Source organism: Humulus lupulus, chromosome 2 (assembly GCF_963169125.1).
Source record: "Humulus lupulus chromosome 2, drHumLupu1.1, whole genome shotgun sequence".
Classification (NCBI taxonomy): domain Eukaryota; kingdom Viridiplantae; phylum Streptophyta; class Magnoliopsida; order Rosales; family Cannabaceae; genus Humulus; species Humulus lupulus.
The window spans coordinates 5,700,696-5,763,532 of NC_084794.1; the positions used below are offsets into that span (position 1 = coordinate 5,700,696).

The 62,837-nt window shown below is 36.6% G+C and overlaps 3 protein-coding genes and 1 pseudogene across 3 annotated transcripts; 3 read left to right on the forward strand and 1 right to left on the reverse strand.

Annotated features, from left to right (window-relative positions):
• Positions 1–19,634: 19,634 nt before the first annotated feature.
• LOC133813847 (uncharacterized) lies at positions 19,635–20,090 on the reverse strand. The gene has a single exon (XM_062246883.1). The coding sequence runs from the start codon at positions 20,088–20,090 to the stop codon at positions 19,635–19,637; it is 456 nt and encodes a 151-aa protein (XP_062102867.1).
• Positions 20,091–21,241: 1,151 nt separating this feature from the next.
• Positions 21,242–22,158, forward strand: LOC133815792 (uncharacterized; annotated as a pseudogene).
• A 4,650-nt stretch (positions 22,159–26,808) lies between these two features.
• LOC133817044 (uncharacterized) lies at positions 26,809–29,830 on the forward strand. Its single transcript, XM_062249427.1, has 5 exons — positions 26,809–27,011; positions 27,171–27,299; positions 27,443–27,642; positions 28,434–28,663; positions 29,334–29,830. The coding sequence occupies exons 2-5, from the start codon at positions 27,208–27,210 to the stop codon at positions 29,610–29,612; spliced, it is 801 nt and encodes a 266-aa protein (XP_062105411.1). The 5' UTR covers positions 26,809–27,011; positions 27,171–27,207; the 3' UTR covers positions 29,613–29,830.
• A 26,623-nt stretch (positions 29,831–56,453) lies between these two features.
• LOC133817045 (probable WRKY transcription factor 75) lies at positions 56,454–59,607 on the forward strand. The gene is made up of 2 exons (XM_062249428.1): positions 56,454–57,177; positions 59,128–59,607. The coding sequence occupies exons 1-2, from the start codon at positions 56,642–56,644 to the stop codon at positions 59,303–59,305; spliced, it is 714 nt and encodes a 237-aa protein (XP_062105412.1). The 5' UTR covers positions 56,454–56,641; the 3' UTR covers positions 59,306–59,607.
• The last annotated feature ends 3,230 nt before the right edge of the window (positions 59,608–62,837 follow it).

Sequence of the window (62,837 nt, forward strand, 5' to 3'; positions counted from 1 at the left end):
ACACAATAATTTATAGTGGTTCGGCCCCAGGATCTGGTAATGACCTACGTCCACTTAGAATGATATTGATATAAAAATCAGAAGAGTGATCAAAGAACTAGGGTTCAATGAGTTTCACTAATCTCTGAAGAACGATACAAGTTTACTAGGAGAATTACTATAGTCTCCAAATGATTCAAAAGCCAAAAAGTCCTCTCCTTTGAGCTATCTCTTGCTATTTATAGGCTCCAGGGAGATTACAGAAGATTGTTACAGATATTATTTCCTGAATAATCGGATACCCAGAAGATTGTATGAGATAAATTCGGGATTCATAAAGATCTTCCCATAAATGTCGCCTTGTACACGGAACCATCGACCAGACTGGTCGCGGGTAAGACAGGCTTACACTGCTTCTAATGTATCCTCTGGTCGATACTCTAGCAGACGCTTCCAGGTGTCAGCCACGTGTCCAGGGATTACTTGCCACGTCATCAATGCTAATTTTATGGATAACAGAGAGCTTAGGTGATGACGTGTACATATGCAGCTGCTCGACCATTACCTAGCCGAGGTTTGAAAGAGGAACTAGGGCTAAACCCTGTTTTGCCGCTTAGATCGGCCTGTTGTAAATATTTTCTTGTAATAGACTCTAAAATTATATTTTTGGGATCCCAGTGTATATAGTAAACGTTATATTTTAACCAAAATTTTTAATCCCTAAACCGCTAATCACACTTAGTTACACGTTTATGGCCAAATGACTCGATTAGCGAGGTTAGCACTGTTTGCAATGTGCACTGTAACGGTCCCTGGAGTTGGGGCGTTACACTACTTATCCAACCATTAAACCTCATTATGGATTTTAGGGCATTACATCAATAGTTCCTTTGACCAAAAATTTTAACCCTAACCCTTGACTATACCTTAGTTACATATTTATAACCAAATGACTTGATTAGCGAGTCTGACACAATTTAAAATACACAGTATAATGGTCCTTGATTAAGAGGACGTTACAACTAATGTATCTACCATTTCTAGGCATGACCATAGAAGTATCAACTCTACCCTGGAATGTTTGTTGAAGACTCTACCAATGGTGAAGTGCATAACCTAAATCCCAACCGAACAATTAGCAGGAACAACATTCTAAAACTAAGGGTGGGGCATTGGGCTAGTGTAACACCCTAGTTAGCCAAGACTGTTACACTGTATATTTTAAATAGCGCTTAACTCGCTAAATGAGTAATTAGGCCATAAACGTGCATCTAAATGTGATTAATGGTCCATGGTTAAAAATTTCAGCTAAAGGGAATGAATATTTCATTAAAACATTTAACTGTACATGGGATCCCATAATAAACGTTTACAAAGTTGGTTATAGTTCCAAAATGTTCATTACAACTCAAAAGCTACAACTTGCCAGCCTAAGCGGCAAAAATAGGGTTTAACCCTAGTTCCTCTGAGAAATGTTAATCGTGGTGGTTAAGCGGTTGCATATGTACACATCGCCACCTAAGCTCTCCAACTCATGGCTGGTCCAACTTTTCTTTCCCTTTACCTACACCACATAGCACCCGTGAGCCAAGGCCCAGCAAGAAAACTTTAACATGCTCATAAGCAGTGACTAACACATTTCTAAATCATAATAAACATGCCCAACAGTAATAACTCTACTCGTGTACTCATACCATTCATGTAAATGACTACAATATCATATGGGACCAAATTCCCTAAATAGATTACCAACTGAATCATATCGGGACCCGTTGCCCAAGTACATGACTAATAAGTCACTCTGAGGCTCAGCGCCCTAGGATCTGGGATTAATAAGTCACCCCGAGGCTCATTGCCCTATCCTCTATATAACTAGCCTTGGAGCTGGCCCAGCGTACCTAGCGCTTTAGTTTTTCTACGACCAATGAGTCGGACAAGTAAATAATGCACTTCTGATTAGGTCTAATCATATCGACTAGTGCTCAGCGCGCTATTGTCGTCCTTAACTCATAATTCAATGTCTTTCGACCAGCGCACAATGCTATTTTCATCCTTGACTGATAAGTCAATGCTTATCTCAAGTGTACAATGCTGACAGACATTTATCATATAGCAAGTATCTATATACAGAGCATTCAACATGCTTAATCAATAATCACGGACATAATCATAATCATGCACATTTACAAGGCCAATACCCAATCAAATTTGTATTCAACATTCGGGCCAAGCCCTAAACATGTACATCACGTAATAGGTGCAGTTTTCTTACCTTAGGTCCGAGTGTAATGTAAAATAAAAACGATCCTCGAGCACGATCTTGATCCCGAGCCCCTACCGATAACCTAGTCACAACCAAGTATATAATCCCATAAAAAACGAGTAAATAAAGGCTTCCAGACCAAGTCCTAGTCTCTGGGACATCGAATCCTACTAAACTAGGTAGTAGGATTGATCTCGAGCCTTTAGGTTTGAGTTCCCGCACTCAAAACCTCCCCGAGGCCCAAAATCCCTTATGCGCCGCGGCCCCCAACCATTTGAGTCGCGGCCCGCTCAAGTCAGAGGCCCGAGCCTCTTCTCTGTCTGCATAAGTGCCGCAGCGCACACCACAGGCGCCATGGCTCAAAAGCCTCACAGCCACCTACATCTCCTTCGCCTGGTTTGAGTCGCGGCGCCCCAAGAACAGAGCTGCGACTCGACCTGCAAAACTCAGTTTCTCTTCATTTTTCTCATGCCAAATCCCTCCAAAAACCTATCCAAACATAGCCAAATCCCATACACAAAATCCAAAGCAACTCAATTGACCAAAACCATCAAAACCTAAGCTTCAAACAACTCAAAACTCACCAAAACATAGAATCCAATTCAAAACTTAAGAAACTTAAGGAAACGGAAACTCGGAAATTCAAAGCTTAAATTACCTCTGATTGTGTCTTTTCTCGCTAAATCCTTAGGCTAACAAGCTTCTAATCTTTTCTAGAATCGATACGACTCTAACCTTGCTTGATTCCGAGTCCTAAAACTCGAGTTTCCTTCGAAAATGCAACGAGCGGTTAAAAGGAGAGCGTGAGAGAGTGAGAAAAGTGTTTGAACGTGTTCTTCTGTTTTTGTCAGGTTACTTCGAACCCAAGTAACCTTAAGTAAAACCCAAGGCTTGGAGTCCCAAAAACGCCTCAGAGGGTAAAATAGTCAAAATTCCCATAATTTTCTCCTGATCTCACTAACTCCAAATATATCATCAAATATTCATTCCCATTACCCAATATCCCCGTAATGTACTAAATACCCAAAATAACCCCTTGACTCACCCTGAGTCAAGTATTAATCCCATTGTGACTTTCCCACTAGCTTGCTCCCTAGGATTGTCTCGTGCCGAGTAACCCAAATATATTCACATAATAATGTGGTCTCACACATATATCACATATATGCCAAATATACCCATAACATGCCAAATTACGAAAATTGTCATTCTGATAAGAAATGGGCCCACATGCATATTCAATACATCTAAACATGCATATCAATTCATATTATAATATAACTCACATAATCATGCAATGATACACATAAATATCACATAAGCACATAATTTTCCATAGTTTGCCAACCTGGTTCCCTAATCAAGACTCTAAGCCTTATTAGGTAATTTGAGACGTTACAACTAGTAGACAATTCCTTCGTATTTAAAACTCTTGAAGGAACAACATAGATTTGAACCTATGACCACAAACATCCAAGCAAGGATGAACCTAGGGGAGAAAGTCAGGGGCATATGATTAAAATGAAATTAGGGGGGCAAATTCATAATTTCTAAACATTCAAGGACCATATTGGAAAAATTGGAGGGGAAAAGCCCTCATTAGGACCTTACTAGGCTCATCTCTGCATCCAGGATAACAGCGTTACCACTAGGTCATGTGTTTGATTGTACTTATGAGCAACTTGTTATTTAAGGATCATAGTTCCGAAACCCCATTTTGGATTCAGCCACCTATAACTAATATTTTTTTTTTCTTATTCTCATATTGCTTCTAGAGGAATTTGTATCCCATTCCAAGTGGGTTTTGAGTTTGGTTGATTGATCATTGAAAATTAAATTTTGTGATAAACTCGTGAGAATATCTAAGGCTATGTTTGGTAGAGAAAAAAAGAAGAAGTAAAATATAAGGGGAGAAAGGTAAAAAAAAGTTATTTTGTAGAAGAAAAAAATAAAATAAAGAATGGAAAAATATTAGTTAGGATCCACCAATTAATGTTAATATTTTTGTACTTTATATTATATTTTTTGTAAGTACTTTACAATGCCAATTTATCACATTGGATTTTATAGAATAATATAATGATATTGATATTGGTTTTTTTTCCTTTAAAAAATATGAAAATAAAAAAAAAATAACTATGGTTTTTATATGGATTGGGTTTAACTAAACACCATTTTGAGTAATGATTTAGTTTAAAAGAATATTTTATAAATTTAATAATTAGTTAATATTAGATCGCTGGAATACATTAATATATAATCTAATGAAAAAAAATAAGTCTTACTAAATTCATATTAACTAAAATGTAAAAGTTCCAATATGTAAAAATTGATTTAGCAAGGTAACCTTGAGAATGAGGTTAGTTGGTGTTATCCCCATTTCCTGGAAGGGCTTTCGGCCTTCGCCCTGGCCCGCGGTCAGTGGACCGACTCGGCATTCGGGCCTGGCCCAGGAACTCCAGATTGGGCCCGTTTGGAAGGGTCCGGGATGTCCCTCCGGGTTCATCTTCAGCTTGGAATGTCCCGGGGATGTCCGGGGCGCCCGGAGCGTCGCGGCTTACGCGCCCCGTCCCAGAGCCTGGAATGATCTGGGCCCGAGGTAAATGTAGCAGGCCAAAGGTAAACGGACCTGGATCGCCTCCTCCCCAGTTGAAGGGCCGAGCGCCCAGGATCCTGAGACCGCCTCAGTTCGCGTGGGCATTGTCCCCCCACTTTTCTCCTGCAGAAAAGGCAGCATTGGGATTGTCCACTGATGTGTCAGGACTGCGCAGCCAAGTACCCTGACCGGTCTTGTCTCCTGAATCAGCCTCGTGACTCGAAGTGATCAGAGCCCAAGCGTCGTTTTGTCGGGCGAAGGGTTGTGTCTCAGGTCAACTAATTGGGCCTTAGCTGGTTTGTATTATGTGCATTGTATATCTTTTTGTATTGGGCCTTCACTAGAAAGGGCCCCTCTACACTTTCCTCTGATGGGCCTGGGTCGGATCCGGCCCAGACCCGATGACCCCCTCAGCTTATAAATATAAGCTGTAGAGCAACGTGAAGGAGAGAGAGAAAAAAGGGCAGAGACTCTGTCCAGATATAGTTAGAAAACTCCATTGTAAAAGCTTATTCTTGCTCTAATATATGGACTCGTGGACTAAGGCTAGTTAACGCCCCAACCACGTAAAAACCTCGTGTCGATTTCCCATTTTCATTATTATCACTAGCAAATAGTATTCATTAATATAGTTGCCGAAAATCTCGGTTAACAGTTTGGTGCTTTCATTGAGAGCAGAAGGAAGCTAGCGCCAACGTCAGGCCTTTTACTGCGATGGTGAACACGCGTCACACCACCTTCGACCCTACCAACCCAGAGCAAGGTAACAGAGACCCGCTGCCTTCTCAGCACATTCCTCAAGACCTGCCTGAAGACATGCCCCCTCAAACATCTCACCAAGATGAGTCGCAAGACTACGAGGGCGAGGCAGAGTACGAAGTAGAAAACGAAGAAGAGTACTACGAGGAGGAGAACGAGGGGGAGTATCACGATGAAGCCGCGGACCCTGGGGTCCCTCGCGACGATCAGCAAGACTCGGAGGTGACTAGACTGAGGCAGCAGATCCTGGATCAGGAAGCCAGGATGGCTGAGCAGGCGGAGGCGCACCGCCGAGTGCAAGAGTCCCTGCGAGCCCTGCAAGCACTGATGGCCGCACAGGGTCCGGCAGCCAACCCCGCAGCTGGCCCGCAACCAGAGACGCAACAACCCGCTCCCCAAGCGCAAGACGGGGGCCCCAGGGGTGCCAGCCCGATCCGTCCCCCAGAGCCTTTTCCCGACACGGCTCCGAAATTCCCGGACAAAGAGCGACGGACGACTCGGAAAAAGACCACCCCCGTCGATAAAGTCGGGGCACGTTCCCGGCCGTTACCTAGGAAAGAGAAGGTGCGCCCTGTCCCAGGACGAGGCCGCCCAATCGATCTGCAGGGAGAACGGCCGCGGAACGATCAGCCCCGGCACGCCCCAGGGGCGAACGGGCGGGAAAGGTCTTTGCACCCAAGTGCCTCGGTCAACAAGAACCGCTGGGACCGGTCTCGCCACGAGGATCGCCACGCTCTCAGCTCAGGAGACGACACTTCCCGGGTAGATCTACGTGACAGACTGAATGCCCGGAAAGAGCGGGCCCGCAAGGAAAAAATCCTTCCTCGAGACGGCGACCTCAGGAACGACATCAATGACAGGAGGAACGAGAGAAGACCCCTGGATGATAACAAGGCCAAGAGGCTCATGGAGAAAATGGCCGCATTAAAAAAGGTCACTGACCGCTTGGTCCGCAAGCAGGAAGGCGCGGATACTGACTCCGACGAAGAGGATAAAGAGCCATGCGCGAGGCACATCCTGGATGCCGTACTGCCCAAGGGGTTCAAGATGCCAAGCCTCACCGCATACACTGGAAGCACAGATCCTAGGGATCATCTGTCCCGGTACAACCGACTCATGACCGTGGCCCACGTCAGCGACGACGGCAAATGCCTCTGCTTCTCCATCATGTTGGGCGGTCCCGCCGAAGAGTGGTGGAAAAGGCTTAAACCGGGGTCCATCCAAACATGGTCCGGGCTACAGTCGGCGTTCCGGAAGCAATTCGTGGCCGCCATGAGGATGGACATGCAAATCAGCGCCCTCGCCAATATTAAGCAACTACCCGCGGAGACGTTGAGAGCCTATATCCAGCGCTTCACTGAAGAAGCCTCCAAGACCAAGGTCGATGACGGACAGCGCCTGGTGGCACTGCAGTCTGGGATCCGGGCCGGGTCCCCACTCTGGGACGACATGCAGCGCAGTAAAGCCACCACTCTAGAAGAATTCATCAGAAGAGCCCAAGGATTCATCAACTGGGAGGAGGCTCAGATCCAGGCCTTCGGATGGCCGCCGGCTCCTCACCCCATCCCTCAGACGATTCCGGGTGGTGCGGGGCAGTTCCCTGCGCAGTCCTACGCGACCCCCCCATAGTCCCGGGGGCGGCCGTCGCGCCCGGTATCAGTTACACGCCTACGGTATACGGCCCTGCTGCTTCGGGATACGCCCCGGCCCCATCAACGCACTTCTCTGGTTATGGCGTCGCGCTGGCGGGGAACGGTGCGGCCCCCATCGTAGCCCAGCAATCACATACCAGAGTAACCGAGGCAAGTGTGACTCCCTCCCAGGGGAAGCGGTCCGGTAGAGGCCAGAACCGGCCGGAGCTGGCCAAGAAAGGGAAGCGGGGATACGAGCCCCAATATTCAGAATACACCAACTTGGTGGACACCTGGGAAAACATCTACCTGGCCACAGAAAGAGCAGTCCACTACCGGAAGCCTAGCCCCATGTTTAAGGGGGGAAGGAATCCCAGAGACACCAGCAAACGGTGTGCCTATCACAAAGATGTGGGCCACACCACCGACGAGTGTCGACAGCTCAAAGATGAGATTGAGAACCTCATCAAGCTGGGACACCTCCATAAGTGGGTAAGAATGCCCGGGGGCGTCCTGGGCGTGTCAGCAATCCCCGGACCGTCCGCGGCGCCGGTGACGACTCGTGCGTACCCGCCCCAGGGAGGGTATGCACCAGGACCCCCGGCGCAGGCCCCTCAGGGGATCGTCGCCGCGCAGGCCCCCGGCCCTGGAATGCCCTACCCTTCCGGAGCGGCGCCCCCTCGGGTGGACGGGCACGTGGCGACCATATCAGGCGGACCCCACCTAGGAGGACCTTCAAAGAATGACCAAAAGCGCTATCTGAGCGAGCTGGACCACGACCAAGAAGTTTGCGCCCTCGTCCAAGTCCCGGCTCAGCGCCCTAAACTGATGAACCTCCCCATCACGTTCACGGAGGACGACGCCCGCAACGTCCATGTCCCGTACCACGACCCGCTGGTCGTAGATGCCCAAATTGCCAACAAGCTGGTATCCCGCGTGTTAGTGGATGACGAAAGCTCCGTCAACTTGCTGTTCAAACCTGCATTTGCCGCCATTGGCCTGACAGAGGCCGATTTGGCGTCCTGCCCGACACAAATCTACGGCTTCAACGGAGACGCGCTCCTCCCCATGGGAAAGGTCCAGCTGCCGGTGACGCTGGGGGATGAGTTGCAGCACTCGTTCAAGTTCTGCACCTTTGTTGTGGTGGATTGCCCAACCGCTTACAACATCATCTTTGGCCGGCCCGCCCTAGTCGAGTTCGGGGCCATAACCTCCATCCGCCATCTGTGCATGAAGTTCCCGTGCAGCAACGGAGGAATAGGGACTGTCCACGGAGACCAAAAAAGCGCTCGGAAGTGTTACCACGTCTCTGCCCGTCCCGTTTGTATGGTCCGGGAGGAGCCCGTCGAGCCTACCCTCCGCCCGGTCAAGCAAGTGGTCCAGGATGAGGGCGATCTGGACCCGCGAATAGGAGACGAGCGTATCCTGGAGCCAATGGACGAAGTAGAAGAGGTACGCATCAGCGAAACCGACCCGACCAGGGTCATCCAAGTGGGAAAGAGCCTACCGGCGGATATCCGGGCCGCCATTATCGCCCGAGTCCAGGAAAACCAGGATCTTCTCGCGTGGTCCCACTCCGATATGACCGGGATCGACCGCAATATCATCTGCCACGCGTTAAGTATTGACCCAAATGCGACCCCGGTCCGCCAGAAACGCAGACCTTTGGGGATGGAAAGGGCCGAGGCCCTCAAGCTGGAGGTGGAGAAGTTATCTTCCATCAATTTCATCCGCGAAGCGGTATACCCCGTATGGCTAGCCAACCCGGTCTTGGTGCCGAAACCCAACGGGACCTGGAGAACTTGCATCGACTTCACGGACCTCAACAAAGCGTTCCCGAAGGACTGTTTCCCGCTCCCCCGAATAGACCAAATGCTGGACGCTACGTCCGGTTACGAGATCTTAAGTTTCATGGACGCCTACTCGGGCTACAACCAGATCTCCATGCACGTGGCGGATCAGGAGCACACCGGTTTCCAAACTGACAAGGGCATCTATTGCTACATAGTCATGCCTTTCGGACTCAAAAATGCCGGAGCAACTTACCAGAGGCTCGTCAATCGAATGTTTCGGGCCCAGCTGGGGCGAAACATGGAAGTGTACATTGACGATATGCTGGTCAAGTCCCAACTGGCCGAACTGGCCGGACTGGTTCTCGTCAACCATCTCCCCGTCCCAAGCATCAGGGCTCCCACTGTCAATACGGTCGACCACTCCACTGCTTGGATGGGGCCGCTGATCCGATACCTGTCCACCGGGGAAGTTCCGAACGATCGAGCCGCGGCCAGGAAACTCCTATACCAGGCCCACCGGTACGTCATGATGGACGGGAAACTCTATCGCCGGGGACTGTCTATGCCTTACCTCAGGTGCGTGTCCGAGACCAAGCTGGGAGCCATTATGTATGAGGTCCACGAAGGCTTTTGCGGAGATCACACGGCCGGGCCCAGTTTGTCCAAGAAGATTCTGCGCCAAGGATACTTCTGGCCCACCATGAAGAAAGACTGCATAGACTACGTCCGTAAGTGTGAGCAGTGCCAGAGGTACGCGAATATCCCTCGGGCCCCCCCGACAGAGATAACCTTGATGAACAGTCCCTGGCCGTTTGCAGTGTGGGGGATCGACCTTGTGGGATCCCTCCCGACCGGGAATGGAGGGGTAAAATATGCCATTGTGGCGGTAGACTATTTCACGAAATGGGTCGAGGTGGAGCCCATGAACACGATCACGTCCAAGAAGGCCCTAGATTTCGTCGTCAACAACAAAGTGTGTCGATATGGCATCCCCCACAAAATCGTGTCCGACAACGGGAAGCAATTTGACAGTTTCCACTTCACGGATTTTTGCGAAAGACACGGTATAGTGAAGAGTTTCTCGGCAGTCGCCAGACCGCAAGCGAACGGGCAGGCCGAAGCCATGAACAAAATCCTAAAAGGGACGCTGAAGAAAAAGCTCCAGGCCTGTAAGAGCAAATGGCTCGAGGAACTCCCACACGTATTGTGGGCCTACCGGACGACCGAAAGGACGTCAACCGGACACACCCCCTACTCAATGGTTTATGGATGCGAAGCCGTCATCCCAATTGAAACGACCGTCCCATCCCATCGACGCAACACGTACGATCCTGCCCAGAACCACACCTTGCTCCAGGAATCGCTGGATCTTATCGAGGAGATCCGGGAGGAATCGCAAGTGCAGTTGAAGATGTACCAGGGCAGGATCGCGCGGCATTTCAACTCCAAAGTCAAGAACCGCAAGTTCGAAACCAGCGATCTAGTCCTGCGGAGGGTCTTCCCTGCCACTCAGGATCCGGGAGTAGGGGTTCTAGGCCCTAATTGGGAAGGGCCGTATGAGATCCAGCACGAGGTCTGCCCCGGAACGTACCGCTTGAAGCGGCTCGACGGTTCCGAGGTTCCGCGAGCCTGGAATGCGGAGCATCTCCGCAAATACTACCAGTAGCCCGAGGGCTCGTCCCAGTTTAATGTTTACGCTGTAACATGTACGTCTCAGGGCTAATTCCCTTTTTGAACAATGAAAATGACGTGTGCAAAACGTCATAGAGGGCTGTTATTTCCATGAAAATGTGTGCCTCAGGGCGAATCCTTTTCGAATTTCTTTCTCAAGTGACCCCAGACCAATCTCCGCTCACTTGCGGGGGGTGTCATCCCAGGCGCAAATATAACAAAAAGGGAACCGAGCCCAAGGCTGGTCCCACCCCGGACGAACGATGTCCGGGAGTAAAAATAAGAGGACCGAGCCCAAGGCCGGTCCCACCTCGGGCGAACGACGTCCGGGGGTATGAAAAAGGGAATCGAGCCCAAGGCCGGTCCCACCCCGGACGAGTGACGTCCGGAGGTATGAAAAGGGAACCAAGCCCAAGGCTGGTCCACCCCAGACGAACGACGTCCGGGGGTATGAAAAAGGGAACCGAGCCCAAGGCCGGTCCCACCCCGGACGAACGACGTCCGGGGGTATGAATAAGAGGAACGAGCCAAAGGCCGGTCCTACCCCAGATGAACGACGTCCGGGGGTATAAAAATAAGAGGACCGAGGCCAAGGCTGGTCCCACCCCGGACGAGCAACGTCCGGAGGTATGAAAAGGAGGACCGAGCCAAAGGCCGGTCCCACCCCGGACGAACGATGTCCGGGAGTAAAAATAAGAGGACCGAGCCCAAGGCCAGTCCCACCCCGGGCGAACGACGTCTGGGGGTATGAAAAAGGGAACCGAGCCCAAGGCCGGTCCCACCCCGGACGAGCAGCGTCCGGAGGTATGAAAAGGGAACCGAGCCCAAGGCTGGTCCACCCCAGACGAACGACGTCCGGGGGTATGAAAAAGGGAACCGAGCCCAAGACCGGTCCCACCCCGGACGAACGACGTCCGGGGGTATGAATAAGAGGACCGAGCCAAAGGCCGGTCCCACCCCGGATGAACGACGTCCGGGGGTATAAAAATAAGAGGACCGAGCCCAAGGCCGGTCCCAACCCGGACGAGCGACGTCCGGAGGTATGAAAAGGAGGAACGAGCCAAAGGCCGGTCCCACCCCGGACGAACGATGTCCGGGAGTAAAAATAAGAGGACCGAGCACAAGGCCGGTCCCACCCCGGGCGAACGACGTCCGGGGGTATGAAAAAGGGAACCGAGCCCAAGGCTGGTCCCACCCCGGACGAGCGACGTCCGGAGGTATGAAAAGGAGGACCGAGCCCAAGGCCGGTCCCACCCAGGGCGAACGACGTCCGGGGGTATGAAAAAGGGAACCGAGCCCAAGGCTGGTCCCACCCCGGACGAATGACGTCCGGGGGTATGAATAAGGGAACCGAGCCCAAGGCTGGTCCCACCCCGGACGAACGACGTCCGGGGCTATGAATAAGAGGACCGTTCCCAAGGCTGGTCCCACCCCGGACGAACGACGTCCGGGGGTATGAAAAAGGGAACCGAGCCCAAGGCTGGTCCCACCCCGGACGAACGACGTCCGGGGGTATGAAAAAGGGAACCGAGCCCAAGGCCGGTCCCACCCCGGACGAACGACGTTTGGGGGTATGAAAAAGGGAACCGAGCCCAAGGCCGGTCCCACCCCGGACGAATGACGTCCGAGAGTATAAAAATAAGAGGACCGAGCCCAAGGCCGGTCCCACCCCGGACGAGCGACGTCCGGAGGTATGAAAAGGGAACTGAGCCCAAGGCTGGTCCACCCCGGACGAACGACGTCCGGGGGTATGAAAAAGGGAACCGAGCCCAAGGCCGGTCCCACCCCGGACGAACGACATCCGGGGGTATGAAGAAGAGGACCGAGCCTAAGGTCGATCCCACCCCTGATGAACGACGTCCGGGGGTATAAAAATAAGAGGACCAAGCCCAAGGCCGGTCCCACCCCGGACGAGCAACGTCCGGAGGTATGAAAAGGAGGACCGAGCCAAAGGCCGGTCCCACCCCGGACGAACGATGTTCGGGAGTATAAAAATAAAAGGACCGAGCCCAAGGCCGGTCCCACCCCGGACGAGCAACGGCCGGGGGTACACTTAAAACTACCGGGCCAGGGCCTGTCCCGCCCCGGGCGAACAACGGCCGACCCGGACAGGTCGATCTTCGGAGTACAAAAGCATCCGGTCGACCATAGGGCAAAGCCAGGACCTAAAATTTAAGGAAAAACGCACTCCGGGTTAAACAAAGTCCCAAGGGCCCCGAGCAGTGCCGAGACTAATCGTTGGGTCCAGTCCTGGCCGTTGGAACCAGGACAAAACCCCCTGCATTCAGTTAGTCGCGACAACTTCTTACTGAACGGTGAAAGGAAAGATCTCTTAAAAACCAAAGGAAGAAGCAGTGTCTTAAAATTTAATTACAAGCTAAGAACGTTAACAAAAGAACGAGGCCGGGACAAGGGCCTACAGCGCGTCCGCTCGGAGATCCGCATCTTCCTTCTCCTTTGCCTCATACTCGGCACGCTTCGAGTCGGGATCAGGGAAGACAAGGAGGTTCATGTTCTTGTCCTTGCACCAGGCCATATAAATGGCCTCGTCAAATGTGACATCTACTAAGTTGTCGGCCTCCTCCTTCTCCTGACGGGTGGTTTCGTGCGCCGCCTTCTCCTGAAGAAGGGAGTCGCCCAGCTCAAGGACTCTGGCTTTCAGGATCCGGATCTCCTCCTTGTCAAGGACGGACTGTGCCGCGGCCGTCTCCAAGAGAGTCGCCCTTTCGTCAGCAACTTTTGTTGTCCGGGACAACTCCTCTTCCAACCCGGTCTTGGCGCTGCTAATTTCCTCGCGTTCCGCCTTCGCGCGGGCCAACTCTTCTTGGAGGTGGGCTGTCTCCCTGCTCAGAGTCTCCTTGACGGCCTCCCTCTGGTTCACGGCCGCCTCTATTTCCAGCTTGGCCGTCTCCATCTTAAGGGCAAGCTCGGCCACCAAGTCGGCACTCCTTTGAGATAGCAAGTCAACCTGGAGCAAACAAAAGTTAGAAAAAGAAATCACCGCCAACAAGTGACCAAGGAACATGAGATGAAAATTACCGCGGTAGCCTGGTGGCGAAGAGCCTGAGAGATAAACAGCACGTCCGGATTGGCTATCGTGGCGTACCTCTTCAGCTGGAGGTTGGACATAGTGCTCCCGACCTGATCAAGCAGGTCAGCAGCCATGGGGGCAATGTCCTGGCCCAGCTTGGGGCGGAAGCCCATCTCGGCAGCTAGCCGATCCACGATCGGCTGAGGAGCGCAGAACTCGGCAGGACGATCCGAAAACTCGACCTGACGACGGATCGTCAGGGCCTTGTAAGCATCGTCTCTCCAGCTTCGGCCGTTCTCCCAGGTCCGGTTGACCAGCCGGGACTGCTCGTCCCGCAGAGCGGACTCCCCCTCCTCAAGAAGGGTTGGGCGGAGGGGAAGAGCGGGCGGAGCAGGGATCTCCTTCGCGGTTAGCCTACTCTCCCCATGTGACTCCTCGGCTGTCTCTGACAACGTCGTCCGAGGCCTCTTCTCGAGTTTGCCCTCCCGGGCATCATCTCCCGGGCCTCTCTTCCCTGAGCTCCGGCTTGCGGCTTCGCCCGTTTCCAAATCAATTACCGGGGGCTGGTCCGAGGGGCCGTCTGCGGTCGGCTCCACAGCCCGGAATGGAACCACGGCCAGTGCCTCACCTGGGCCGGGCGCTGTCCCGAGTTTTTCACTGGTGGGGGGGAGCTCCATGACGGCCGCGACATTTGACCTCCTGGCCAACTTCAAGGTCAACCTTTCCTTGATGAGCCTCCTCATCTCGCTGGCCGGATCAGACATGTCGGAATCCTCTGCAAAAATACAGGAAAACGAGGTTAGTATGATAAGCCAGACGGGAAAACACAGCAGTAAAAAAGAATAGCCCGGGACGAACCCTCATCTAAGCCCCGGGCAAGACTCAATTCCCTTAAAGTGAAGGAGTGTATCCGGTCTCCTACGTCATCCGGGGTTAGAAACCCCCCATACTGGAGGAACCCGGACAGGAACATTAGCGTCCCTGATCCTACAGGGACGGGAGATGAAGGCCTCATCTCCCCCATCAGCCCCAAACGCGGGGTCCGGCGGCTCTAGCCTATCCCTAGCTAAGTCCCCGACGTGGGGAGCATAAGTTAAGATTAAAGGGGAGCTACCTCACCCCGATACACTAGCCCCGGGAGTCCCGACGTTTGGTAGGGCGCCCTCGAAAAGCTCCTCCAGCTCTTCCGAGTTGGCCTCTTCCGCCGGAAGCTGATCCTTCTTACGCTGGCCCGCCGTGGCCCGCGCCTCTCTCACCACCTCGGCGATGTGGTCGAGGGCCAACTGCTCCCGGACCTCGTTATCCTTCTCGCACGGGATGCCCCGGAAACTCGGGACGACGATGGTCTGAGTGGCCGCCAGCAACCCTATCAGCCGAAGGTGTTTATCATTGACGTAGCCCCCAACGTCCAGCTCCTCCGCGGTCAGCTTGGCATAGAACCTCCTCCTTTCCAGGAGAAACTTGGTAAGGGGGGTTTGAATGAAGGAACCTGCGACCCGGAAGATACGATAAGAGATGGAAGCAAAAGATGAATAAAAGAGGGGGTCCGGGAGAATACTTACCCACTCGCTGGAAGTCTAGCAGCAGCGTGGGGTTCTTGTCAATAAGGAACCCGGATGTCATGAACCAGTAACGCCCGACATCCGGAGGGTGCTTCCAGGTGCTGGTAGGAGCAGGGTAGCCACTCCGCGACTGCAGCCTGTAAAAGCCGTCCAAGCTCTTGTTTTTAACACTGATTTGCAGCACCAACTTGTAGAAGTATAAGACTTCCGCCAGAGTGGGATCCGCGATCTCTTTCGCGACACAAAACACCTTCCACCCAGCAAGCAGACGGTACGCTTGCGGCAGCAGTTGGAAGGGTGCGATCCCCACGTATGTCAGGAACCGCACGAAGTAGGCATGAAGCGGGAGCGTAGCTTCCGCGCTAATGTGGCCGGCGCTCCAAGCCCCGAATCCATCCACGGACGTATGCGCCCGTTCCTCTAGCCTAGCCATGCGATTGTGGAAGAGGCCCGGAGTCGATTCGATGCCCAGCCTCGTCTCTAGGAGCAGCATCATCCGGTAGTTCCGGAACAAGTTGGCCGTCTCGTCCATTTCCCACCTGTTGCCTGTGGGTGTCTTGGATCCGGGAGCGACCACAGGGGCCCTATTGACCTCTTCTTCGGAATGGAGTGTAACACCCGTGGCCATGATTGATGATCTGGGAACAGAGAAAGAAAGACCAAGCAGTCAGTGCCTAAACCCAAAGAAGTCGGTCAAGGTACAGGGAGTCTCCTAAGGACTGCTTGGAGTCCCGTCGGACCAGGACCCGGACCCCAAAAAGCCCCGGGACCCTGATCGGGAGAGAAGGCTACTAAGGTCCACCCCTCGTCCGGGAAGCATCCGAGAACGGTGCAATCCGAACCAGACAGCCTTCCTAGCAAATTCTAAAGCACAGAGCCTAGGTACATGCGTCTAGAGAGCCTAAATTCACAAAGTTGGCGATAGAATTAAAAAATACTTACTGTGTGGTGTCGACGGTTGAGGCTGGCGGTTGTCCGATCGTAAGGACGGCAGGACCTCGTTCTCGAAGTGGCGCAGCCGGTGCAGCAGTTCGTCGGCGGGGCAAATCCGAGAAGCGCCGTCAGGTTGCAGAGTGAAGGTTGAGGCCCTGGGAAACAGGCGGTGGCGCAGAACTAGCAAACGGCGGAGTATTTCATCGGCGAGGTCGGACATGCAAAGCTCTAGCGAGCGTTCTGGTTTTTCTTTTTCTCAAGCTGGTTCGAAAATGGAAAAGTGCCGAATGTTTGTTCTCAGAGTCTTTATATCAGCCCCCAAATCCTGGCCCCCGATCCAACGGTCAGATGCCTCTTCATCCGACGACCGAGGATCGCACAGAGGACATTTATGAGCCCTTTTTGGTCTGGATCCTCAGCACCTCTAATCCGACGGTCCAGGAGTAGCGGATGCCAAAGGACGCCCCATCCTACGATCCACCTCGTTCCAGGGACATTAATGATGACTCCCCCCGTGCGGATATGACGCCTCGTGACGTGCGCTGACACCCTAGTCTAGGCCTAGCGGCCTTTGGGAGGCCTAGGAGACCCTTCGAGGCCCTTGCAACAATCACATGGCAACACGTGGGTCGCTTTTTCCCAAAGCGGGCCAAAGGTAAACGTCCCCGGATTACGGCAAACGACCCGGGCGAAGCCACCTGCCACTGCCACGGCCGTTCGGCCAAGCTTCCTAGCCCGGACAGGAACTGAGGAGACGACTTGGCGAGCGTCGCGAGGGTGATGCAACCCTACTCCCGGATAGCCCGGGTGAAGGCTTGGGGGGTAAATGTTATCCCCATTTCCTAGAAGGGCTTTGGGCCTTCGCCCTGGCCCGCGGTCAGTGGACCGACTCGACATTCGGGCCTGGCCCAGGAACTCCAGATTGGGCCCGTTTGGAAGGGTCCGGGATGTCCCTCCGGGTTCATCTTCAGCTTGGAATGTCCGGGGCGCCCGGAGCGTCGCGGCTTACGCGCCACGTCCCGGAGCCTGGAATGATCCGGGCCCGAGGTAAATGTAGCAGGCCAAAGGTAAACGGACCTGGATCGCCTCCTCCCCAGTTGAAGGGCCGGGCGCCCAGGATCCTGAGACCGCCTCAGTTCGCGTGGGCATTGTCCCCCCACTTTTCGCCTGCAGAAAAGGCAGTATTGGGATTGTCCACTGATGTGTCAGGACTGCGCAGCCAAGTACCCTGACCGGTCTTGTCTCCTGAATCAGCCTCGTGACTCGAAGTGATCAGAGCCCAAGCGCCGTTTTGTCGGGCGAAGGGTTGTGTCTCAGGTCAACTAATTGGGCCTTAGCTGGTTTGTATTATGTGCATTGTATATCTTTTTGTATTGGGCCTTCACTAGAAATGGCCCCTCTACACTTTCCTCTGATGGGCCTGGGTCGGATCCGGCCCAGACCTGATGACCCCCTCAGCTTATAAATATAAGCTGTAGAGCAACGTGAAGGAGAAAGAGAAAAAAGGGCAGAGACTCTGTCCAGATATAGTTAGAAAACTCCATTGTAAAAGCTTCTTCTTGCTCTAATATATGGACTCGTGGACTAAGGCTAGTTAACGCCCCAACCACGTAAAAACCTCGTGTCGATTTCCCATTTTCATTATTATCACTAGCAAATAGTATTCATTAATATAGTTGCCGAAAATCTCGGTTAACAGTTGGAATTTATGTTTTCTTTCTTCTGCATGAAACATTTTATCTTTCTTTACTCCTAAAAAGGAAAACCTAAATCTAGGTATGCTCAATCGGCATCAGCGCATTCTTGCATGTTAGCAGTGCTCCGGCTAAAAAGCATTATAAGTGTGCATGACATGTACAAATGTTGGTGTGGGTGTCTTTTCAAACAACGACTTTCTCAAATTCAGTCAATGGTGTGGCTTGGCTTCAATTGGTTGTGTGGAGATTACTATTAAGGTTTCTAATCTCCTCTGGCGATGATGGGTTGGGGGCTTGCTCGTGGCTGGATTCGGTGGTGTGGTGTGCACTGTTAGGGCCTCAGATCTCTTTTGGTGTTGGTGTGGATGAGAGTTCTCTTGCGACTAGGTTACCTTCCTAGTCAGGTGGCTCCATGGGTGATTGAAGGTGTTGTTGCTCATCCAATGTGGGGTAACCATAGTGTGTTTTGAATGGTTTTCTTGTTTATTAATGTCTTTAGTTTTCTCAACTAATGGAGTTTGTTATCACCCCTCATCATGTTAATAATTGTATTGACTTTTGCCATTTTTGTATCTATATTCATTAGGATTGTGCAAAAAATTTTGCAACCTGCCTAACTTAAATAAACCGCTTAAACTAATCCGAAAAAACAAAAAAAATACAACCCAAAAAACCTGAGTTAAATTTAACCCGCCCAAGTAATAGAGTTTCTTATCACCCCTCATCATGTTAATAATTGTATTGACTTTTGCCATTTTTGTATCTATATTTAGGGTATCTCCAACCCATAACACCATATATGGTGTTGCACCAACACCAAAACTAAGGAATCTTAGCACCATATTTTTTTTCCATTCCAACCACAACACCAAAAAATATATTCTTTATTATTATATTGTTTTTTAATAAAATATAGTATTCCTTTTATTATTATATTATTTTATCATTTATTTATTTAATTAATCAATTAAGTAAAAATGTTATTATTAATTATATGAAACTTACTTCATAAATATTAAAACTTGACAAATTATAATAGCACATTACATTTCCCTATTTAAAAATTACACTACTAAAATAAAAATACATTCAATTAACTCTAAAACATAACACGCCCTTGAAATATTGATTAAATTAAACTAATTTTCCGATACTATATTCGTCCCACAAGTGTTCAATTAATGCATTTCGAAGTGCAATGTGAGCATCCTTGTCTTTGATTTTTCTATGTTGAGCTAGAAATTCTTGAAATCGAGCATAGTCATTACCCACCATTTCAACTTCTGGATTTGGCATTTCAAGTCTTTCTTCAATGGGTGCATTAAAGTCGCGTTCATCTTCTGTTATCATATTATGCATAATAATACATGAAGTCATTATATCATGTAATATCCTCTTATTCCATAGATGCGCTGGTCCTGTCACAATGGAAAACCTTGATTGCAATACTCCAAACGCACGTTCTACATCTTTTCTACATGCTTCTTGTTTTCAAGCAAATAATTGTTTCTTCGGGCCAAGTGGCTCACGAATGGTTTGAACAATAGTAGACCATTTTGGATATATACCGTCGGCTAAATAATAACCCATATTATACTCTTTCCCTTTAATGACATAATTAGTGGGTGGAGAAATACCCGCAGCAAGATCAGCAAAAAGATGAGACGCCTCCAACACGTTAATATCATTATTAGATCCAAGTAGACCAAAATGTGCATGTCATATCCAAAGATCATAGTCAGCCACAGCTTCAAGAATAATAGTCGGAGATCCACTACGACCAGTGTATTGTCCTCCCCAAGCCGTAGGACAATTTTTCCATTTCCAATGCATACAATCTAAACTACCCAACATTCCTGAAAAACCTTGACTTTCACCAACGTGTAGTAGCCTTGCAACATCATCAACATTAGGTGATCGGAGATAGCGGGTTCCAAAGACCTCGATAACAGCACGACAAAATTGTTTCAAACTTTCCAAAGCAGTAGATTCTCCTATTTTGATGTACTCGTCGGTAGCATCTGCTGGTACACCATATGCCAACATTCGAATTACGGCTGTTACTTTTTGTAGACCCGATAACCCAAGCTTACCGAGTCCATCTCTTCGTTGGACGAAGTAATTGTCATGCCTTTGTACAACATCATAAATATGAAGGAATAAAGCACGGCCCATTCAGAATCTTCGGCGAAACATCGAGGCAGAAAATTGAGGGTTCTCTGCAAAATAGCCCATGTGTGACCCTTCGTTATTTTGGTGTTGAGCGATGCAAAAACTGTTGTTAGCAATAATTTGACATACCACATGCTTTTCTAGATCATCATAATAATCATCATCATCTGAAGAAGAAAAAGACGATGCCAAATAAGATGAACTACCATAATGAGAATTCATCTTTAGCAGTATGTGTTGTTGGTCTACATTAAGCCAATGTTTTATAGTGTAGATATTCACTATCTTTAGATTTAAAATTATTTTGTCTTAAGAAAAGATACTCGTAACGTTGTATTGTCACATCGTATTTTTGTCTTCGGATTTCAAATTATTTTGTCTTAAGAAAAGATACCCGTAGCATTGTATTTTCACATCATATTTTTGTCTTCAGATTTCAAATTATTTTGTCTTAAGAAAAGATACCTATAGCATTGTATTGTCAAATTGTATTTTTGTCTTCAGATTTAAATTATTTTGTCTTAAGAAAAGATATCTGTAGCATTGTATTGTCACATTGTATTTTTGTCTTCAGATTTAAATTATTTTGTCTTAAGAAAAGATATCTGTAGCATTGTATTGTCACATTATATTTTGTCTTTAGATTTCAAATTATGTTGTCTTAAGAAAAGATACCTGTAGCATTGTATTGTCACATCATATTTTTGTCTTCAGATTTCAAATTATTTCGTCTCAAGAAAATATACCCGTAGCATTGTATTGTCACATCATATTTTTGTCTTCAGATTTCAAATTATTTTGTCTTAAGAAAAGATATTCATAGCATTGTATTGTCACATCGTATTTTTGTCTTCGGATTTCAAATTATTTTGTCTTAAGAAATCTAGCTTCAACATCCCTATATAATGGTATATTGTTCACATAAGATGACCACACCTCTTCAACATAGTTCTAAACCAACTTCTTTCTCTTTCAAAATGACTTCAATTCGATCTTCTTCATACTCAATTGAAGAAGATGTGCACTTGTGTCATGTGTATCTTGACATTTCTCAAAATCCAATCATAGGAATTAACCAATCCAAATATCATATGTGGGCAATAATTGAATCAGCGTATCACTCTGGACAATTTAGTAGTCAACATTCACCGAGAAGATATTTGCAAACTCGAATGACGACCATTCTTGCGGCAGTTTCAAAATTAAGGGGATGCGTTAACCAAATTGAAAATAAAAATCCAAGTGGTGTTTCACAAGAAGATATTGTGAGTATATATTGTTATAGTTTATTTTTAGTTAGTAACTTGTTTTTAATTTTATTGACAATATTTATTTATTATTCAACAGTTAAATCAAGCGAAGATGTTATTAGCACAAGATCCAAAGTACAGAAGAGGGTTCAAATTTGATCGTGTGTGGTCCATTCTTAAAGATTGTGAGAAATTTACAAATGACAACACCAATTCACCAGCTAGATTCCAACAACAAGGTCGTAGTTTCAATTCCCCCAATCTTGTTCTTTTGGCTTCGAATCACCGACATCGGCACCCAACGGTATGAGTTCATTTGATCTTAATATGAATGATGAGGAAGTTCGTATTAATGTATCTGAAAGACCTATCGGTGTGAAAAAAGCAAAAGGAAAACAAAAAAGTGATGAACAATTTAAGAAATTAATGGATCAAAGTCAAAAACTAGTTAATGTTATAGAAAAATATAACTTTGAAAGAAATGAACTTCTGAGACAAAATGTTGATGTGGCTAGAATGAGAGAAGAGAATAAAATTTATTTACGGATTTGAATTCTATATCCGATCCAGAGTTTCGCCAATTTATTCAAAGCGAAAAGAGAAAAAATTACAGATTAAGAGCACAAACATCCGAACATGGAGAACAAGGAGAATGATCTCAATATCAGGGATCTCAATATCGAGCATCTTAGTTCCAAAGATCTCAATATGAAGAAGAACAATGAGAAGGAGCTGAAGATGAACATCAACGATTTCAAAATCCTTCACAAGATTATAGTCAATATTATGACTATCTTGGCGGAACCGGGAATAATTTTTAAAATTATTAGAAGTATGTCTTAGTTTGTCTTGTGTGCTATATATATATATTGTTGTTTTTCATTTTATGTTTGGTGTGTTTGATTTTAATATTAGAATGTAAGTTTGTAATATTTTAATTATATTCTGTATCTTTAATCAATTTCAATGTTAATTTTATTTTCTTATAGTGTAGAGTAAGAGTTTTCATACACAAATTAAAATAAATTATATAAAAATTAATTATGAAATATTTGAAATTTTATTTAAAAAATTAAATTACATGTGTATTTATAATATAAAAACTCAACATAAAATATAAACTCAAATAATACTCATGTTTATATATATACTAGGTACCAATAACGTGCAATATGCACGTTGCACGTTTGCTTAGTTTTTATTTTTAGAATTTATTAATTATTTTTATTAAATTTATATTAATGTTATATAAATTTTGAAATAAATATCTTATTTTAATTAAATAATTTATTTATTTTTGTTTAAATTTATGTTTGTTCTAGTTTTTGAATTTGGGAGTGACAACAAAAGATTATATATTATATGTTTAATATAATATTAAATATTATACGTGAATTATAAATTTAAGTTTCTTGCTAATTTTTTTTAAAAATAATTTGCTGCTAATTCACAATAAATTATATTATATGTTTATTATGATTTTATTCTAATAAGTGAGTTTAAATTTAATTAAATTTTATTTAAGTTATAAAACGTATGATTTTATTATTTTTAAATAATTATCATTGTAAAATATCTCAAAAATATCATATTTTAATTTGTTTAATTATTTATTATTTTAAAATAATTATCATTGTAAAATATCTTAAAAATATCTTATTTTAATTTGTTTGATTATTTATTATTTTTAAATAATTATCATTGTAAAATATCTCAAAAATATCATTTTTTTAATTTTTAATTTAATTTAATTTTATTTAAGTTTAAGGGTTTACAAACTACTGTTAAATATAAGAATATTCTATTAAATATAAGAATATTCTGTTAAAATTAACATTGAAAAAATAAAAAATGGTTAAAACCAAGAATTTCCGTTATCTACACACTTATTATATAAAAGAGATATATATATAAGAAATAAATATATATATATTTTTTAAAAAGATATGACATATATATAAAAAAAAGTTTTTATCGTGTGAACAATACACAATATATATAAATAAGATATTAATTAAAGTTTGATCGAAGGATTATATGCAGTCTCACAGCATATATATATGCCGTAATGACTTTCCGTTATTCTTGGCCTCATGGATCAGATTGGGTTTCTTCTTTGTAGTGTGTTAGTTGACTCTACCAAAGTACTCAATTTAACAAAGACAAACTCACTAATCTATCCGAGGATAATGATTTGGCTTTTAATATGAATTGTATTTCTCATCGATAATTTGGTTAGCTTATATTTAGCTCATCTCATGTTGAGATATGCATTAGTTCTTCAGGCTTTTCCTATTTATAATAAAATCTCTGCTAACTATTAAGAATTGTCTTTAAAAAAATATATTTTGAGAATAAATGAAACATAAAGATACTCTAAAATATTAATATCCAATAAAATCAAGAAGAATGTTAACAAACAATTCGGATGATAAGAAATGTGTCTATATTCTATAAATTTTGTAATTATATATGATAATTACAATAATTGTCAACAAATTCAGTCACTAATGTGTTATTGAAAGTGATAATGTCATATAATAATATACCACGTTTTATTTGATGTCATTTTTTTTCCCTTTAACTACCACACTAACTATACTAACCCACTCGAAGAGCATACAAAACGAAAGTTGTTGTATTAATTTCACAAAACGAATATATATATACTAGAAAAAAATAATTTTAAGTTTGTTTGTATTAATTTATTTTGATTATGTTTCAATATAAATTTTAAATAAATAAATAATATCATATATTATAAAATAATAACATAAACATATTAAACAAAATTAAACAAAAATATTGTCTATAGTTTATAAAAAAATATGATAATTTTTATTTAAAAAATTGTTAAACCAAGAATAAGTGTGTTAGATACATTCTAATTTTAAAATTAAATACTTATTTTCTAATTTTCTTTTAGAAAAAATACATATGAATTTCAATATAATATAATATTAAAACCTTATGAAAAAAGTTTATTTGATCAAATTTTAATTATTTAATTAAAAAAATTAAATAAAAAAAGTTATATATAAATATATATTATTTAATTAATAACTAAAATAATTAAAATAAGTAATTTCTTATAAAACTAAGGAGCAAAATAAGAGATATATATAATTATATTTTATTTTACTATTATATATATGTTTGGATAAATTAAATGAGAAAATAAATAATTAATGAGTTATTTATTGTCCCATTTTATGTGTCATATGCATAAGTTAGAATGGCATACACTTAAATATAAATTTAATGATAGTGTGATTTTTATTATCTATTTAAAAATCACATTTTAGATATATAATAATGAAATACAAACAGAGTAAAAGTCAAATAATGGAAGATTATTTTAATAAAATTGTGAATTATTAAAATACTACATAACTTAAAAAACGTACACTTGATTATAAATGTTTAATGGTTGTTGTGTTTTACTTTTCTCATTTTTAATAATTACGGGTTGAATATATAATAATTATAATACAAAATAATTGTGATTAGCACAACTTTGATGTATTATGATAATTACAACGCATAGTTAATTACAATTATAAATATTTAACCCTTTTTTTGTTTTTTGTTTTTAATTGTTTCAAGGAGTGAAAGAGTAAATCAAATCTATCACTTTTTCAATAGTGTTCACATTTTTATACATTTTATATAGTGAATGATAAGTATTTTAAAATTAAATATATATTATTTTTAATTTCAGTTGTTAAATAAAATTAATAAAAAGGATGACTATAAATTTGTGTTTATTATTTTTTTTTTCTACGTATACTTTTCTCGTGCCAACTCCACCCACAAACATCAAAATGTATTGAAACAATACTAAAATACTTTTCTATTTCAATCACAATACTAAAATTTACATCAAAACATATATTCTCTAATAAAATATATAATCTTCCTATTATTCTATTTAATAAATATATAGGGTATTGCTATGGTGCATACTTTTTGTGTTTTCGGGCTCGTAAATAGTTTTTTGCACGATTTTTTTATGACCGTGTTTATTGTAATTATTTAGAGTATCCTGCAAATTTTCAAGAAATTCCAAATAATTTATAGTGTCGAAATCTAGGTTCAAACAGGTTATTGCACGCGTAATTAATTTTTTTTATACGCGTGGAAAACAGTTTGTTTGAACCTAGTTATCGGCACTATAGATTATTCAGAATTTCCTGAAAATTTGTAGGATGTTCTAAATAACTATAATAAATACAGTCATAAAAAAAATCGCGCCGAAAACTGTTCACAAACCAAAAAACACAAAAAATCACAAAAAGTATACACCATAAAATTACCTTAAATATATACACTTAAAAAGTTTTAGTAATAATATTATTATACTTTAAATTAATTATACCATTATTTACATAACACATATAGTGTGACAATGTAGACAACTTTATATTTATTGTGAGTTTTACTGTTCGGTTAGATTAATTATAAGAGAATATTAACATAAAGTTTGTGTTTTACCATTGGATTAGAGTTGCCCTTAGGATAAAACAAACACAATTTAGGCGTGACAATAGTAAACACAAAACACTCATGTAGACACTTAAAAGTCATACTGAATTAGTCAAAATTCCATTCAAAAAATTAAAAGTTAGTAAAAATTACAAGTCCTTCAAAAAGTTTGATTTCAAATTATATTTATTTCAAAACGTAAAGAGAAGAAAAATGCCATGGGAAATAATTGGGAAATTTCTATCTCAATCTGCAAGAAATTTCTCAATTTAAAGAATTCAATTCAATTCAATTAATTTTGATTCAACACAATGGGAAAACAAAAAATTTAAAAAGAAGAAATTAATGTTTTAAAAAACCAATTAAAACCCAAAAATTGGTTGAATGAGTTCAGTGGGGTCACTCACTTAAATGACTTCCATTTTATTTATTGTTCAACGCACTTTCTTTCTTCTTTTTTTTCTTTTCAAAATAATAATAATTATGTGCACTTGTTCTGCAGTTGTTCAGAAATGGGTAAGAACCAGAATATTTTTTTATAATAGTAAAATAATACTAAACTCCCTTCAAAGTCACATTAAATGTTTTGTCACACTAATAACCATGTGCCACCATTTAATATAAATAAATAATTAAATAAAAATAAACTAAAAAAAAACACTTGGTTTTGGTGTTTTTTGCCATTTTGGTACAAGTGAAACCAAAAACAGAAACTAAAGAATTAGTCAAAAGAATTTATCTAACTTACCCGTCAAAATCTCTTCTTTCCAATTCAATTTCCACAAAAAGAAATTATCTTTTTATTTTTTTAATTTAAATTAATTGGTTTTTGTATAATTGTAGTAATAATTTGATACTAAAAAAAAGTAAAAAGTAAAAACTATCCCAATAAGACTAATAAGGAAAAAAAAAAGCATAAGCTCTAGAATAAAGCAAAAATCTTATGTCAGGAGTAATATCTGCAAGTGACTTTTTTTTTATTAATTTTTTGTATCTGGCACTAGTTTTAATCATTTTTTTTTGTACTAGGTCAAACTGAATATATCAATGTATAGGCTCAAATGTCGTTTTTATAGCTTTTGGTTTAAGAAGAAAGGGTTTACCTGGATTGGATTGTTCTCAGCACTCAGATTTGGCCTGGCTGCCAAAGACTTCTACTAGTTGAGTTCCCACTTGCGTTCGAATTGAGGTGAATTCAAACCTTCTCCACTAACTTTTTCCTTTGTTTTCTTTTCTCAGTAGATTCTCTATATATTAGAAAAATAACAAAACAACAACGGACCCTTTATAGTGCTACGTTCCTATTATAAAGTATGACCCTGGTTTTGATACTATATTATACATAAAGGGTTTCAATCTATTTGAGTTATTTTCATACTACTGCAATGGGGAGTCGTGGCAAGAGAGTTTTGGTCACTTGTAGCGAGGACGAGGTCTCGCTCAACATAGCCTTCCATTTGGCCCGAAGAGGCTGCAGGTTCGTTCTTCTATAACTTTACTGTATATATGTATATATATATATATATCTGTGTGTGTAATTATTCTTTGATGGGGTTTGTTGCAATGAGAGGTTTCTTTGTATTGATGTATAAATGGGTTTGTTTCATTTGATGTAATTAGGCTGGTTTTGATGGGAAATGAGAGCTTTCTTGAGAGTATTGCCCAGAAGATAGTGTGTTCTGTCAAGGGGGCTGGGCCAGTGGAGGTGGTTGGGTTGGATATGGAGGAAGAGAAGGAGACATCGTTTGTTGAAGCAGTGGACAAGGCTTGCAATACTTTGGGGCATTTGGATGCTTTTGTGCATTCCTATATGTATGAAGGTACGGCAATTTATAGTTATTAAAGCAACACTGTTTTGATGTATTGTTTTTTTATTGGACACTGAAAGTTAGTCACTCCTATTCGGCCCTGTGTTTTGTCTAAGTCTAATTATAAAATAAGTTATTGTTGACTTGGTAGTGTATAGATAGATGTAAAGTTCATGTGGAGAGAATATGTTTAGGCTCAAATAAGATGCAGAAGTTGGCCTTTAAAACCTTTTCAGTGTCATTGTTTAAAATAGTGTTAGTTGAACACAACCGCAGTGGTTCTAGTCATTGGTTTTCTGAGTTATTGAGGGCATTTAAGAAAGAAATAAAATCATGAGATTTCTGTCACTTTCAACGTCCTACTTGGTTCCATTTATTGGGTTTTGTCTAAGATTGGAGAATGAGACTTATATTCAAGTAAAATATATAAACTAATCATATCATAGGGATGGCTATTCAGAAACATGCATAAAAAAACATTGAAATTTGTAGTTCACTTCCTAGAATTGTTGAAGCCAAAGATGAAAATTTGGAATTGGTGATTGAGCAATGATATTTAAGTCTAATTCTTAGATGAGAAAGTTACTGCTATAGTTTCATGATTTATGCTTTTTGACTTGTTTAGTATTTGTACTCATATTATGTAAAAGATGTATAGTAATTGTAGTTGAAAAGAGAAACATAAAACCATAAAACTCTTAAAAAGTCTTTCTAATGATGTACTTCTTTTATGTATGCATAGAGGCACTTGCTTCATTGTAGCTAAACAGATTCTTCACTGTCTGTCTTATTATTCGAAACAGGAAAATCACAAAACCATTTAGAAGTGACCGAAAGTGAGTTCCAAAAGATAGTGAAGATAAACTTCATGGCTCCATGGTATCTGTTAAACGCGGTTGGAAGGAGAATGAGGGATAACAAGTCAGGAGGTTCCATAGTGTTATTGACCTCAATAGTTGGTGCTGAAAGAGGGATTTATGCAGGAGCTGCTGCCTATGCTTCATGTGCTGCTGGACTCCAGCAGTTAGTCAGGGTAAGTAACCCTTACACTCCTTTGAATCCAAACACATGACTGCCATTGATTCTTCTCTGAGCCAATAGCTTAGACACACTTAACCAAAATCGAGTTTAAGAGGCATCAATTCTTCGGTCTTTTAACTGCCATCTCTTACTTTTAAGGTGGTTACTTCAGTAGTTAGCCAGAGTAAATGACCCTTGCACTCCTTTGAATCCAAACACATGAAAGCCATTGTTACTTCTTTGTTTGAGCCAATACCTTTGACATACTTAACCAAAATCGAGTTTAAATGGGCACTTCATCGGTCTTTTAACAGTTATTTTTTACTTTTAAGGTAGTTGCTTCAACAGTTAGCCAGGGTAAGTAACCCTTATACTCCTTTGAATCCAAACACATGACAGAGACGTTGTTACTCCTTTGAGCCGATAACTTTGACACACTTAACCAAAATCGAGTTTAAATGGGAGCCAATTCATCGATCTTTCAACTGCCATCATTTAGTTTTAAGGTGGTTCCAATACACCAATCTATAGATACAGAAAGACACTATAGCAATTTATCAACGAAATTGTAAAACAGAGAATCAGATAGTGTTCTTTTGACCCTTTTTCTTTATATTTTAAAATCTATTTTTGATAATCCATCATGCACTTTCTTAGTGACAACTTTTGGTGTGCATTTTCAGGCATCAGCTATGGATATTGGGAGATATAAAATCAGGGTCAATGCAATAGCCAGAGGGTTGCATATTGAAGATGAATACCTCAAATCAGTAGGGAAAGAAAGGGCAGAGAAGTTGGTTAAAGAGGGTGCACCACTAGAGAGATGGCTAGACCCTAAAACTGATGTGGTCTCAACCATTATTTATTTGATCAGTGATGGATCAAGGTACATGACAGGCACAACCATTTTTGTTGATGGAGCACAGTCTTTAACAAGGCCTAGGATGCGTTCATATATGTGATTTTCCCCCCTTTTAATTAATTTTCTCAGCTGTATTCTTTTTTGTTCTTATAGTTTTATTATCATACCCTTCAAAACAAAAAGAAAAAAGAAAAATATTCACTGACATGAGTTTGATGCAGCAATTTTAGCTTACAAGGTTCTGTAATTTTCAACAACAGTACTTGTAATAATAACAAATAAATGATCTGTTGTTATATATACAGAAGATCTTTCATATGGGGCTGCTTAATTTTCTTAATTTTTTATTTTCACTTTGGTTTTTGGTTAGGGTCGGCTTTTTCTTGTAATCATTGCTGTTTTGAAATACTTATTAGCAGTCAAAGAATTGAGAATGTGAATATTTGTCAAACATGTGTACCTATATTTCAAAGTTTGTAATGATTCTCACAGAATATTTTCTGTGACTGCTGTTTAATTTTCAAACTATCTTTCTGGTAAGCAATAAACACAAATGTCAATCTAAATCAGATAGTAAAAATATTAATATAATATGCTTTGAAAGTTATGGCATTTTCAGGTGTTATGAACATTGAATGGTATTAAAAAACCTGTCAACAATAATGAGAAGCAATTACAAGGAGTGAGAGTGACCCAAGAATAATAGAGATGAGTACTAGTCCTTGAATGTTTAGACATATACAGAGGGATATATGTATCATTGGTCTTGGATTTTATTCATTTTCTTTTGTATTTGGTTTAAGATTTGGTGTATATTTTAATTTTAAATGATTATTTAAAAAAAATTATTGATAACAACATGATCAATCTAATAATTAATCGGTTGATTCTGAACCAAATATAATTTATTTTTTGTTTTTTATGAAACGATAAAGAAAGAAATTGAATGAAATGCTAATAACATTTGTGATTTATTTATTAGATTACATGTTTACTTCTGGTAGATTGATTGTTGGAGGTATTAGATGAATGGATTAGTTAGGTGAGAGTTTTGTTAGGTAGGAATTTTATCAACTTAGGTTAACTTAGAGTCATGGTTAACTTCAATTCTGATTTTAGGTATGCTTTTACACTATTAAAACATGGTGCTAAATCTTCTGGAATAATCATCTAGATGAAAATAAATTACCATTGGTTAAAACTTGAAACTATTCTTAATGTCATCCATAGCATATATATTATATATATTAATTAATACCAACTACATATTTTAATAAAATTAGAGAAAAAATTTCATGTGCCGGTGGAAGTAAAATGCACATAAAATACGAAATAAGTTCATACTTGTCATGAAAATATATGCTTTAAAATATAGGAAAAATTACATTTAGCATTATAAATTTAAATTTTTTTTTTTAAAAATATGAAATTTTACAAAAACACGTATAACAGTTTGTTACGATTTTGTAATTGTCTGTTACAACATTCTATTTAGTTTGTAAATGTTGTTTACAAAATTATAAACTTTAATTACAAAGTTATAAATTTTGGTTACCAAAAAACTGTATTGTTATAATTTTGTAAACTTTGTTTACAAAATAAAGGCTCTGTATTTATGATTGTTTCACTCAAATTTCGACATCGTCATAAATGAGCCTCGAAATATAGACTTGTAAAGCGTAAGCTCGAAAATAACAAGCAGTGGCTGAATACTTCTATAAATTTGCATGATTCCTAACTTGTTCTTGTTGACGATCGAGCACAAGTTCAGAAGGCTCAAGCTTAAGCATCAAGCTCGAAAGAACGAATCTTCTCTGATGCATATGGATGTTATTCAAACCTTAGTTGCAAGCTCGAAGACGTTGGTCTCCGAAGATTGAGCTCGATAAAATCACTGGCTAAAGCAGAGGTTGACTAGAATAATGAGCTCGAAGTGTTGGCCGATCTTGAAAGCGTGTAAACCTTGCGTTCGAGGTTAGCAATGCATTTTGAACACAACAACTGTTAGGAGATCCCTATTCCTTAGGGATTTGTTGTTATCTGGTATTAAACCCCAATTATCATGGGATATTATGTAATTAATGTATTTATTTGTATTTATTTCAAATTTGAATTGTAACTTCCCGAAATAAGGGGAAAATATTCAGTCAACCTTGTCTATAAATAGCCTGGAAAATTTCATTTGTGGAGACGCACAATATTGTACTGAGAATACTCTGTTGAATTTCTTTGATAAAACTTTGAGAGAGTATCACGAATCAATAATATTGACTCGTGGACTAAGCAGATTTTAAATGCTGAACCACGTAAAAACTCTACTGTTCCCTCATTATTTCTTAAATAGTTGTTTAGTGCTCTTTTAATTTAAGTTGACGAAAAACGACGTCAACAGTTTGGTGCTTTTATTGAGAGCATTAAGTAAATTTTTGGATTGTTTAGTCAAAAACCTCTTGAATTACCAATGGCCGCCTTGAACAACCCAGGCGCTGGTGGGCGACCATTGCCCCAAATACCTGAGGAAAAAATGCTTGCACTGAAGATTACCCACGGAGACCTGGGAAGCAACCAATGACAGACCATGACCCAGACGAGGGGAGTGCATTCTCTGAATCCCAGGGACCGCCTCCTCCCAGGCCTGACAAGGACCTCTACTATAATCCTGAGAGGTATATCCCCATTGTGGAATTAAAGAATCACCAACTGTGCCAAAAATTGGCAGAGGCCACTAGGCGCAATGAAGAATTGGCCAGACAGGCCGCTGAGGTCCAAGCACCACCCTGAAGGCCCAGAGGACGTCCCCGCGGGAGCACGGCCGCCAGGAGGGCCGAACAAGGGCTCAGCAGGCTCAGCCAAGGCCCAGGGCAAACACTGGCGATGAACGCCCTAGAAGGAATACTCAAACATTCTTAATGCACGCATCTCGAAAGCTTCGACCCTATTTCCAAGCACATCCTATTCATGTGTTAACTGATCAGCCGCTGAGGTAAGTATTGTCCAAGCCAGAGGCAATTGGGAGATTGTTGAAATGGGTTGTCGAGCTCGGAAAGTTCGAGATTACCTATCATCCTAGAAAGACGATCAAAGGACAAACTTTGGCAGATTTCATTGTCGAATGCACATGGATCTCCAACGAGGAAGTCATTACCCCAGCCCGTGAGCTGTGGAGACTTTACGTCGATGGGTCCTCCAATGAAAATGGATTGGGGGCAGGGATCATTCTAATCACCCCAACGGAAAATCGCTTCCACTCGACGCTTAGATTTGGTTTTGAGGCCTCAAACAATGAGGCTTAATACGACCGTTGTTAACAGGTCTTCGGATTGACACCGAGCTCAAAGAAAAATTCATTCATTGCTATAACGACTCACAATTGATTGTTAACCAAGTCCTGGGTGAGTATCAGGCTCGTGGCATAAAAATGGCGGCTTACCTGGAGAAAGTTAAAGCAACATTTGGGGGGTTGGAGTTCTACGCTATAGAACAAATTCCCCGAGAACAAAATTCAAATGCAGATGCATTGGCCCGACTCGCCACGACTAACGAACCTGACACACTCAACGTGGTCCCATTAGAATTCTTACCGACCCCGAGCATAACCGAGCCTGAGGAAGAGGATGTAAACATGATTGACTCACAACCGACCTCTATGACCTCGATAGTTGACTACCTCGAAACAGAAAGACTCCCAGTAGACCAGAACAAGGCTAGAAAGCTTATGTACAAAATACCAAGATATACCATTTTGGAAGGAAAATTATACATAAGAGGTTACTCTATGCCATTACTTAAGTGTGTAACTCCCACAGAGGTAAAGAAGATTTTGGAAGAAATCCATGAAGGATTTTGCGGAGATCACACTGGGGGGCACAACTTGTCAAAAAAGGTTATTAGGCAAGGATACTTCTAGCCAACAGTCAAGGCAAACTCATTCGAGTATGTCAAACACTGTGATAAATGTCAACAGTTTGCTTCGATACCGCGAGTTCCACCTACCGAGCTTACCATGATGAGCTCCCCATGGTCTTTCGCGGTATGGGGAATCGACCTCATAGGCTCCTTGCCGACTGGAAAATGTGGAGTAAAATATGTTGTAGTCGTCGACGACTATTTCACAAAATGGACCGAAGCCGAACCCTTAGCAACCATCACCTCGAAGAAAGTCCTAGACTTCGTGGTGAAAAACATCATCTGTAGATATGGGATGCCCAGGAAGATTGTATCGGATAATGGGACCCAGTTCGACAGTGATTTGTTTACATACTTTTGTGAAAAGAATAGGATAATAAAAAGTTTCTCCTCCGTGGCCCATCCCTAAGAAAATGCCAGGTCAAAGCGGTTAACAAAACTTTAAAAAGTTCTATGAAGAAAAGGTTAGAAGAAGTAAATGGGAGATGCCCAGAGGAGCTGCCTCAAGTCCTGTGGGCATATAGAACAACTGCAAGAACCTCGACGGTGCATACCCCTTTCTCTCTGGCTTATGGGTGCGAGGTCACGTTGCCCATCGAGGTCGAAATCCCAACCATAAGGCGTGATTCATATGACCAAACATCGAACCAATCCCAGCTCGAAGAAAGTTTGGACCTCATCGAAGAAAGACGAGACGAAGTAGGGCTGATCATAAAATCCGAAAAACCGAAAAAACCGTGTACACCGACCTACCGAACACCGAAAAAACCAAAACCGTTTAAACCGAAAAAACCGCCGACGGTGCAAACCGCCACTGTTCGGTCGGTTTGGAAATTTTGGGTGAACCGACCAAAAAAACCGAAACCGACCGAACACAATAAAATAATAATATAATATTATATAATTATTAATTATTAAATTTTTTAATAAAAAAAAAAAAAACTTAAGGCACTTGTAAATGTAATTATGTTCTATATATTTATGTTTTAAAAACATACAAAAATGGATTCTAACAATCCAAAATTTTTAATTTTTTAACTAAAACTTTCAAAAATAAAAAATAAAAAAATAATCAATTCGGTTTGGTCGGTTTAACCGACCAAATCGCGGTCCAAAACGGTCGGTTTTTTTTTTTAAACTGGTTTGGTTCGGTCGGTTTTCGGATTGCACCAATCCGAACCGAAAACCGAATTCTGGATTTTTTTTGGTGAAAAAACCGCCCAAACCGACGAAGCCCAGTTGAAAAATGTTGCATACCAGCAGAGGGCTTGTAATGCCCCGAATTCTCTGATGAGGTTTAGTGGCAGTTTAGTAGGCCGGGAGGGCCGTAATTGTTTAATTACGCCATTAAATGAATATATGCATGTTTATGTGAATTATATTATGATATAATGATATATGCATGCATGTGGGTCCACATTTGATATATTATGCTGTTTTGATAGTTTGGCCAGTTGAGGGTAAACTTGTGTATTTGGGTGCATGATGTGATTTGTGAATGAGATTCCATCATTATGGAGATATATTTGAGCTATTCGGCATGAGACGGTCATATTTAGTGGATTACCGTTTTTGTCATAACGGTGTCAATTTTGGGGTAATAGGAATGTTTATTTGATGATAAATTGGGAATATTTGAGATCAGGGTGAAATTCTGGAGGTTTTGACTATAATGTCCCCGGGAGTGTTTTCGGGACCCCGAGCATTAGGTTTTATTTGAGGTTACTTAAGCTTGAAGTAGCTGTTAGATAGAACGTACGATTAGAAAACCTCTCGTTCTCCTTCGTTAGTTCATTTTTGCCACTCGAAGCATATTTGGTGAAATCTTGAGTTCTAGGAGTCGGAATCAAGTGAGGATCGAGGCGTAGCGATCCTAGGAAATATTAGAAGCTTCTTGACCGAAGGATTTGACAGAAAACAACCTAATCGAAGGTAATCTAAGTTTAAAGTTTTGAGTTTTTAGAGTTTCTAAGTTTTGAATTGGATTTTGTTAATTGTTGGGTTTTCGATTCGTTTGAACCTTGGGTTTTGAGGGTTTTGATGCATTGGGAAGCTTGGGAACTTTGATTTGATAATTGGGGAATGTTTAGTATGATTTTGGAGTGTTAGAAACGTGTTTTGGAATGGCCCAGAGTTGGGGGCCGCGACACTTGAAGAAGCAGGTGGGGCTTCTTGTGCCTGCTGGGCGCCGCGACCCTTGCTTCAGGAAGTTCTGGGGGCCGTGGCCCAAGGTGCTAGGGCCGCAGCCCTTGCCCTGTTTTCACCCTGTTTGCATGTTTTGACCCCGGGAACATGGTTTTAGGCCTCGGGATCACTCCTACTACTCGGATTAGTGGGGATTGATGTCTTGGAGGCTAGATATTGGTTCGAGAACCTTTGATTATCATGTTATTGATGGTATCCTATAATGTGTTATGATTAGGTAACCGCTAAAGGACTAAAAGCTAAACCATTCTCAAGGGTCGTTCTTTTGTTCATTCTAGCTCGAGTCAGAGGTAAGAAAACTGCACCCTAGATGTGACATGCATGGTTATTCATGAGGCATGTTGGTTGTATAAATGTGGATATGAATTGATTGTGGAATACTTAGCAAATGTTGCTCACTTGTGCATGGTACTGACTCATTAGTCAGATTTGGCAAAGGTGCTAGTATCAACTGTGAAGCTGTGACTCATTAGTCAGGTTCGGCAGTGGTACTAGGCACTGGTCACATTGCGCTGACTCATTAGTCAGGACGGCCTTAGCGTGATCAACGCAAGCCAATAAAGATTAGATCTAATCGACTTTCTGCATTGAATGACTCAAAGAGCATTAATGCCGGACCGAACTCAATTTCGATGAATATTATAAGCGCTTGAAGGCTAGTGGCTTACCCAGCAGCCACTCTTCCATTTGAATAAGTGACCTGCTTGTCAGTCACTCAGTATGGTTTACCAGAACCTGTTGAAGGCTAGTGGCTTACCCAACAGCAACTCTTCCATTTGAATTAGTGACTTGCTTGTCAGTCACTCAGTATGGTTTACCAAAACCTCAAGTGATACTCACTCATTTGCTTGAAAGCTATGAGCTCTGTGTGATTATAATGATAATCATTTGATGAGGTTTACATATAATACTGTGTTTTCTTGTTGGGCTTTGGCTCATGGATGCTATGTGGTGCAGGTAAAGGAAAAGAAAAGCTAACCCAGCCTTGAGTGAGGAGCTTAGGTGGTGATGTATACATATGCAACCGCTTGACCACCATGGCCAAGGAGTTCTCAGAGGAACTAGGGGGTTTACCCTATTTTTGCCGCTTAGGTCGGCGGGGTTTGAAATTTTGGAACAGTAATGACCTTTTTGAGTTGTAAATGTTCTTGTGGGCCTATGAACAATTTTATGTATTAAATAAAGCATATCATTTCCTTTTTATTGGCTTTCACCTTAACCTGTTAATAACACTTAGAACACGTTTTTAACCAAAGGACTCAGGCAATGAGTCAAATTTCCGGTTCACCGTAACTGTTCTGGGGTAACCAGGGCGTTACAGGGCTACAAGATATTTTAATAAGAAGGTCTGAGATAGGAAATTTGGATTGGGAGACTTGGTAATAAGGCGCGTGTTTTTTACCACACGAGACCCATCTGCTGGGATGCTTGGGCCTAATTGGGAGGGACCTTACCAGATCGAGTCCATTATTCGACCTGGAGTTTATAAGCTGGCGAGGCTAAATGGAGGACTAGTTCCGCGAGCTTGGAATAGTGAACATCTACGACCTTATTATCAGGATGTTTAATCGTTTTAACCCAGTGTGTATTTGATTTTTTGCTTTTTATCAGTAAAGTACTGAATTTCATTCAAACGTTATACTTTTATTGTTATACTTTTTTGCAAACCCTCAAAATTCAATAACCTAAGATCTCAATCATAGGATATTAAGGGGGCATAAGTGGTATCCAATCATACCATAGGCTCAAAAAAATATAATTATAATTAAAAATAATTCTACTAAAGATTTTTGGATTATTAACCCAACATGAAGAAAATAATAAGTGTATGAATCACTAACCAAACACGCGAACTAAACAAGTTTGGAACAAACCAGCAAAACCTAATCGACAGTCAACGGTTAGAATTCCAGATAAACCAACTATAAACTAAAAGTCGAAACTAGGGCTGTAAATTTTTGCAAACAAGTTTCGACCTTGCAACCTCAAGGCCATACTCGAGGATGAGGAAAAGCAAACAAGTTTCGACCATACTCGAGGATGAGGAAAAGTAACTGGAAAAACAAAATATAACTAGACTAACAAGGTTACATACCAGTTGAGTATTTTTCAAATACATTGTAAAAGTAAAGTTCGACCTTGACAATAACGAAGTCGAACATGGGCATTTTAGATAAACTATGCATGAATGTATTGAAATTTGAACTTAAACCCAACATATATATTTGTACGAATAAACAAGTATAAAAGCAAGTCCTTAGTAACATGCTCGAAATATTTCGACCCAAAAATATGATGCATAATGTTAAGGAAAAATAAACATCTAAAGGTAGTCAATGTGCAAAATTGGCTTTCGAGCCAAAAATTTTAAAGCATAAAATCTACTATTAAGATATAAAATCATAAGATAATTAAAATAGCTCAGAATCGAGCTATAAATTGTCTATGCTCCAAGGGCACAAAAATATAATTACAAAATTATAATGGGTCACAGCCCATGATGTCGATTTCAGGGGTTAGTAGCCTCTTCAACCGCAGTCCTAGAAACCTCCGCCGTCTCCTCAGCCTCGAGCCTGGCCTCTTCCTCCTCAAGACGAGCTTGCCATTTAGCGATAAATTCAGTCTCCAGGCCGGCAAGGAAGATGGTGTCAAGGTCGAGGTTGTTAGCCCAAATTCGATACATTGCCATGTCTACGGCGCGATCCTTTTTGGTCCTAAACTCCTCAAGGAGACGAGCCTTCTCACCCTCGATAACTTTGAAGGTCATCTTCTTCTCCTCTTCTAGCATGGTGTTGAGTCCCTGAATCTGCTTGATCTCGGAGTTCTTGGCCTCGACCTCTTTCAAGGTCACTTGCAGCTTTGATTCAAGTTCAGGAATCCTTTGGACCTCTTTCAAGGTTGCTTCCAACCTCGACTCAAGCTCTGGAATCTTCTTGATCGCCGCATCCCTTGCTGCAATTTCCAGTCGGGCTTCTTGGAGGTCATCCTTGGGCTTTAACTGGGCATCTTGGGCCTTCTACGCAAGTGCTTTGCTCATCTCAACCTTGTTATTCAGCAAGAAATTGTGTTGAACAAAGGATATGAATGCCTATACACAAAAATAAATAAAAAGGTCAGCAAAGTACATGTCAAAGTTAGTACAGAATAAGGGGGCTAAAGCAAAAATGACTAACCAAGGAAAATAGCTCGCCACTCTTGTCGAAAAGAGCATTGACATCTCGACAGAAGGATAGAAATTCCCAGTGAGGGGCCCCAAGGTTGCTGAAACTTTGGCCCATGCAAGTCAAAGCATCAGAACCAAGGTTGACCCCAGGGATTCCGGCAGCATTGTTGACCACGAACTTGGGCACATAAGTCGAGATCGACAGGTTGTGGTCTCGTACGGGAGCCTGAACTCGTCTCGCTTGGACTGCAAGGGGAGGTACAACCTCAGAAGGCACTGTGGGCACCGTGGCATGACTCGGCCCGACCTTAGAATGCGTTGTGGGCTCAGCGGCAGGACTAGGGTCTAGTGGCACCTGGGATGGGGGGACAACCTCGTTCTTCTTGGATAGTTTGGAGGGGAGACCTCCCTTCTGGGACACTCTCTGGCGTTTGTTCGCCCTCAAGGCCATAGGTTTGTTAAGGACGTTTCCTAGGTCCGAGTCCATGTGTAACTCCCACTTCTTTCTACAAATGCAATATAACAATTATGAAAAATAAGAGAAGATATTTTATTCATACTTTTGAGTGCATTACAATGTTAATCGAATGCTAGAACTATTAGGTAAAGTGGAAGAATAACTAATGAGTACGCAACTATAATATTCATGGGCATTTCATTAGTATAATACCCATAGAATGATGTTAAATACAAGCAAACAATCACTAAAGTTATGAACAATAAAGAGAAATTCATGTTTTGATGATGAATTCTATATAGAAGGTTATGAGATGAAGAAGTTGTGCAAGTAAATGGTTGAAGGAACAAGTATTTATAGGACAATAAAAAAAAAAAAAACTAGCCGTTATGACCGTTGGTGAATAGTGACTTGACCGTTGGGGATATATGTGTATTCTATTGTGGGATTTTAACAATTCTAAGTTGTTGAAGTAACTAACACATGAGAATAATTAATTTATGGAAGTTAGAGAAACTTTTTCAGAAAAGTTTGTGAGTAAAAAATGTTGGACTAGGTAATATAAGAAGATTGAGAAATTTTCATTTTTTTACTATTCACCAGGTACTATTCATAGTGGGTCCCACAATGGGGTCCGCATGGGTCCCACAGCGGGGTCCACCCCTTGGTTCCTACATGATGATGTAGTAGTGATACAATGATGACTTTAGCAAACCACCATGCTTATATTTTGAATATTTTATTATTCCACTATGCTTGATATTTTTAAATATTTTATTAGCATAGTAGCCCAAAATTTTCCTATAAATAGCCATTCCAAAACTCATCTTGAATCACAAAACCTCATTTTCTTTCTCTTACTCTACCCAAAAATCTTCTTAACACCCTTCTAAAGTTCTAATCCTCGAAGATCTAGGCGAAGTTCTGTCCGAAACGCTAGCCTACGAAAACCTTTTAGGTAAGCTCTTTCCCGAGCCTTTCATTTCAGTTATTTAATTATTATATATACACAAGATTATTTTACTATGCCGTTATAGTGCCAAAATTTATATATAGATTATTTTACTATGCCGTTATAATGCCAAAATTTATACATAGATTAATTTACTATGCCGTTATAATGCCAAAAGTTATATATAGATTATTTTACTATGCCGTTATAATGCCAAAAGTTATATATAGATTATTTTACTATGCCGTTATAATGCCAAAATTTATACATAGATTAATTTACTATGCCGTTATAATGCCAAAAGTTATATATAGATTATTTTACTATGCCGTTATAATGCCAAAAATTATATATAGATTATTTTACTATAATGCCAAAATTTATATATGGATTATGTTACCATGTCATTATAATGCCAAAAGTTATATAGATTACTTTACTATGCCATTAAAATGCTAAAATTTATATATGGATTATTTTACCATGTCGTCATATTTTACAATGCCAAAAAAATTGAAATATAAACTATTTTTTTTATATATCGTTATAATACTAAACTTATATAGGCTATGGTCACACTTTGGACTATTATTATGGACTCTTATGACCTTATTCCCTATTATTATGGACTGATACTATGACCTGGACACTTCCGTATGACCATGACCATGACCACGACTTTTAGACCGGGATTTTGCCATGGACAATTATAGTATGACCATATGCCTGGACATAAAATAAACAATAAAATAAGAAGTAAAAAAACAGAATAACAACAACTATAAACTAAAATTATATCATGTAGATTTTATGTAAGTTAATAGTTTGTGTTTTTATCAGGAAGCTAACAATTTCGGTTGTTTTATCAAGACGCAAGGTAAGTATAATCCTCATCTACAATACAATTCTTTTATGTGTCTTATGTGCATTTATATGCTTTATATGTTATCCTGCCATGTTGTTATGCATAAGTTATTTTTAAGAATGTTATATTTCTTATGCATAAGCTCGCTTAATGTTCACAAACAAGTTATTGAAAGCATTAAAGTAGAGGCGCTGCTCGGGAGACCTACGTCCAAAAAATGTAAGGTGGGAGATGTATTTCCCTATATAATGAATGTTTATGAGGGAGAAATTCCCTATTATCATGTTTATGTTCAGGTGGGAATGTGATTCCCTATGTAATGCCGGCAGCAGCATCCTCTAGGGCCAAAAAGAAAGGAAAGTGAAAGAAAGAAAGAAAATACATAGCATGTTGCACGTTTATTTTAATGCATATGAGATAGTTATTCTGCTTACTGAGCCTTAGCTCATCAGATAATGTTTTGTATTGTAGGTAAGAGGTCCCAAATATAAATTGTTGATGAGTATACGTGGGGCCAACATGACTGTACATATGGGGCTGACCTGAAGGGAGTGAAATTCTGGTATGCTATTTTATAAATAAACGAGAAACTTGATTTTATATTTATATTTCATAAAAAGTATTTTGTGAACTTTATAATTTACATAAAGCTTTAAAATTATTTCATAAACGTTGTAATTTACATAAAGCTTTTGAATTTATCGGTTGGATACATCTCTAATTCTACGTTAAGGTGTAGTAACGCCACGAAAAATTATTTATAAAAGTATTAAGATTTGTGTGCAAGATAAAGTTTTTATTTAGTTTGTGGGTATTGTATGGTTTGAAGTTATGAACATTAATTTATGTATTGTTTAATAAAATTTTTGTAAATTCAGAATTTCAGTATTGTCGTATTCAGGTTAAAATTATTTTTTCTTACAATATATATGTATGTTAAGAAAGGAGGTCGTTACACCATGTCACCTGAAAAACAAAAGATCGTATGTAAGAAAACAAACTAATATTATTATAATAAACAAGACTCCAAGATAAAAGAAACCTAACTGGTACTTTAGGCCGAGCTTGAGCTGAGAGACCAAGAAATTCCCCTATCTTCTAATGACTCTAGGGGAGTCCCCTCTCTATAAGTGGGGGATATTCTCGAAAGGTCCCTATATACGTAGGTCCCAAACTGTACAACTACCACATCCCAGACCTCGTTTAAACTATAGATGGTTTAGTTGTCCTAACCAGCTATCGAACCTACGAACTCTAAGGTTGATTCTTGACCATGCTAAGAAGTTGTCCCTAGGATCCTCGAATACGATCATCACGTTAGGCTCGTGCTTAAGCAATGACGGAAACCACATGGAGTGGTCCAATACTACTTTACCTCCATCGTCCGAGCTCATTGAGGCCTCGTCGTGGGCTTTATTGCCCGAGACTGGTCGTCCGTGTAGGCGGGAGGCAGTGGCACGAAATTGAGAGCCCGAGGGCCTCCTTCTGGGGGGAAGTTTAGCGGTGGGGATTGGCACATCTTCCCACCTCTACTATTTTCGAATCCCCGAATTATCAGTGGATTTGCCTTCGCCTAAAATGCCACATGCTCGGAGTTTGTCTTCATGTAGGAGATAAGTAGAAAGTAATTTATAACAATTAAAAATATTAATAAAACATAATGATATAGATAAAGGAATTGTAAAAATTAAATGACTTAAAAACTAATACGGTAATTTACGGTTAAAGGTGTATTATTAGTTTACTGTATGGAAACAATCCTTCTATTTTTCTTTTTTATTCTTAATGTTTTTCACTTATCAAATAATAATAAATATATTATGTTAAAAAATGATTACACAATTATCATTAATTAAAATGACTAAATTATATTATTTTAATTCTATTTATAAAATTTTAGCCTGACGTATTTATACATTTTCCAAATGAATTAAATATATATTTAATTAAAATAATATATTTTTGTGGCATAAAATAAAATATATCATATATACAATATAGGGTTTATATTTTTTCTTATATTGTATTTGGTCCTATAATTTGTTTATTTAGTCTTTTTGTTTTGACAAATTATTTTTTATATTTTATATTTTATAAAATAATTAAAATAGAAGTATAAATTCAATTTTGATGAAAGCTTTTTGAACTAAAATCATAAATTATTTATCAAACTAATAATTCAAAACAAAAATATAATTAAACAATTATTTGTTATATTTAATTTTTTTATTTATAAAAATCAAGTTTAATATTTTATTTGAATAATTTCATAAAACATACTAAATCTAAAAAATAATTTATTAAAATATAAAATCTAAATAAATAATAAAATTTTCAAATAAATATAAACCCAATAATATAAGTGCAAGTCGAGTCGGCCTTCAAAAATGACAGCTGAAATGAAAGAATTATGATCACTATCACGTGTATGTAAATGTATATATATATATTTATACGAAAATATATGCTGAAAAGTCGAAAGCGGCAAGAATTGATACTAGCAGCCTTAATTATTATAAGCTCAACAACAGCACTGGCAGCCATATTGCTACATAATATGTACACAAAATTTATAAATGTTCAGATAAAAAAAATTACGTACCTTATTACGTGTAATATATTTATACGATATATCAAAGTAGTCTTTTTATCTAGAATGTGGTGATGATATGTATACTTATAGTCATACATTTTTGTTTTTGAAAAGAGTTTACAGACTTAATTACACTTGAAAACAACCTCGTGTTGTTCTTTTCTTATTATTATTATTATTACTATGTAGGTAAGACTACTTGGAATGTTATGCACTTAGATAATTTTTTTTCCCTCCTTTTTTACTTGGTCGAGAGGCGGTCATCTGATGCAGGAGGAATGGTGTTGGGTCCGACACTTGGAGGAAGGATTGCATTTGGTGTCTCTTTGTTTGCTTCCTATCGTGTGATTGAAGCTCGAGATTAATCAACAGTGGGATCACTACAACAATATAAGAGTTTTATAACTTTATTTGGAAGACATTAAAATATTGTTTGGTTGATATGAATACATTAGAATAGAATGGAAAGAGAAAACTTTCCTTGTTTGGTTTACTTTTTCACAATGTAGTCACTTTTACATTGCAATTGGTTTTCACTCATGTATAAGAATTGAGATTCCATTAAAAAATGGACGAAACCGCCATTCAAATGTAAAACTTTCTTTTGTCTTTGTCGGTGCATCAATTTTTTTTTTTTAATTTCAATACATCATGTTTTGTTGTTACTTTGTTTTAAAAAAAATATTTTATTGTACTTCTTTCTACAAAATATTTATATTTATATGTATAATGTATATTATTTATTTGTTTAATGTATAAGGGTAAAAGAAACATTTAAAAATAATGATAATTTGATTTTTAAAAAATCATATATAAGAGTAGAGTAAAAATATTTTGGTCAAAATAATATAAATTTCTTCTCATTCCATTCCATTTCATACTATACCAAATATAACAATTTTTATTCAGTTACTGATTCCAAAGTCTCACTACAACAAAATAGGAGTTTTATGACTTTATTTGGGAGACATTAATGTCTACAATGTCTCCCAAATTAGGGAGACGTTGTTGGTGGGGGCCATTGTAGGTATATGTCTCACATCTCTCAATGGGAGAAGTGAGAGACTTCCCACGTCTCCCAGTGGGAGAGGTTGAAAGTCAAACGTTGACTTTCAACCTCTCCCAATAAGAGACATTCAAAGTCTCTGGGAAGTCACCCACCTCTCCCACTGGGAGACGTGGGAAGTTACCCACCTCTTCTAATTGTAGCCATTAATAAAAACTTTACATGTCTCCCACCATCAGACATTTAAAATCTCTGATAAGTTTTAATGTCTTCACCATCGGTGTAAGACATTGCAGGGAGTCATTGTGTATCAAATTTGTTGTAGTGTCTGTACCAAACAAAAGAATCAAAATTCCATTCCATTCTTATTATCATTACTATTACCATTCAACTTTTGTTTTGCAACCAAAGATCACCTAAAAATCTACAATGTCTCCCACGGGGGGAGAGATTGTAGATGGAAACATTGTAAGTGCACATCTTACGTCTCCCAATGAGAAATATGAGAGACATCCCACGTCTTCTAGTGGGAGAGGTGATGTGGGATGTCTCTCACCTCTCCCAGTGGGAGACATTTAAAGTCCCTGGGAGACTTTCAATGTCTCTTGGGAGACTTTCAATGTCTCCCACTGGGAGACGTGAGAGACATTGAAAAGTCTCCAAATTTTCTTAAAAATAAATTAAATTGATTTATAATTAATATTATTTTAATTTAATTTAATAATTAATTTAATTTAAATTTAAATTGATTTAATAATTAATTAATTTTAAATGAACTAAATATTAATTTGAATTGATTTAATAATTAATTTAATTGAAATTGACATAATTAATAAAATGAAAATGCAAATCTTCATTAATGAAAATTTAAATTGTTTTGCAAGGAAAACAATATTTGTTAGACATATGCAAAATTAACTCAATGAGAGACGTTGGATGTCCCTCGAACACATGTTTAGACCCCAAATTTTCAACGTTTTCCTGCACTTTTAATGTCTTACAATTTTAGTAATTAATAAAAAAATTTAATTGTCTCCCAACATAAGACATTTAAAATCCCTCATAATTTTTAATGTCTTACATCATTGGTGTAAGACATTGTAGGGAGTCATTGAATGTCAAAATTGTTGTAGTGGATCTGAGATTCAAATCTGCAGGGACTAGGAGAATGGTACGGTGGTTCTGCAAGGGTGCAATTAGGGGTGGTGGTTTTGGTAGGATTGAGTTCAAATTCGGCTGGTTTAGGCTTGGCTGTGAGGGTCGCCTATGATGGTGTAGTTTGGTGGGTTAGGTTCAGTCTCATGGCGAATAGCTTTGTGATTGGAATCAAGGTGTTCCGGTCCTCTTTAGTCCTGTGTGTTATTCCCTAGTGTCAATTTTTTTTTCTGCTTGTTTTGTTTTGAGTTGTTTTATTTCTGTCTTCCACATTTAGTGAATAAAATCTCTACCGTGAGAGTTTAGTCCACCTTGTGTGGTGATACTGTAGTCCACCTTATATGGCGCACATTGTTTCATTCAATTTGTCATATTGGTTTTTGTCAATTCTTTGTGAGATGATTATTGTGGTCTAACATTATGACAAAGTTAGAATCGAAATGATTTAGGCTCCAAAATGAATTGTACCTGATAGAGTAGTTTTTATAGTGTTTTAGGAAAATTTTGAGTTTATTTAGTTATGTTTGTGCAGTATGACGCTTTTGTTGCCTGTGTTTGATAATATTTCAGATCTATAAAAAATGGAGAAATGGATCGTGTTTAGCCTCGAGAAGATGCAGTTTGGTGAAAAAAAGGCAGTTTGAACCACAGTGAGCTTAAGGGTCGCGACGTTGTGATTAGACAAAAACGACCAAATCCTGAGAAGTCGAGGGCCGTGGCGCCTACATGTTGAGCTGCGACGCCATTGATTGGGGAATTATAGAGTCGCGACGTTTGTCGAGGCAGAGACAAGACAAATTTCGATTCTTGGACACGGGCAGCGACACTTCATTATTCAGTCGCGACGCCTCAGACGGTCAGAGTGTGAACTATGGCATTTTAAGCAGAGAGAAAAGTGGAATTTCACATTCAAAACACAAGCAACTATATACGCAACATTATGACTATTTTTGAAGAAGAACCCTAAGAAGAGACTCAATGAAACACTATGTGGAGGTAAAAGATTGAAGATCTACTAGTTTTTATCATTCTTCTTCTTCTTCTTCTTTTACTTTCTATTGTAGTGATGTTTATACTTAGTTTAATGAATTTGATTATGTTTACCATGAACTAATTTCTTATTTAGAGTATTAACAAATTCTTCTTGAAACCTTATGATTGTCTAATAATGCCGTTTTTATGAATTTTCTATTAATATTGTGAATTATTATTTATCTTGTGTTTAATGCTTTTGAATGTTTGATCACCATTTCCATGATTTATATAATTTTAACCTGAGATCTGAGAAGTGAAAGATAAATATGCTATAGTCAAATAATCATAAATTTATATTGGACGAGAGCACTCGTATGATTTGTACAACTCAAGAATTACGTGTTTAATGTCTGCGAAGTGTTAATTTACTACAGAGATGTATGAAATTTGTTTATTGTAGAGAGTTAAAAGTACTAGTAAGAATATAATTTACAGTTGTAATATGCTATCACGATACAAATAGGAATTCTTAAATTCACATTAGAGAGACATAGGTGGATAGTTGATGAAATTAATACTCTATTGAATTAATATATTTATTATTGAGTTTTCTATTGTTTTAATTAATTGTTTATTGCTTTTAATTTAGTAAATTCTATATTCATTATTCCAAATCAATTAAAAATAAAGATTAATTCTTAATAGTATTTTATTCTTCTTACTATTTTATTACTTGTTTACTCTTACTATTTTATTACATGTTTGTGATTGGATATACTTACTTTAATATATAAAATTATCACAACAGTATCTTATTTGCAAATCGATATTAGTAGTTTTTGTATACTTTTTGGTAGTTGAGATTTGCCATCATGAAAATATATACCATTTTAGAGTTGAATATAAGAATTATCCGACCACAGAAGAAAAGAAAAAGAAGTCACGACTCAGGAGCAACCAAATCAATAGTCTTCTAATTATATATTGAATCAATCTGTATATTAAAAAAATATCAACCTCGTCAATATAATTAATAATTTCGTTGCATATATATAGTTAATTTTATTACTCTAAACAATTAATAGAAATCTTTGTCTTCAATTGTTCATAAATTCGTAATAAATTTACTAACTCAGCTAGTACATTTTTTCTTCTCCCAATTATGATATAATTTTTTTATAACTTATAACTGAACTTTGATTTTTTTGTTCTTTCCAAAAATATATAATATGTATATTTGAACCTTATTGTTTCCGAAAGGCAGGTACTAACATGTCAATAATTGTAGCTAAGGAATAATTACCCAACAAAATTTCCATTTATATATAGTACTTTTTATTTTCTTGGTGGACTCATTAATTACAAGAACTTAATAACTTTCCAATTGACAAAAAGTGCTAATTGTATAAATACAATCAAGAAAATTCTGATATAATTAAGCAAGTGCTGTGGTCTCATATAGTACTTGAGTCTCTAAAGGAGACAAGAGTTATTTCTCACCTGTTTCCTATAGGAACTATATATATATATATATAAAAATATCTTAGAAAGGTCATCATCTTCTTTATGATCATTTCCCATGGCCACTAGTCAATAATTTTCCTGGAAGGAGGTGATGTAAAATCAATGACCCATTTTGGCCAAATCTGAAAACGATTTGAATTTGTACAATGCACCCTATTTATTAATTAATTATATCCAATGAGCATCATTAATTAATTGGTCTCTATCGTATTGTGGCAGGTCACCATTCGACAGTCCAAATAATTAATGGTTTGAAATTCTACACAAACTAATAAGAAAATATTCAGTTTTAATATTTATATAATAAATATGTATTTATTTATTTATTTTTTTTTAATTATCATATAAATTTTAAATAAATAAAAAATATCATAAAAATAAATAAAAAATATTTAATATAATGTATGATATAAATATATTAAAAAAATTTGGACAAAATATTGTCAATAATTTTAATAAAAATTCATTCACTTTTTAAAAATAAAATATAATAGAATGAATTATAGTTCTATAGTATATATACAACATTGACATAATTATATATTTATATTGCTACATGATATATGTATATAAATTATAATAATATTTAAAAAAAAATAATAATAAAATTAAATTAGAATAGAAAAAGTCATAGTGTAGAGTATTATATATGCATCAACTATTTAAATTAATTAATTAATTTTTGTTTAAGTTTATGTTTGTTCTAGTTTTTGAATTTGGCAATGACAACAAGAGATTATATATTATATATTTAATATAATATTAATATTACACGTTGATTTTAAAGTTAAATTTGTTGCTAGTTGATAGTAGATTATATTATATGTTTAATATGATATTATTCTAATACGTGAAGTTTAAATTTAAGTTTAATTAAATTTTATTTAAGTTATAAAACGTATGATTTTATTATTTTTAAATAATTATTATTATAAAATATCTAAAAAATATCCTACTTTAATTTGTTTAATTTTTTTTAAATTTAAGTCAATATCTAAAAAATATCCTATTTTAATTTGTTTAATTATTTATTTATTAAATTTTATTTAAGTTTAAATCATGTTTACAATTTACCGTTAAATATAAGAATATTCTGTTAAATATAAAAATATTCTCTAAAAGTTAACGAAAAAAAACGGTTAAAACAAAAATTTTCTGTTATCTACACACTTTTTATATAGAAGACATCTATATAGAATTTTAGCATAAATGTTTTTTTTTTGCTGTTTAGCAATTCAGTCACTGATTTTTTTTAGCAATGAAGTACTTAAGTTTTAAAACAGTAGAAATTAAGAGGGTGTTTGACACCTTAACTAAAAAATTGTTTTTTGTTTTTAAAAACTAAAAACTGTTTTTTGAAAATAAGTTGGGGTGTTTGGCATTGTTTTCAGAAAACAATTTTTAAAAACAAAGTTACAAAAAATAGAAAATTTTGAGAACAACAAAAAATTGTTTTCTATTGTTCTCAAATTTTCTTAACTTTCTCACTTCTTATTTTTCATCATTTTTTCTTTCAAATTATTTCATCTCATTATTTATTACAAACTCTTAAAATATTTTTCTCTTTATAAATATATTTGTTAATTTTTTATTTAAAATTTTAAAAAAATAAAACTAAAAAAATTGTTTTTAGAAAACATTAACCAAACATCTCTTGTTTTTTGAAAACTACAAAAACAGTTTTCTGTTCTCATTTCTGAGAACAAAATTTTGAAAACAAAAAATAGAAAACAATACCAAACAGTCCCTAAGTCTTTTTAGCTTTTTTTTATGGACAATTAATTTTGATATTTTCTAAATATTCTACACCCCTCTAAAATTTTTACACATCATATTATCTAAAAAAAATAACATAAAAAACCATTCAGAAACTAGGGGTGTTTGGTATGGGGTAAAGTAAATGTGAGAATGAGAATGAGAATCTAAAACCATTTTTATGTTTGGTTCAAATTTTAAGGAGGTAAAGTGATTAATTTGTGTAGGTCCCACATTTATTTTAAAGGTAAAGTGAAACCTTTTGTACACAAGAGTTTAATATTACCTCCATCCTAAACCCTTCTTAACTTTCTAAGGCAACTCAACTACTCAAAACAAACACCTGATTGTGAAAAAAGAACTTAACTTTATAGAACTCAAGGATATGATTGTGAAAAAATAATTCTAAGGACTGAATTGTAAACAAAATAAAATTCAAGGGACATTTATGCTAAGTCCGATTTATAATAAAGAGAGAGGCTGCGTGGCGTGGTCATGGCTTTGGATAATTTATATATAGTCCGTACATATATGATTTCAACATTCAAAGGCACATGCATAAACATATATATATATATATGACTACGTTTTTTCTTCATTCTGACTTGGCTTTGGACCAAAAAAAAAATGAAAATGGTATTATTTGTTGGTTTAGTCATGTTAGGGTACATGCACGTCTCTCTTTCTATCTCTAAATTTCAACATCGTGGTACATCAATATCATCATTAATTCACTCTAGTCTTCTAAACCAGAATTTTTAATAACATATACGTAAACACTCCCAAACCAGAATTTACAATAAGAATGATATATATGATATTATCGTAGAAAACAAAATAACAATACCAAACTTGTTCAATATATTGGTACTTAATATCAATCATACTAAAAATATCAAATTATTATGCCCTACTTTGACCTTCCAGCCACCACTCGAAATCATATATATATATATATATAGGGCCCACTATGTATCTACTTTTTTGATAACACCAGGGCATCTTTTTTTTATCTATTTCGTCACCTAGATAGATATAATCTTAAAAAAGTTTATATGACGGTGTCCATTGTAGTTATTTAAAATATTCTGCAATTTTTAAAAAATTCAGAATAATTTATGAAGCCAAAAAAATGGTTCAAACTGTCAAATTTTATACGTCTACACAAAAAAATAGGCACACGTGCAACTTACAGTCTGAGCCTTAGTTTCGGTGCCATAATTTATTCAGAATTTCTAAAAAAATTTATTCAGAATTTCTAAAAAAATTATAAGATGTTCTAGATAGCTACAATGTACACCGTCATATAAAAAATTGAGATTATATCTATCAGGTGCCGAAAATAAAAAAAGAATATACATGTGTTGTCAAAAAAGTTGATGCGCTTCCTATATTTATATATTTATTTTTAATTCGATGAACAAATATATTTGTTGAAGTTTCGATATTAAATTCTAAGAGCATGTTTGTACGGCTTTGAAAGCATATTTTTGGAGTTTAAAAAATATTTTAGAGTGTTTAGGTGAATTTTTTTAAATATACTTTATGTATTGGAAGGTACTTCACTAAAAAAAAATCAAACAGTTCTTCATGAATATCCTGATAAAAAGGAAAAGGATCAAACTTTTAATAAAATTATATATATATTTAATTTCTAGTTCGATCATACATTATGGTAATTCAAGATAATAATAATTTCATTAATTATGCTTGAGTTCAGAGAATGTGTAACATTATAGTTACTTTATAATGAAGTGAATAATAATATTAATATTAATTTGGAACCTAAATTATTAAAACTAAACTTGTTTCTCATAATAAAGGGAATGAACTATATATGATTTTTTAAAAAAGTTTGGGATTATAAGTATAAGAAAAATGTTACTTTTTGCATTTTTAAAAATTGGGTATTTTGTTAAAGAAAATATAATTTTCTACTATATATTTAAAAGTTATAGTTAATTGCAAAAGAAAATTTTTTCAAGTACCAGATTGCAAAACAAAGAAATATTTAAGAAGCATCTATGTTAGTGCCCTCTTCTTAAATTCAAGATTACTTTCCATATTAGTGTTTAGTGTTGGAGATAATAAAGTTGTCTCAATGGAAATAAGAAAAATTATTATAACTATAAGCAAAATAATACAAATGACAATGTGATTAATTAAATAAGATTACAACTCAATAACAAAATATACAAGTAAATATAGAAATATGTAGACGAAGAGAATAATAGAAAATACAATTCTAGACAATAGGTACAAATAAACTGGAAGTAGTAGAAGAAAGATGTAGAAGATATTACAACTCTAAAACAGAAAATACAAACAAATATGTAAAAAGAGAGAAACAATGTAAGAAAAAAGAACAAATCAGAAATCACTCTACCACTCACACAACCAAAGTGAAGAGCATTGGGGATCACCAACTTGAACAATGTTGAAATTGGTCATCAGCACCCCTGGCCGTGGCCAGGAGTATTAGTGGCTGCGACTACTGGCCTCTGTTCCCCAGGGCGCGACCAGGGATAATCAGTGGCCGTGACCACAGTGCAAATTTCAGCCTCCAATTTTTCAGTTTTCCAAAAATGTCTCAATCTCTTCCCACATGATTTTGTAATCTCCATACACCTAATGAGAGTTTAAAACATGTCTCCAAGAGCCATATTACATGATGACTTTGTGAAATCTAAACTCAAATGTGTAACATACAATCTACACATTATTGGATAATATTTGAGAGTTACAAATTTATAACTCCAAAATATGTCATATTTGGGCACATACGCATGTGTCCAATTTTATTAATCTCTTAATAATATGTTACACAGTATAATATATCACATTTATGTAACAAATCACATTTTTTTCACATATAGATGGAAATGTACTACATATTTAGCTAATGAGGAAATAAATTAATAAAAAATAAAATATGATAAATGCCAAAAAAATTTACACAATTTGTTGACCACATTAAATTAATGTTCTCTATGCATACTTTTTTTTGAGGTGACAAAAAGGAGATTCATTTCATGAATAATGAATATAATTACTTATCTTTATGGAATTATAACAATTTGAATATAATAATTAATTAAGTGGCACACGAAGGCACTGAGAAAGTGTTTCTTTTTTTTTTTTGGGTCCTAGGGTTTTTTTAATAGGAAAATGCATATTTAAACAATTAATATCAAGGGAATTGAAGCAAATAATGTGCCTTTTGTCTATTTTGTATTTTATATATTATTATGGTCAAGAAAAATCATCATCATGACCGTGAAAAATCAAGACTTGTGAGTTTGAAATGAGATATATTGGCTAGCTGAATTTCTTGGGAGTTAATTTTTTAATAAATGACAATTAATTATGTTGATTAAACTAAATATATAATCGACTAATCAACGTAGAATATTCTACATAAGATTAAGAGGTATATATCCTATATAAGCCGTGACGCATTTTATCAAATATTTTAACCACTAATTAATTAGTACTCAACAGTAGTTAGTTATTTATATATAAAACAAGAAAAAATTTACTAAAAAAAACATTGTAAGAATTAAGATTGTATTTAGTAAAATTTTTGTTTTTGAATTTTTTAAACACAAAAATAGAAATATTATTTTTATTTTTATTTTTGTTTCTTTACTTTTAAAAATAAAAAAATGTTTGGTAACTATTTTTGTTTTTTGTTTTTAAAAACAAAAAGAATTAAAGTATTTGATAACTTTTATTTTTAATTTTATTTTTTTAATAATATAAAATAAGGTGTTGATTTGAAAAAAAAATGCAAAAAGTCGAAAACAATTTAAAAAAATTTTAAAAGAAAAAAAAATTATTTTCAAAATTTAGTAAATTTTAATTAATTTTTAAAAAAATAATAAATAAAAATAGTTTTACCAAACACTATTTTATACTTATCAAATTTTTAATTAATTCAATAAAAATTTATTTTTTCAAGGATTACCAAAGAACAACTAAAATTAAAAAAGAAAGTAGAAAAAAAAATATAATAATTAATGTGTAAATATATAAAGGATGTTTCTGGGAAAGTAGAAAATATATGAGTGCAGTCGCCACACGTGATAATATAATTAATAATAATAGAGCACAAACACACCCACCACAACTTCCAAATTAAAAAAAAAAAAGAAAAGTATTTATTTTTTAAAAGTAACAAATAATGAAAGTAATAACAGTCCACATTGGGTGCCCTAATAGTGATAAATATGTGCACTGCTACACGTGTGGTTATTAATATATGTTCTCATAGGATGCAACCGGGTATAGTACTGTTCTTAGTCCACGCTCCACTCAAATTATATATATATTTTTATATATAAACTTATTTTTAATATATATATATATGTATATATTTGGAGATAAAGGTCAACTTAATTTGGATTTTGTATCTATAAGTTTGATTGTGTATTTCTTACTCTATATACATTTCTTACTAATATAGACTCCCAATAGTGTTTTTAAGATATATTACTAAAAAAATATACGTATATATTATTTTATTTTAATAATATTTTTTTATATTTTTTTTTATTTCAAATATGATTATAGAGAATTCATCAATGACATTATTATTTTTTAAATAGTGGTACGCTTAAAATAAATTTGATTAGTTTAATAACATGCTATATTAGTTGGTGTAATATTTTGGTGCATATATCAATTCTCATTTAATACATCTCTTCTATATAATAAGTGTGTAGATAACAAAAATTATTAATTTTAACAGTTTTTTATTTTTTTAATGTTAACTTTAACGGAATATTCTTATATTTAACTATAGTTTGTAAACACTTAAACTTAAATAAAATAAAATAAATAATTAAAAAAATTAAAATATGATATTTTTGAGATATTTTACAATAATAATTATTTAAAATAATAAAATATTACGTTTTATAACTTCAATAAAATTTAATTAAATTTCAACTCACTTATTAGAATAATATCATATTAAACATATAATATAATCTACTATCAATTAGCAACAAATTATTATTTTTTTAAATAACAAGAAACTTAAATTTAAAATCCGCGTATAATATTTAATAGGGTTTATATTTTTTTGGACCCTGTGTTTTGACAAATTACTTTCTGGACCCTATGTTTTGTAAAATAGTTAAAATAGAACCCTAAACTCAATTTTGGTCAATGTTTTTTCAACTAAAATCACAAATAATTTACCAAACTAACAATTCAGAACAAAAATAAAATCATTCTGTTTAAAAACTATGTTGTTATATTCAATTTTTTCTTCATCAAAATTGAGTTTAGGGTTCTATTTTAACTCTTTTACAAAACATAGGATCCAAAAAGTAATTTGTCAAAACACAGGGTCCAAACAGATAATGGGAAAAAATATAGGGTCCAAAAATGTATAAACCCTATTTAATATTACATTAAACATATAATATATAATCTCTTGTTGTCACTTCTAAATTCAAAAATTAGAACAAACATAAGCTTAAAAAAAAAAAAATTAATTAAAATAAAAAATTTATTTAAAATTTATATGACATTAATATAAATTTAATAAAAATGATTAATAAATTCTATAAATAAAACTAAGTAAATGTGCATATTGCACGTTGCTTGTATCTAATATTTATAAATAGATAAATACTAAGGGGCACTAGTAACACCTAACACTAGAAAAAGAAAACCTACCGTTATTAATACAATCTAATTTCGTTTCTCACTTAATTTCATTTAAGAAAAATTACAGAGTATTGTTAACCAATAGCATAATAACATGACATGTGAGTTGTTAGGCAAAGAACTATATGTAAATGTGTATATATATATGAGTAATGATATGTACACTCAAACATTATATACAGTCACGTGTCATTGCTTATTAAAACAGTAGGTTTTAGTTTTAATAAATATGATTGGTTAGGTGAAATTGAATCAGTGTGTAATATTTAGGTAAAAATAATTTTACTCTTGTATGTATATATATATACATATATATATATATATATATATATGAGATCTATACAATTAATTAAATTAATTATATCACATATATAAATATAATGGAGCTAATAAATGTCTTATTCCTAATGATGAAGGCGCCGCCTCCCTTCAAAATTTTCCAACTTACCTTTTTTCTTTTTCTTTGATCACATCGCTGCGCTGATGAACATCATCAGCCCTTTCCTCATTTTCTTTCTCTTTGGACCATTTTCGTGCCGTTTACGACACCTTAACTCCCTTTCTATCTCTCTCAATATATATACAAACATATACATATATATATATACACAGTAGTGCACTTATACTTTTTTTCTTTCTCCTCTTTGGAGCTTTTTCACTTATCTATATAAATATATATATATAGTGAAAGAAAAAGAAAAATTAAAAAAAAAAGCTTATGTATATACCACACTCACAAGCCGCCAGGCTATTCAAAACATTCGTCTCTGCATAATTCTCTCTCTCCCTCTCTCTCTATCGATCTATCTATCTATCTATATATATATATAGATTTGTATCAATTATTTACATAGTATAGCTAGTAATACTGGGGAGCTATTAGAGCTTGACTTCATGGAAAACTACCAAATGTTGTTCCCATGTTCATCGTCGTCAATGGCGGTATCAGGCTATCCAGCTCATGTAGTCTCGTCAACCATGGAAAGCTCTCAAAACAATGAATCTGCTTTCAGTACTGGAACTGCCATGGAGGGTCTGGGTGGCCGTATTTCACATGGGTTTTTGGGATTGGGAACAGAAAACCAAAACCAAAACCAAAACCAAAACTATCAGAATCATCAGCATCTTCATCATCGTGATGATCAGACGGCTAAGATGATGACGATGATGATGATGAATAATAACAAGGGTCATCATGATCACGATGATCATGACGATGATCAAGAACAGATGGGAAAAAAGTCGACATCTTCTTCATCAGCTGGTACTGCTAATAATTGTAATAATAATAATAATAAGAAGAAAGGAGTGAAGAAGGTGAAGAAGCCAAAGTATGCTTTTCAAACGAGGAGTCAGGTTGATATACTCGATGATGGCTATCGATGGAGGAAGTATGGCCAGAAATCTGTCAAGAACAATAGATTTCCAAGGTATCTATATATATATATACGCATTTTTCTTTATTAGTTAAGTAATTTTCTCATTTCTACTACTACTACTTTTTATGTTGATGATCTTGATCAGATCTGTCTTTATACCATTCAATAATTTTAATTGATCTGTGTGATCTTTGATAATCACAATAACATCTTTAAGGAACAAAGAAAATAAATCAAACATATTAATATTATTAAGATCTAGACATAAATATATATATGTTTATATCCTCTCTCACATATATCTAGGGTTCCAATCCTCGATCGTTATTGATTCACTAACATTCCATTCTTTCTAACTAATTATTTATGATTCAAGGGGTATTCAAGACCTAATATACTTATTATTTACCTGTGATTATTATCTATAATTAAGGGGTTATATAATCATTTAAACTACAGTAATCACATCATAAATATATATATATGCTTGTATTTTAGCAAGACTATATAAACATATGCTAGATGTTGTGCTTGCATATGTTGTATACATATATAATTGTTAAATATTTAGCTAGAATAATTAGAGTTATAATTAACTATAGTTCTCATCATGATGGTATGAATTAAAAGCTCACCATTCTTCTTTTTTTCTTTTTTTTTTTGTCAGAGAAAGCTTACCCTTCTTATATATATGATGATAATTAATACAATAAATCAAAATAAAATCGTGTAATAACATATTGCTCATCACTGCGAACTATATATGTACATGGTAGTTCATTTTTATTATATGTTTAGACAGCACTAGTTAGTGCAAACACATTATTTAGTAATCACATTAGTGATATCTAGCTGTGAACTTAATAACTCAATTATCAGACAGTACTACTCAAAGTTGATCATCAAAAATTAAGATAAGATTTCATTTAAACTAAAATAAGATATTGTGATTGATAGATCTATATGTTAGAGAATAGAATTCTATATGAAAAGTGAGATTATCATATCATTTATAAATGAGCATAAGTTATTTCACTCATCATCAATTGATTTTGAGATGTAACTCTATGTTTCTTATGCATCATATTTCAACTTTCTAACTCATATTTCACATTCTAACATTCTAAAATGGTATCATGAGCCAAAGAAAACTCTAACTCGTATATACTCTCTAACTCATATTCCACATTCTAATATGGTATTCTGAGCCAAAGAAAACTCTAGACTCGTATCCACGAGCTATCCAAAATTGATGAGCAAAAATAACCACATCTTGAGGGGATGTTAGAGAATATAATCTCACATATGGAAAGTGTGCCTGAGTTATTACACTCATCATCAATTGATTTTGAAATAAAATTTTCATGATTCTTACCATGTATCATATTCTACTTTCTAACTCATATTCCACATTCTAATATGGTATTATGAGCCAAAGAAAACTCTAGACTCGTATCCACGAGCCATCCAAGATTGATGAGCAAAAATAACCACATCTTGAGGGGATGTTAGAGAATATAATCTCACATATGGAAAGCGTGTCTGAGTTATTCCATTCATCATTAATTGATTTTGAAATAAAATTTCTATGTGCTTCTTACCGTGAATCCTATTCTACTTTCTAACTCATATTCCACGTGGTATTATGAGCCAAAGAAAATTCTAGACTCGTATCCACGAGCTATCCAAGATTGATGAGCAAAAATAACCACATCTTGAGGGGATGTTAGAGAATATAATCTCACATATGGAAAGTGTGTCTGAGTTATTCCACTCATCATCAATTGATTTTGAAATAAAATTTTCATGCTTCTTACCATGGATCATATTCTACTTTCTAACTCATATTCCACATTCTAATACTATATAAATATATATATTCATTCTATGTATTTTTTTTAGATATATATAGCATTCATTTTAAACTTTACTAATACATGTATATGCATATATATATTTATATATAATGGTGTAATTAATTAAATTTAAATATAATTGCAGGAGCTACTACAGGTGCACACACCATGGATGCAATGTAAAGAAACAAGTTCAAAGGTTAACGAAAGACGAAGGTGTTGTAGTCACCACTTACGAAGGAATGCACACCCATCCTATTGAGAAGCACACTGACAATTTTGAACATATCTTGAACCAAATGCATATTTACACTCCTTTCTGATTCAATATATATATATATACTATATGCTCTTGGAAAAATAATAAGCTAGCTAGCTTAATTATTATTAATTAGTACTTTATATACATCATATATATGGTAATTGTATCAATATTTATTGTATAATAGCTAGCTAGAGAGAGAGATTAATTAATAATTAATTATTAATTAAGATACTCTATATTTTATATTAATTATAATATATATATATATTAATCCCTCGTACTTAGCTTAGGAATATTTCGCAGGTTTGTAATAATAATATTCTTTGATTCAGCCAATGTTTTATTCTTCTCCATTGGTCACATGCCATCTCTTCCAATTCATACCACTAACTTAATTAATTAATTTATTACTTCATATGCATTATCTTTAATGTTGAAAATAACTTAATTATTTTTAACGTGTTTTACGAAATAACATTCTTTTCATACGTTTTTGTCAAGTACTTTTGACAATATATATATATATATATATCACGAATAATTATAGGCAAGAAAATTATTAAGCGAAATGTGTAGTACTATATAAAGAAAAAAAATACTATTTTGTCAAGTACTCTTTGTTTGATTTTGTTACACTTTGAGTCCATGTCATCATGACCTGTTCATATTCAGTATAATTTCAAAATTTAAAATATCCCAATGACATTTAACATAAAGATTACAGTACTAGATAATAATCATAAGAACCTTAGACTTCTTCATCATGAATTATATTGTGACAGTTTTAGTAACACAAGACCTATCTCTCAATATCATGAATCGTAGATATATAAATATAAGACAATTTTTATATTAGGGCTTTACTTTAAGCCTTATCGGTGGGGCTCTTCAGTATTCTCGACCTGTGAATATTTTTTGGCACAATTTTTTTTATGACCGTGTATATTATAGCTATTTTGAGAATTTTGCAAATTTTTAGAAAATTCTGAATAGTTTAGAGTATCAAAAACTAGGTTCAAGCATGTTGTTTTCCACGTGCATAAAAAAAATTAATCACGCATGCAACTACATGTTTGAACTTAGTTTGTGATACTATAAACTATTCGGAGTTTTTTGAAAATTTGCAGGATTCTCCAAATAGCTACAATATACACGGTCATAAAAAAATCACGCCGAAAACTGTTCACGGGTCGAGAACACTGAGAGCCCCACTGGTAGGGCTTAAAGTAAAGTCCCTATATGAGATTTGTCCTATAAATATATAGGAAACTTCTATTGTAGGGGCTTCAGAAAGAGTCCTATCAGTGTCACTATTTTGTGTTTTCAACTCGTAATTTTTCGGAACGATTTTTTTTACCGTGTATATTATAGTTATTTGGAGCATCCTGCAAATTTTTAGAAAATTCTGAATAATTTATAGTGTCGAAAACTAGTTTAAAAACAGGTTGTTGTATAAGTGACTAATTTTTTTATGCGCGTGGAAAATAACATATTTGAACTTAGTTTTCGGCAATATAAATTATTTAGAATTTTCTAAAAATTTGCAGGATGCTCTAAATAATTATAATATACACGATTATAAAAAAAAAATCGTGACAAAAATTATTTACGGGTCGAAAATACAAAAAAAACTCCACCGGTGGGGCTCTTTTTGAAGCCCATGCCATAGAATACTCCAAATAGATAAATGTCCAATGTTCTTAATCATTAAGTCCAAGCTAATTGGAACAAACACTACAAAAATAGAAAGGTTAGGACATAATTAAATAAAATTAATTAGATGAATATGGTTTAATTAAACCAAGAAAGTACCAGTAAAGGAGTAAGTACTAGCTGGACTATCAAATATAGAAAGAGAAGTTGGGCCTAGCCTAGGCCTATAGCTAATTCCAATCATCTTAAGCAATTCATGAGTGACTAGTACGTATGTGATGACGATGGAATCAAAAGCCACAAAAAAGTTGACTTTTTTTTTAAAAAGTTAATATTTATCCTACTAAACTTTATTAATTAGTAGTGTCATATTTTATTTGAAAAGACAAAACTAAGATATAAAATAAGGAAAAAAAAGAGACTAATTAGCACTTGGCGTCCCATATTCCCAAATTTTATCGTTTGTATCATTTAGGTTCTAATTTTTTTTTTTAGTAATTAAATCCCAAATTTTCTATTTTGCCTCACATAAGTACTCATTATTATATTTTATTAAATAAAATATAATTTATAAGAATAAAGTGAGATTTTTAACCAAAAAAATGTAGCACCTATTTTTTTTTCTTTTTGACCAAACTAATTAATTAATTTATCAAATATATCATTTTGGTAAATTGACCTAAATATTTTTATTAAATATTAAAAATTTATTTTCTATTATACTTTTAAAATATTTAATATTACTTGTACATTAATAATTAATTTATTATTTTTTTAAAAAAAATTTACATACTTTAAATTTTAGAATCGTTAAATTTATTAAATGTGCTTTTATCTATAACATAATTTCTTTTCTCACTACATACATTTTTATTAAACTCATCATTTTTTTTTCTCACTACACACATTTTTATTAAACTCATCATTTTTTTTTCTCACTACATACTTATTACATTTTTTTTTATGCGTAGAAAGAATTTTTAACAATTTACGAAGAGTTTAAATAGAAGTATGTGTAGTGAGAAAAAAATGATGATATAGATAGATAGAAATACTCTTAATACATTTCATGCTTCTAAAATTTAAAGTATGTAATTTTTTTTTAATATTTCAAGAGAATATTTAAGTCAATTACCAAAATAATATATTTGGTAATAATTAATTAATTAAGAATGGTTTAAAGAGAAAAAAAATGGGTGCTACATTTTTTAGTTTGTTGAAATCATATCTTACTCTTATAAATTAGAATTTATTTAATAAAATATTACATTGAGATCTATGTGAGCCTAAAAGTAAATGTTAGAGATCTACTTGCTACAAAATAAAAATGGGAGATTTAAGTAATACAAAAAGGTAAAATTTGGGACCAAAGCGATATTAAAAAAAAAAAAAAAAGGAAAAAGAGGCTCTTTGGTAGATGCATACATTTGAGGGGCCAGAAAAGGAATCCATTGTCCAGATTTGATGAGTGAGAAAAATGTGTAGTACTGTAATGTTAAGTATGCAAATTAAGATATTTTCATATATAAATAGTGTGAGATATTAAGCATGAAATCTCATTAGTAGTACAATATAATTTACTTTATACTAGGCAATCTTATATTTTTTTATTGTCTCTAAATTTCATCTTATCATCTAAATTTTCATTCTTCTATCTATTTTACTCTACTTTCAATGAATACTCTACTCCATTCTTTAAAATACATTTTTTTTATTTTACCTCCAAGTTTTATATTACACCATACATCAGCTTCTCTATATATTTCTCTACATCATTTAAATATTATATCTTTAAACATATTTTATTAATAAAAGAAAAATAAAATAATTAAAAAGGAAAAAAGAAATAATAAATATATACTAAATAGGAGAGAGAAAACTTATATCAAAAAATAATAATATTAAAATATTATATAAAAGATATGTAAATGTAGATA

What these genes read in the sequence shown, in the direction of transcription:
- LOC133817044 (XM_062249427.1), top strand. Translation starts at nt 27,208, where the DNA reads ATGGGGAGTCGTGGCAAGAGAGTTTTGGTCACTTGTAGCGAGGACGAG. An exon ending in TTGGCCCGAAGAGGCTGCAG is followed by an intron (nt 27,300 to 27,442) that starts GTTCGTTCTTCT and finishes TGATGTAATTAG; the next exon opens with GCTGGTTTTGATGGGAAATG. An exon ending in GCATTCCTATATGTATGAAG is followed by an intron (nt 27,643 to 28,433) that starts GTACGGCAATTT and finishes TATTCGAAACAG; the next exon opens with GAAAATCACAAAACCATTTA.
- LOC133817045 (XM_062249428.1), top strand. Translation starts at nt 56,642, where the DNA reads ATGGAAAACTACCAAATGTTGTTCCCATGTTCATCGTCGTCAATGGCG. An exon ending in AAGAACAATAGATTTCCAAG is followed by an intron (nt 57,178 to 59,127) that starts GTATCTATATAT and finishes ATATAATTGCAG; the next exon opens with GAGCTACTACAGGTGCACAC.
- LOC133813847 (XM_062246883.1), bottom strand. Translation starts at nt 20,090, where the DNA reads ATGGGCCGTGCTTTATTCCTTCATATTTATGATGTTGTACAAAGGCAT.